At 40.5% G+C, this 72,089-nt stretch overlaps 1 protein-coding gene across 1 annotated transcript; it reads right to left on the bottom strand.

Annotated features, from left to right (window-relative positions):
• Nucleotides 1–21,335: 21,335 nt before the first annotated feature.
• wdr11 (WD repeat domain 11) lies at nucleotides 21,336–71,349 on the bottom strand. The gene is made up of 29 exons (XM_026354740.2): nucleotides 71,150–71,349; nucleotides 68,852–68,963; nucleotides 66,967–67,120; nucleotides 66,587–66,760; nucleotides 66,083–66,284; nucleotides 62,230–62,395; nucleotides 59,189–59,291; nucleotides 57,954–58,152; nucleotides 56,909–57,009; nucleotides 54,572–54,748; nucleotides 45,131–45,215; nucleotides 41,417–41,523; nucleotides 39,019–39,094; nucleotides 37,369–37,477; nucleotides 36,661–36,782; nucleotides 36,118–36,265; nucleotides 33,873–33,979; nucleotides 33,513–33,627; nucleotides 32,109–32,280; nucleotides 31,811–31,919; nucleotides 30,481–30,543; nucleotides 29,603–29,668; nucleotides 28,448–28,640; nucleotides 26,500–26,595; nucleotides 25,811–25,976; nucleotides 25,583–25,680; nucleotides 25,157–25,302; nucleotides 24,460–24,539; nucleotides 21,336–23,428 (listed from the first exon to the last, which is right to left on the bottom strand). Exons 1-29 carry the CDS (start codon nucleotides 71,233–71,235, stop codon nucleotides 23,226–23,228), a joined length of 3,735 nt encoding a protein of 1,244 aa, XP_026210525.1. The 5' UTR covers nucleotides 71,236–71,349; the 3' UTR covers nucleotides 21,336–23,225.
• Between the last annotated feature and the right edge of the window lie 740 nt (nucleotides 71,350–72,089).

Raw genomic sequence — 72,089 nt, 5'->3', positions numbered from 1 at the left:
CACATTGTTTTACAAGGCTAAGTCCTCAAGCCTCCAGGATGTTTGAGTGCATTCAGAAATAGCAATGATTTACCTTACATCTTGCTCCTAGTGCTTGTCGGGACATGTCGGCTTTCTACCCCTCTATGCATGGATATATAAATATGGACACGTCTAGAGATGCACACCTAAAAGGAAAATTCCATCTTTAAACCCGTGTTGGAAGTAATGAATCTTTTGCTCGGTGCAATGTGAGAGTGTTGCAATTTACCTTTCAAGCGCCCTAACTTTCCTTCACCATAGTTCCAACATTTACCAAGAGTGACTTTGACAAAGACACAATATGTTTGAACAGGCTGGATTTAAAAGTGTAGGGCAACACACGAGTAATAGCTAAAGGATCCTAGTCAGCATAGTATGTTTTCCCAGAGGAGAGAAAAAGACAGGTGTATCATGGTCTCAGGTCTGGATTCAGGTCTAGAGCAGTATGAAGATGAGTCTTGAAGAAATACTTTTTCTCTTTGAAGCTATTCTGATTATTCTCACAGGTTGTAAACCCAATATTGATCACCTAAACTACATATGGTAAACTTAGTATCCAACATTTAGCTGTTCCACACCTTGTAGATATTGAGCAATATTAGCAATAACAAATAACAAACTGTGTGTGTCCAAATGAATACACACGAGTGAAATATTGGGACATCTGCTGAATACTTTCCCACATTTGCCAGTAAGTTGCTAACTTTGTAATTTTGTCTGCTGATGTTGTTATAATAGAACAGCATGCATGCACATTTTCATCCAAAATCACCTCTGCTGTACAAAAACACCCAAAAGGGCACAATCATGCATGTACACACGTACGCATAGATCCCAAGGTCACCTGTGTACGACAGATTAAGAAACTGTGTGTGCTGTGTGCAGCTCTAATGACGGATCTGTCATCAGTTTTCATTTGGTGCCCTGGGCTTACTAAGGTGAGACTGTTCTGTCTGCACAGTCTGGATCGTGATGCAGAGCAGTGGATTTTGCAAAAGAGTGGAGAGAAACTTGGAGAAATGAGTGAACTGAGTTTTTACTCAAATTGTGCTGCAACAGGGAAGAAACTGGTGTTGCACGTGTTGGCTTGTGCACACGGGTCGCTGGCCCTGTGTCACTGAAAGCGAACTCCTGCGATGTCATCGTTCGGAAGAAACAAAACATGTATCACTGAGTATTTTACAAGATGAGCTGGGTCGTCATCAGGAAATAATTGCAGATATGAACCAAGTGTGCACGTATCAAACATAACAAACTCAAAATGAAGAAGTGTCCTGGCTGTGGGACATCAGCAGGGATGGTGGAGAGCCAAAGAAGGGATACAGTACAGGAACCAGAGCCTCCAGTTTGTAACCTCAGACAGAACACACAGCAACAAGCCCAGGAACACTGCTGACAGTGTTTAGACAACTGCTTAAGTGTCCATTTCCCGCTGTAACTCAGCCTGCCTCCTCTCTCTTTCTCCATCCTGCACCTCCAGGAACACGGGCGAAAGATGCTGAGATGATAGAGACAGACAAAGAAGAAGCAGTAAACACAGACAACAGATGCATACACAGATTTTATCCTGTCACTGGTTGCTTCTGGTCAGTCAACAAGCGTCAGTTTTTTCCTCATTTTTCAATATTATTTAAGCTGAATGAGAAGAAAGTTTACTATCACTTCCTGTGTTTTTTAAAGAGAAAATCCTGCAATAAGTCAAGGACATCTACAGATTATCTGATCAGAACAATGTGTTTTTCCCACAGCAGTGTAAGATAACATTAGTTTCACATAGATTAACAGAGATTTAAAAGAGAGCAACTTCCTTTTTAATTAAACATTAATATCACAGTCAAATAATCAAACATAAATGATTGATCTGGTTTATCACAGTCAAATAAATGTAGATAACCATCTGGAACAGAGATTATCCTAGAATGTCCTTTCATAACAGCACTTATTAATAGCTTTGAATCAAATCCCTGAAAGAGACAAAAAAAAAAAAAAAAAAAAAGAGAGAGAATGGAAAAAACAAGCAGAGAGTTAACATGCTCTCAGTTCCAAGAATAGGCTGTACCATAAGGTCTGGGATTGGATTTTTGTGATAAGCCGGCCATATGAGTCGCATTCTCTATCTGCTCTGACCCGGCTGTATGTGAGCCACAATAACAAAGGCGCTGAGTCGTGGGCCCCAGGGTCCGTTTACTCAGTGGCGTAATGTTTGTGCTCTCATGGCCCTCGCAGCAGCCGAGCACAGCCCTTATCTGGGGCCCCAGCCTAGCTTGCCACGGCCCTCTGGAAGGCTGCGGCCACACTGCACTGTGTATTCTACCACTGCAAACAACCCGCACACAAAGGAGAGGAAAAAGAGCAAAGGGTGAGGAGGTAAAGAGAAGGATGAAAAACAGAGGGATCTGCTGCCTGGGGTCTTGGTTGCTTTCCATAAAGGGGCCTCCATCCCTGCGCCTCTGGAGGGAAAGGGGAGAGGAGGGTGGAGGGTCGGAGTGCATTCCTCTCTCATCATGCCCTGGAGGGGTGTCGACTTTGGCTGCAGAACGAGGAATGAAGGCAGCCCTAAGCCCCTGCAGACACGCAGGCCTAGGCTGGCTAACGCTCTGTTTGCCTAACAGCAAACAGGACAGAAGGGTCTCTGGGTCCATCCCTTTCTCTCAGCCCAAAGATCTGACCAGAGACCCCTCTGGTCCATCTCTCTAAAGTTACTTGGATGTACTCTACAAAACCAATCTTGATTTAGAGTATAAAAGTGTTATTGTAAGAAAAGCAAGAAAACAACAGGGGGAGAGCGTTGATAGAAAACATGTCCTGCTGCGAACTGAGCTGAACTCAGTGGAGTTGTTTGGTGAGTCACAGTGCCAGTCCAGCCAGGGGAGAAAAGGACTGCTCCATATTTTCCCTCGTTGTTGCAGCTTTTCTTCTCGACTGGCACGCAGGCAGGCAACAGTCTGGCACGGCCACCACAATTTCCAGTTCTGTCCTTTCTCAAAACACCTCAGGGATTAGTGCTTAATGTCACTCAGGCCAATTCAGTCTAATTGAAAATATAACTTCTTTAAATATCTCTCAACCACAGCAGAAAGAAAAAAAAAAGAATGGGTTTCTAGAAAGTAATCCAAGTAGACACAAGGAGAAATCGGTCTTTAAGAAGTGAAGACGATGGCACTTTGTAAAGTAACAACTTCCACCTCCAAAATGAAATCCACATTTCCTCTGTAGGGTGAGCTTCAGTTGTGAGATGCCAGCGACTGATGCCGGCATCTTTCCAAAACGCACCAAAAAGCCAGTTCCAGCTTGGCACAAAGCATCCATCCATGAGACCAAAAGAGGCTTTCATCCATCCAGCAGCCAACTCGCCAACCCACAGCCCTCTCTCTCTCTCCGTCATGATCTCTTTGGTTTTCCCTAAGAAACCAACAGTAAAATAGAACGCAGGCCTGCAGACTGTTTTGAATTGCACCCATAAAAAGGACAGATGGAGAGATGGAAGGCTCTTTTTCCCCCAAAAGTAGAGGAATGTTAAGCATATCCCTAAGAAGATTAGGTGTCTCCTTCGTATAGCATACAGCTTTGCTTCAATGTGCCAAAGGATCCGTGCAGATCAAAGCCACCTCGGACTTCCTTGTCATTAGCCGTGGCTTATCCTCAAATGCTTTCACCCTCTGATACTGACCCCCCTCATTATCCATCACTTCTCCTGGCTTTCGAAACACAGTGCGGGGCTCTGGCACAGGACGAGATCCCACTCTTAAAGACCCCCTTCCTCTCTTATTGAAAAAGTTACAATCAGTCAAACTCAGATGTAAACAGCACAGGCAGAGAAAGCCGTGCACACGCATCAGTCATTTGACTGCACCGACATTTCCACGCAACAAATTTAACGTTTCAAGTTTACTTTTTTAGAGGAATTATCTGTTTGCTGACATCACAGACGGCATTAAAATAACTAATATGAAAAACTCTGATTTATGAAAAATGTGTAATGTGCTTAAGTGGTCGGGAAAATAAAGCCTAAAACGGAAACTAGTGAAGAATTGTTTGTTTTGATATTACTGCTTATTCTTTTTTCCTATCTCTCTTCCTTTGTTTACAATAGTAAATGTGAATTTGTTAGCATTCCTTTGTTAGTCCTTTGCCTCTCTGGAAGCCATTAATGTCAGAGTTTGCTTGCCAAGAAGGTTATAGGCATATTTATACACTTATAGCTCCTAATCAAAACAAAGATTGGCCATTTGAGCTAAACATTTACAGTATATATTGTTTGTGAAATGGAAATACTGGCTTCATAGGCTGTGTGGGTAGAAGGGATTTGTAATCAGTATTCAGAGCAGTCACAAGACAGACAGAAATGCCATTCACTCGCTGCTACGTCCATGACAAAATGTAGATAGATTGCTCTGTACTCTGTCAGACCCGCTAACATCCGTCTAACCAGCCCCTATCGCTAAAGTCAATACAGCTTGATTAGGCGTGAAGAAAGCAGGTTAAGAGTGCCTTTGTTTCTACGTTTATGTATACATTCCTCCATGCTGTAGATTATCCAGCTATAACATCAGAACACGCCTGTCACACTGAAATGGATTTTTTCCCCCCTCAAACTATGAAAGCGCATAGAGCAAAGCAATCGAAGCATTCAGTGTGTTTGCTCAGGGTGTGTGAGGCCTGTTGTGGTGCTGCTCGCTCCGGGTTACTGGGAAGGCCACCTGAGCATGAGAAAGCTTGCACACCTGTTCTCTGTTTGGTCAACAGCGCAATCGTAGTCCGGTCACGCAGTATAATGCTATCTCTACCGATCTGGAGAGCAATCCAGTGCTTATCTCTTATTGGCTCTGATTGCAGCCATTCAGGCCAATTAAGAGCTCCCGCTCTCCAGCAACGTGGCCCCGTTGCACGGCTGCTGCAGTTCCTGGACAGGGTTGAGCCAGACGGTGCTCTGAGGGAATTAACAATTAAGCAAACATGGTGAGACGTCAATTCCCAGATGTTACATTGACAGTACATAGTTTGCAGAAATGAACATGAAGGTGGAGCAGGGGCTGTTGCGACAGTGCAAAACTTGTCACAGCAATTAAGTGCTACTGTTTTCACAGAAATAAAGTTCCTGCTCAGTGGTTTGTTCTTTTTCATGGATGGTTGGTTTCAGTTCACAGTCTGGTTGATAGGGTAGGGCAGGGTGGGAGGGTGGGGGTGATTCTGGCTCTTGTTTGGAGTGAACTTGCAACTTTTCAGTCACAAAACAGGCCACGCTGTCTTGACAACATTATACTTTCAGTGCATAATGTGAAACCTGTGTTATACCCAGACAACACCAGCCACATAATTATTACTAAGGTTAAGCTCCCTCTAGCCTGATGAGGTTGTGTCAGGGAGAATGAGAGAAAGCAGGGTGCTGGACTCTACCAGAGATACAAGGTGCCAAAACCTGCCCCACCAAAGCCCTCCTGTGTGGATGGAGAAAGCACAATCTGGCACTCAACTTCTCTTCATACCACTGCCCACTTCTCAGAAACCAGAGAGAAGTGAAGGGAGAGAGGACTTAGAACACACCTCAGAATACACACACACACACACACACACACACATTTGCTATTTCTCTTGGAAGGACTCACCAGTGTACGTCACCAGCCTGGCCACGTTTGACTATTGCCAGGGTGACGAGTCACAGCCTAGCTATTAACACTGCAGGAGTATTGGAAGTCTTGACGCAAACCTGGCAACGTGTGCATATTGTCCGTGCACATATCCCGTCTGAAAACCCCCAAATTAGACATAGAAAATAGAATCGATCTTTTCATGCCTGAGAGCTGAGACTGTGCCAGTGTGTGACGCCAGTATCACGCCTCCTCAGAGTGTGCAGGTGAGAATGTGTGAATCACAGACCAGGGTCTGAAAATAACCAAGCGAAAATGGTTCATGGAACCAGGTTAATGATTATTTTTTGTCAAATAGTCTGACAAATAGTCACTTTCTGCACTCTGCTGACACACCTAATGCATTAATTGACAAAAGCAAATACAAAGAGTTGCAAACAGTCTACAGACTATGAAAAATGTCTAAAATATTAGGACACACAATATGACATGGCAGTAAGATATGAGCCATACAGCGACAGTATCGCAGAGGTGTTGACGAAGAGGAAGAAGATTCATCTCACTTCTCGAGCTGTCTCCCCGCACCTCACCGGTGCCTGGCAGAGCTGTGCAGCATCATTCCATGACAGCCCAGAGTGCAAACGGAGAGCTCTGGAAAAACAAGACACTGGCCAGAAACTGAGAGGACAATGGATACGAGGAGGGGATTTAGCGAGAAACGAGACAGAAGGCTGTTTAATAATGATGGTTTGTGTGTGACGTGCACAGCAGAACAACTTTTTTTGCTAAATGGACAAAAATCATGTCTAATTCTTTTTTCCTGGCTTTACCGTATACCACTTCTACTTCTACTACTTTACTTCTTCTTTTTTTCTTCTGTACTTCGTACAGAACACAAGCATGAGAGCAGTGTTGATCTAACTTTTGAAAAGAATGAAAGTAAATAAATAATATAAGTCTGATTGTTAATTCACTATCGATACTTAAATTAGACCATGCAGGAAAAGGAATAAATGTATAAAGTAAAGTAAGGTTTTTGATTTTTGCAGCATGTTCCAACTGGTTTTGACACCAGTAAACAACTGGTTGACCTTATCTGCCTCAAGTCACACCTGCTTGTAATGAAGCACTAATCAGAAGTCCCATTTGGAGCTGACAGTGTCAGTTAACAGGTTTTCAATTGTCTCTTTAGTGATCAGGAAGGCAAATGTCAGCTAAGCCTAAGTTTGTTATCTAGGTCAGTTATAGACATAATACTGAACCTATCACTGAAACACTCAAATTACAGAGAGGGAAAAGTCTGAATCAATGAAGCACATATGACTAACTGCGTGCTGTGATCTACAAATCACAGATCTACTCATGGAAATTATTCTTGGACTGCCCTCAGAGTCGGCCCCGGCGCACCGCAGTCTCTGAAAATCAAACATGCAGGGCACAGTACATATGAAAGTCTTTATGGAACCCTATAGCGTGCCTCATTCTTTGTTTCATTTACCCCTTCACTCCATTTTTCCCTGTCTTGTCAGCCTTGAGGCTGTGTAAGTTCTGTGGTTTTGGCAAATGTAGTTCCTGCAGTGGGGAGAGTGACTATTAGAAACCCACACTGCTACAGTTCACAGAGCAATTATCATAATTATCATTTCACCAAATACAGATATGATATCAAGTGATGCAGCTGCTATGAGTTTTCAAGGTCGGGTTTATGGCCTGATATGTTTCTGTTTTGTAGTCTGTCTTAAACATAGTCTCACGAGAACTTCATTGATCGATCAAACTGATATACAGACCACATTATGGAATACAATATTACATCCATCCTCACTCCTCTTCTCTTTGCTCTCAGCCACAGTGGCTGTTTGAAAATGATCACGACTCAACCATGTGGATGGAGCAGTGGGCGTCACACACACCAGTATGTCTGTAATCTAGAGTCAATGTGGTGCCTGGGTTGAAAGGTCACATCTGAGTATGGTGATGGGAAACTGCGACATTCAAAGGGAAGAGGGTTTAAAGAATACTGCAGTGGTTATGTATTCACTGGCAATGAGAGGTCAGAGTGAGAAAACAGGGATGAGGTTTAGTGTGAAGTGTGAACTTTTAAATGAAGGTTTACACTGAGCCTATATGATTTCTGCCCTGCAATGTAATTCTGAAATGCATCTAATTCTTTGGAGATAATTTGAGGTCAAAAACCTCCAGATTCCCTTTTTTTGTTTTAGTTTGGAGTCAATGAACTGAGTGGATTGTTAAAAATCTATCACTGGAAAAACTACTATACTTTGTTGTTGTTTTGTTGAAGTTAGTTTTAGTTTTATTACATAAAACAAAATTAAACAAAGAAACTATTTCTGTATATATATATATATATACTGTTTGGCTGTCTAGGTTCATATGCTATTGACAGTGAAAATCTTTTCATTTTTAAGTTCTGACTTTTTTCTTAGTAACCATGCTGCATTAGCATTCTCTTTATTTTAAGTCATTTCTAGTGTTTTCACAGCAAATAAAAGAAACCATGTTCAACTTCAGCGATTAGAAACATTTGTTTGTTGATTCATAAAACATTTTTTATTTATATTACACTGAGCTTAATGAGTTTGACCTAAACCTGTTTGGGAAAATTAAAAGTCCAGACTACTGTCAAAGACAGTTTAAATACACAGACCCAGAAAGCTATACCACAAATCTAACGTCACACCTTTCTCCCATTGCAAACGTACTCACTCACTCACACCACACTTAACAGCACAGTCTCACATACTTGTGGCAGCTCCGAGTCCCAGTGAAGCCACATTTCCCTCATTAAGATATATTTCACTTCTAAACAGTTCTGGGTGCAGCCTGTTTTAAAAAGACCCCAACAGACTCGACGTGGCTCATTCATCACAATTAAGAAGGAGTAAGAAGCGTAGGACAGGTGCTGAAACCTGCTGGAAGAAAACACGATCACTGTCATACTACACTACATTTTGTACCGTGGCTGAATTATTTATGCTACTTAAAAGAACTAATAGGACTACCAGTAAAGTCAACGTGTTTCACATTGTTATAGACCTTAAAAACGGGTCCACCAAACATTACCTCAGTGGAAAATATTTTAATAGCAGCTTAAAGTAGCCTAAATAACTGTGTTTTAATCACATTCCTGAATTCCACAAATCTAATACTCTAAACATTATGAATTATGTGTAAACATTATTTGACCACGGCTTTGACTTGGCCTGAGTTGTTACCCGATCCTTCGCTCAAATCCATCCAAAAGAACAAGCAACCTGGTTTCCATTTGACCACTTAATTTAACTACTTAATGGTTTCTGAATGCCTTAATCACCGCAGCTCAAGATCTGTTTCTCAGTTGCTCCCCAAGAAAACAAACTACTAGGCTGATACTGGTTGCCAGGCGTTCAACTTAAATTCAACTGCAGAACAATCGGCTGTGGCTTTTCAAGTCTCAGTGATTGACAGGATTTTGAGGTGTGGTGCAAGGAGGAGCTGCCTGAAATATCTAATGTGAAAAGCTCATGTCACAACTTGTGTGTTGTCTTAATTCTCCATTATTCAGGCTTGGAAAGGTAATTTCACTGTTAGCTCTGTTTTCATCTAGTTGAGTAAGCCTTTGAGAAGTCCAAACATGCCGCAATACCCCTGGCAGAGTGTGTGTGTGTGTGTGTGTGTGTGTGTGTGTGTGGACATATGTATATACATGTCAGTGTATTGTGTTTGAAATGTGTACGAAGAAGTGCCGTGGGGTGCCCTAATGGGCTGAATGCGAGGAATCCACCCACGCTGTCTCTGTAAATATGCACCAAATGGCCTTCTTATGGTAGACCTCACCTGGGCCAGGTGTGCTTCCGCCCTCCGGGGCTGTCAGTGAACCTGCGTGGAGAAGCCTTAGGCCTGATGGGGTCACCCAGTCAGCTCGCCCTGCCTTATAGCTCCTCTCCTGGGTCTCTCTCCTCCTCCTGTCCAAGCAGCCATGTAATGAAGTCCTAATGAGCCTGTCACTCCAACTGTCACTTATTATCACCTGAGAGACAATAGAGAGTGAAAAATAGAGCAAGGAGTGGGGACGGCTTGACAGTGGTGGGAAGTGAAAGAACGAAGCATTCATTAGGTAAAAATAACATGAGTAAAGCTGTTTATAAAAATGTTAAAATGTAACTTACACTTTTCTTCAAGATAAAAAAACAACAAAAGAAAGAAATAAAGTCAGAAAGAGCTGAAGATGTTTGAGAAGTGTCCAGATGATGATGATTTGGGTAGAGAGTCTGTATTCATTTACTTTTTAACTTTTTTGTGAAATACTGACTTAAATTGTTCTTTAAATTAGTCCGTTTCAGACGTTTGGAGGGAGAATTACCCCTTAGTAGAACTCCTAACATATCTCAGACACATTACAAGTGACAGACAGGGTTACACAACAACCTTGTACAAATCATTACTACGTGGTTATTGCTACCAGTAACTGCACCTGTCAAATAAATGCAGTGTAAAGTAGAGTAAAAGGTACAATATTTCTCCCTGAAGTGTAGCAAAGTGGCAATAAGTGGTAAAATGTAAATAGTCAAGTTCAGTAAACAGTCGTAGTTACATTCCAGCAATGCATGTAAAAGTGCCAGTGTCAGTTTGACTCGTGCATGTGGACCATTTGCACCACATTGTGGAGCCAGTGAGCTATTTCCTCTGCAGCAGTGAGAGCGAATGTCTTTAATAGAAAGAAGGGGAGGGAGAGATCGAAGAAGACAGAGAGAGAGAGAGAGAGAGAGAGAGAGAGAGAGAGAGAGAGAGGAGGGGGAACAGTGTACAGTCGTCAGAGATGATTAAAAGCATATGCCGGACCCTGATTCCCAAGCTATGACAGACAGACATGAACAAAGACGTCCACATATGAACATGTTGCAGACGCACACGCTGAGGGGACATTTACCGGTGAGGCACTGGAATTTTGATCCATGTGTTTGCACCAAACCAAAGTATGACACGGTTTGATGTGCAGCTAAACGGGAGGTCACTTAATGATCCCAAACACGTGGAAAGGTGGGTATGTGAGAGAACCACTGGCCAATGATGTGAGGAGCCGGAGCTGAGCTAGGAGAAAGCAAACAGAAGCAGGAAGCTGAAGAGAGACTCGAGATCCAGAAAGAGCGGCGGCGTTAGAGCCGAGAGAGAAAATATCCACTGCACACTGGCCTTCAAGTAAAATAATTATATTTCTGCAAACTGGGCAGCTAACTGTGCTCCAGAATGACAACATGCAGAAAGTCTTTTGTTCTCCAAAAGCCTTGCTGGAGTGCCAAGACTTTGAAGCTGACAACTGACAAATGCAGACAAAAGAAACAAATAGGGGAAACTCATGACCTTAATAAAGGACATTTAGACTTTATTTTTTTCTTTATTTAGACTTTGCGTGCGTTTTCTGTTTCGTCGTGCTCTCTCACCAGGCTTTTGGTGTGGCCTGGCTTTGGAATATTAAATATTTATCCAATCCTCGGAAAACATCACTGAGTCTTTTCTCACTGGTGTGGGTTTCAAAAACACACATGCTGACCAGTTTATTTCTAACAAAACATTTTAAAGGGAGGTTGAGGGGGTGGTATATGTGGGTAAAAATACATTAATCTTTGTATGTCAGTGCTGCGCTGACACAACATGGATTTCAAATGGTGCGAAGCATTAGCTAACAGTGTCCATGTTGGAGACGTTGGTTGGTCTGTACCCAGAAGAAATGGTCATGTCTGGGGCTGCCATGTTTGTCTGGTTCCCCTTCTTCTTATCTTTTGTTTATCTGGCTCTCAGATAAACCAGCTGCCAGTAGTCATGGAGACCTTTATTCCCCCATTACAACTTATTTATGTTAGATTTGATTAATAGCCTGTACATTTGCAGTGAGACACATGCATTGATTGAGAAGTGGAAAAGGATGACTTGTTTAATTTGGAAAGAAGCTTAATCCATTCCCACACCTCTTGTGATATTTCAGTCTTGCACTAAACGAAACACAAAGGGGGAGGCCAAAGAGTGCAGCCTGCATGCTACATCTGTGAGCAAGCCCAACCAGCTGCGTATTGTATAGCTTATAAGTCTTTTTAAACCCTTGTGTCTCTGTTCATTTGTCAAAATTTACATGGAAACGGATTAGACATGCATTTCTGTGAGTTGGCTTCCAATATGGGGGAAGATGTTTTATTTAAAAGCTTATTTTTCCCGCAAACGGAGCAAAAGACTTGGTTTCCTGCTGCTTTAAGAACACTGTAATTTTGAGATTTGTCTCAGAAAATTGATATGATACATCCTTTTTCACTGCAATGAAAAAACGGTTTGGAAGCCCGAAAACAAATAAAGAGTATATTGATAGTTTTATTTTTTTCTTGTCCAGTAAAGGCTTAAAATTAAACCGCAAACACATCTGCAAGAAGTGATTTTGTTGGCATCGTGAAGCAAAGTGTCAAATCACAACAGCCCATTTCAACAAGAGCCTCTTCTGTTCAGAGGACTTGCTCAATCCCTTATCTAAATCCAACATTCCCACAATTATGTTGCACCATGATGGCAGGGCTCACCTGTCCCTGCATGAAATGAGCGCGCTGTTCAGCGATGTGCTACTTTTATCTTGCTTTGGGGTTGCTATAAATATTTTACCAATACATTGTGTAACTATGGCTTTGAGCAACTAGCTACCAGGCAGCATGCTGTAAAATTAATTGCTAGGTAGAATGGATACTATAGTGCCTACCGTGCTTCAACATGCCAAGTTAAAGAATAAAAGCCTCAAACCCCTTGTTGCACAAGATAATTCTCAGTTATTATTCTTGCAGCTGCAGAGTCCGAGCATGCAGCAGTGACTGTGTGTAATGCCGGAGCTGTGGTGCTCGGTGCAGCTGCACAGCGCTCACCAGCCCCCTCATGGCTGCTTCGCATTATGGTATTCCCTCATTCCCCATTGTGAAATTTGTTATCCATCATGTGACTGCCTGGACTCCATTAAGGCTCGCACTTCCCTCCGTCCTTCCTCCTTTCCCTTCCTCTTTACATCCTTCTCTGATGGGGGTGATGCAGGATGGTGATAGATGGTGTTTTCTCCCACATTTATGGATCTGGAGTGATGTTTATTTATGCAGTGGGACTCTGCCCTTTCTCTGTACACACCTCCCACATATAGGAGTAGCTGCATATGCACGTATATGTCTATGACCAAGTGATGTAAATTCCCTCATATGTGCAGGCATGCATTGCTGTGTTTGCACTGTATGTCATATCAACAGGGTGTGAAAAGCTGACCAAATACATGAAGGAACATCAGCCACAGTTGAACCTTATCTGTGGAGCTCAGCAGTATGTAGTAATGCACATTTATGACTTAAATGTGCATAAACCTGTTGGCCTCTGCCGAACTGATAACAAGTTGGCGCCGCAGCAGGGCTGATATCACATGACAGGGTGAGTGATTGTGAGAGAAAGAAACAGCCTGTCAAACATATGACCAAAACACACAACTCCACCTCTGAGTTAGAGCTCCATCATTCATTCTGACTCTTTATCATCTCCCCCCCTCACATGCTGCCCACCCCCTATCGCCCGCCTTTTGCTTCCCCTGCTCTCCATCTTCCTCTATTTCTCTTCTGGCTGCGGGGGACCACTCCACTAGGCTGAAGCTCTGCCCAGAGGCCCTTCTTCAAAACTGTTCTGTTTCCAGTGTCAGCCTGTTGGAGATGAGTTATCAACCCAAACACCTCCCTTTTCTTTCCTTTCTCCAGCAAACAGGCCTGGGAAAAGAGTAGGCACAGATGGATTGATCTGTTACCCTGGTTTGAATAAAGTAAAGCTATTAGTCTGATGGAGAAGGGGCTCTTCTATGTGAATGCGGCTGTCAAAGTATTAGACTGAGTCAGGGTCAAACACTGATCAGTGAAGTGAATACCATGCAAGAAACTCTTTTATAGTGATATATTGGGCTTGTTCAATATGGTATTAGTAGACTTTAGGAGTAGTTTTAAGGCACACTCATCCATCAGACGACAGTTACATCTCTCAGACCTGCTGCAACAGATGATTCATGCATCTCAAGATAAAATATATTTGATCACAGATTCTGATGCAACACTCTCCCTGGAGCATAAAAGAGACAAACAGCAAGTGACGTAACGAATGTGAGCTCAGAGATAAAAAGAAATACTACATTATTAATAGTTTCACCTAACAGCATATTCTTCTTTCTGAGTCAGATGAAAAGAGCAAAGTTTCAGTGTTTCTCAACTTTAATTTCTAAGTAATTTGCTTTTTTGGTTAGATCACTCAACACCTTGGAGTAGAGGGCTGTAGTTTCCAAAAGCAAAAGGGAAGTCCAAGAACAACCATCTCTTAATAAATACACAAACACACACACACACACACACACACACACACACACACACACAAAGGTCACCAATCTGTGAAAAGAACCCAAAATACACTTAACTAATCTGCTTGATCTAGCAATTTATTGACGATGAAAACTTCAAAAAGGTTGAAACTTGAGCCATATGCGTCTCCTAAACCGTGGCCGATGCAATTTCCACTGGCGTGCAGGGGGAGGGGAGGGGAGGGTTATAGTGGGAAGGCCCTGACTAGTGGATGCAGCTTTTGTGAGCTTTATTGGTTGCATTCACCTTGGCATAAAACTAATTGATGCTCGATGACAAGCTACGGTAAGAGGGTGAAAGACAAGATGCATTCTTTAACCCCCTCCTTCCAACCAGCTACTTTATTAATAGCTCTGCAACAGAGCTATTCATTTTCTGTCCTTCTTTTTTTCCCCCCTTCATACACACTCAACACGCACAGCTCTGCACACACCAACCAACCCAAACATGTTGTATTACTGGCTAGGAATTTATATCGCTTTCAGTGTGAAAAGGAAACTGCACCTTAGTCTGGGCACAGGGCTCCATTGCTCACAGGCTCTCCTTTATGGTTACACAGTAGTGAGGCCCCCCCATACTGTACATGTCAGAATTCACTCAAAGCTGTGGCACACAAGCAAAGAATTACAGGAGGGCATTGTCTACACGCACGAAAAAGGGTCTCTTTATCAAGGTTTCCTGTAATTTAATGAATGGACAGACAGGAGAATGAGACTTGTGAGCATGCAGACAGCAGGACATTTGTCTCGGTTAAGTAATTTATTCATCCTGCCTGGAGCAATAACTTATCAGAGTTCAAAGCTTGTCATTAGATTCACTACCTATACTTGCCATCACATACACACTTGACAGGATCATAACTCTTCCAGAAGCCTGCAGAATAAAAAAAAGGAAGATAGTGTGGCTGGCAAGACCCACGTGGAGAATTTCAGTAAAACCTTTGCTGACTTGAACTTCTTCCACTGTAGCAGCATCTCTGTCAGGGTCACTCTGTGGGGCAGGAATGTGACCTGCGGCAGATCTCCCAGGGCTCCACTGAGCTCCACATTGTGCCGAGCTGAGGTACCCGCAGGCCCAGCTGGGCTTTACTAGCAGTCTTGCCTCCAGCAGCTCTGCAGGCCTATCAGATTACCGTGATTTGGGGTCAGCAAAGCCCTCCTGGTTTCAGTTAGAGCCCTGTTTCATTATTTCAGATTTATCACTGCCATGTTTGCCAGTTGCCATGTTTTCTTCCATATGTCCTTAAGTGTAACTTATAACATCTAATAACGCAGAAACCATGTCATTTTAAGGGACTGCACAGACTTCAAGTTGTTCCCAAGCTGGAGGGATTAGGGGCCCTATGGGGGCCGCTGGGTAAAGCGGTGGAGTGTTGCTCAAGGGAGAAAGACCAGTCCCAGTGGAGTGAACATTACTGGATGTGCATCAAGTAAGGCCCAAACTAACAGCCACTCACACCCTCCTCCATGTATGTCCCAGAGGATGGTGCAAAGGAAAAGCAGTGTTGATGATTTCCAAAATCTTTGCAAATGTCTCTCGCTATTTTCCCCTCATTGTTTTCCATACTGAAGCTGTACATTATTATTGCATCTCTATCTCATCTGCTGTTGATTTGCTAACACTGACCAATTTCTTTTTTGGACATAAATAAATGTCAGTGACAGAGACAAAATAAACAGTTTTACTGCTGTAGTATATCTATTCAATAGCAGCAGTTTGCATCCAATCTCTGAGGGGCCTCCAGGGGCAATTTTATTTTTTATTTTTGTGTTCTTATGCCGGAAGCTCACTGGTGGGGGTCAGAAGACTTGGAGCTGGGATGGAACAAGAAGGCGGAAAAACTAGGATTCATCACCCATTACCATAATAGAATTACAGTGGCGAACAAAGCGGGACTTAGTGCACCCATGGTGGCATTTGGAAAAGACCCATCTCTCTTTCCTCTGTGGGCCGGCCCTTGTTGCTTAAAGAAAATCTACCCTTTGTTCCCCCTTTCACGAGCCCTGCCAGATTGCAACAAGCGACTCGACTGACACACATGGACACAGACCTGCACAAGCACACATAGCATGCTTATTGCAAACGGTTGTGTGTGTAACGCCTGCATGTGCACACTCACGTCTGGCCGGTGCCTCAGCATTCAGCTTGACCTGCCCATCAGAAGGGATTACATCTACATAACTCCAACAAAATACTGTCAGCACCGTGCCCCTCCCTTGTCCACCCACCCTTCCACTTTTTCTGTCATCCTGCTATCAACCTTTCAATCATTCTTGCTTCTACCTCTTTTTCTTCTCCATGTCTATTAGCCTTTTACACCGTCTGATGTAATGCATTTCCAGTACCAGCACTTCTCCTGTTTTAAATGTGTTTCATGTTCCTTGATGCTGTGTTGCATCAAACATCATTTCAAAGTCCTTGAAGAGATCAAACAGAAGTGTCACTGAACGGTGACCTCCAAATATTTATGAGTGCTAACATGGCATAGACGAGAGGAGTTTCCCTGCACACACAGTGCTATGTGAACAGTGGCTATGAGGAATACCTGCTATGCTGATTGTCAGATTAGGCAACATGTAGTGGAGCTGGTGTCAGATTGCCTCATGATAGTGGGAACACGGCGCCGTCATGCACAAACACAGAGAGGGAATTCAGAATAGTCAATATGAGAAAATAAAATCACGTGTTGACCTGACTGGACTGAATTAATGAAAAATGTATGAAGCATTTTCATTGATGATAACAAAATAAGATATATTCATGTCAAGTTATTAGTTGCATTTGCAGAACAAGCTCTTTTAAATGCTGATCAGTATCAATTGTAAACTAGAAACAGGCCTGGGGAATCCTAAATACCCAAATTCTACAAGAGCGGAGCTGCAGGAGGAAGCTTCACACACTCTACATCTGTTTTCCAGACCTCTGGCGCCCCTTCGTGGAATCATCAGAAAGGGATTGTATACTAAACTACTGTGTCTATTAATGTCAACCGCACCATTGTACTGAAAGGAACAACAAAGGTTGTGATCTGACAACTACAAATTTGAACCAGTGCACTTCTCCAAACAAATATGAATGTAAAAAGTAAATCTGATGCATGTGCACACAGAAGGGGGAGCTCTGTGGGCTGTAACATGTGTCCCCTCAACATTATTAATACGCTTGGGTGTTAGCCACTTCTTTTCTATTCCCGATGCCTCAGATTTCTTGGTGTATATCCTTTTTCACATTCTAGTAACTTTCCACAATAAAAACATGTGCTAATATTTAATGATTTTACTTTTGTAGCTACCTGAGCTTGTGGTAGGTCAGATTATGTGTATTTGCCGTAAACAAACACTATATAAATAACAAATTCTTTGATTTGAACCATATGTATTAATCCTGCACCTAAATAGCTTCATACTGGAAGATGCCCCATTTTAGGTTTGAGCTCCTGCCCCTGACAAACTCTAGCTATGTCCCTGATTAATGGTACGCTGGTTTTTAATTATATTTTGCTTTATACTCAGGAATTCGTAGAATACAACTGGGGCAGTATTTGTCTCCGCTGAATACAGTCAGGAATCTGGGCCATTAAAGTGTTTCAGCTATACACATTATGTAGATAGGACTATTCTGTGATTGATTGCCATCTAAAGTTGACAGTGCAGCGGATGTTTTTCTTTTAAAACCGCAGGAGAAAGACTAAGCCTGGACCTGGTTCACTCTTGGCAGGGTAGCACGTGCTTATCCCCAGGAGTGAAGGCCTGCACGGGCCACAGCAAAACAGCCCACCACTCCTGAGCCTCCAGGGTCCCCACGGCCGCGCTCTCACACACAGGCCCAGTGTGTCCAGTCGAACTACACAAAGAGGAAACACACATACTCCGCTTCACTAGAAACGAAAACATGCCGCTTCACTAGAGACCCGAACACTACAGGGTAGTTTCTCTGCACTTGCAGGAAAGAGGCCAGGCAAACTGGGAGCATTGTTTACATTCATGCACTGAGCATACATCCATGGATACACAGGCATATATACACCTTCAGATAAACACACATCTCTCTCTCACACACACACTCTCACACACACACACACACACACACACAACCAACAATACAGGAAATGGGTCAGCTGCAGCACAGGTATCCTTTACATCCTCTCTTGGCTCCCACTGTCCGTCGATGAAAGGGAATACCATCATCTCCTCAGCCCTAGGCCTGGCTGGCTGAGTGTACACCAACTTACAGTATAAGAGGTAATTTCCTTCATAATCATTCCTGCCTTCCCCTACTCTAATCTCCCGAAGGACAGTAGTAGGGAAGTTAGGGAGGGCCTCACTGTAGGAAGGACATGTGTGGGATCTGTATTACCTCGTGGCCAGCCACTGAAACACACACACACACACACACACAGTCAGATCCATAAGTTTGGCTCGGTACACCACAATGGATTCAAACAAACTTGTGTTCATAGGGTGTTGTACAGGATTTCGTTTTTGGCTCTCAAAAAGATCAACCAGAGACAGGCTTGGATTTCCGGATCCCATTGGATCCTCTCATGCCTACAAATAATAAAGCCGGTTTAACTTCTTCTCTAATATGTGTAATGTTTAGTTAAGTATTTGTGCTTTTGTCCTCATGTCTTGCCATCTAGTTGCTATTAGACCCCCTCACAGATCTTAATGGGATCTCTTTGCAGTGCCTATTTGATATTTACATCTGGAGGTGGTCTAAGCTTTGTCACCGGCAGTTAGGGAATCACTTCTTTGTGGCTTGTTGACATAGTAATGAGGATTTACTTTTCCATGCAGTATTAACATCAGATAAATCTCCTACTCATAGTTCCGAAATGTCTCCTTTGTACAATGGGTCTGTCAATTTAATAAAGCCTGCACATCACAGTGTCTGTTCAGGTCTTATCCTTGTTAGTGAATCATTTGTTTCTTTCTCAAATACATAATTCATTCAGTGGGGATTAGTAGTGCGGAATCATGTTAAAGCGTGCCGGAGCTGCAGACCACACCGCAGTAGATGACACAGGCCGCTCCACGCTCCTGACACAATGCACTCATTGATTCGTCTTTGCTTTGGTAAATAACAGTCGTCACCACAGAATGCACGTGTGGAAGCCACAAAAGAGCTGCTTCAGAGATAGCAGGAGTTTTTAAAAATGCAATCCTGTTAGCAAGTCATTACTGAGACTCGATAAGAGTTTGTCATCGCGCGGTAATGTACCGGAGATCCTGTTTTTCCCCTATGCTGCTCGGTCTAGACCCTCATCTCTGCTTTACTCCCTCATACCTTTTCTTAATTGGGAGCAGTGTGGTGTTGTGGTGAGGTGAGGCCATGGTCTGCTGAACACTGTGACATTCATTTAAATGGAATCAGATAAAGCAGGGGGGGCCTGAATACCTTCAACATAAACATAACCTGAAGCCCCCAGCAGGGGCCCTGGCTCTGCTTGGCAGCCAACCAGAGACTGCAAACATGAAGCTCAATGAATAGCAGGAGCTGAAAGGAGGGAGGGAAATCATTTCTAACCAGTGTGAAGGGTGGCTGCTGGCAGATATCAGATGAGATCAGTCCTGTGGGTTACTTCCACACCCCCAGATGTGGGCGAGGAGAGGTGATATGGGGGTCAGAATAGTTGTGTGAGAGAATAGGATATGACCGATCAACATGTAGATCCCTAGTAGAGCAGTGTAGGAAAAAACTGTTCATAAAACATGGAAAAGGGTGGGAACAATGAGACATAATTATAGTGATGCAGGGAGTACACATAGTAGAAATGTTTGAAATAAGAAACAACAAAGACAACAGAATCTACAATTAATGCCATACCATCCATCATCCCAACACATCTCCAACACAGGTCACAAGGACAAGAGTGAAACAGCAATCAACACACCCACACAAATAATTATCCCCATAAATGTAGAAGCCACTCAGCCCAAAATAATTGCACTACCTGGGGTGTGATCTGCCTTAAGAATGCTCCGAAATGTCTGAGGAGTGAGTTGAGAAAACAATGGAAGGTGGGATAATTACAGAGAAAATGAGGCGATGAACTCAGTGGTAACTCCCACTGAGCAGAGGAAAACAAACTGGAAAACATGTCACACACACAGAGAAGAAGAGACAGCAGGCTTTCAGTACGTTGACTGAGCAGGCTTGAACGTGCCCATCGTGGCTAAAGATATCTGTCAGCAGCACCAGAGGAGAACATGCTCATGGGAACTGGATGACCTGTTGTATTCGTACTGTCTATACCACGTGCACTGTGCAGTGCTGGCTCTGCCTCCACTTGTTGCATCTAGACACCTAGTGGGTTGATACCTTGTGTGTGTGTGTGTGTGTGTGTGTGTAATAGAGAGATTACTATACAGGAGCGCTTTGGAGCCGGTTGTTCATTTTCTTAGTGTCTAACAGGAAGCAGTGAAGTCCAGTTATTTTCATCTGTTGAATAAATGGAACTGCTGGATCCAGACACACTTAATTTTATATTCCTGTCACCATCTTATTTTAGAAAGGACTACTGAGAGGTAAAATCCAAGCAGCAGACAGAAACAAGTCTTGCAGGAAATTGTTGGAGGTGGGGCGCAGCAAGGACACAAGTTGGCACAGCGTCTGGCGGTTTTTCTTTAGGTTGAAGAAAAGCAAACATGCATGGAAAAAAAAGGGATAAAGCACATATAATGTGGAAAGTGGAACTGACAAGTGAGGATGGCTGGATGGAAGTTGTTATTAGAGCCATTTGGCTACTGGGGTAGCCGATGTATAAGCAGTGGGGCAGAACAGAAATCCTGCAGTGAGGCACTGCATACTGATGACCTTGCTTTAACGGCTGGATCGGCTCTCCGGCAGTTATTCATTAAGGTATTAAAGGAACACAATCAAGTCATTTGTGTGGCCTTCTGTTTCAGGCTGTTTTTCTTCTCTCTGTACTCTGCTTTTTCGCAGGGGAGACCAAACAGAATGCATGTCAATGAATAAATCTGAGGGCGAAGAAAAGTGGGAAAACGGTCGGACCTGGGCAGCGAGCTGAGGCCAGCTGTTGGCCCTCCTTCTGAGCAGAAAAGAAGTAATTAATTGCGGAAGCAGCTCATGCAGGAGCTAATTCACTTTCAGGACAGTTTGATATATGAATGAACATTCAAATTTAATCTACCTGTGTTGAAATTAAAGGAGGATAATAGCAAAGAGCACTTGATATAATGGCTCTTTTCTTACAAAGTGCCTGCCATTGAATGGTAAAGAATCCCAGCCAATTGGCCTCCTGCTGAAGAGTAGGGGCGCCCCCTTGTGTCAGCATTAGACAGAAAACACACTGAAACCAGAAAGTTACTAAGACTAGTTTTATTGCCATCTATATGTACATGTTTTTTTCCTCTTTTAACATTGATATAGCTTAAAGCAATAGGATCACTGTGTAAACCATGAACAGAATACAATGAAACAAGGCAAGTTTTTTTTTTCTACACCAATACAACGATGTGTTGTCTTCTTACAACACACACTGTTTAAGGCATGTCCTCTCTTTCATCTAACATGCCTGCATTTAGAACAGCATTTATTTGTAAAGCCCATCTAAGCAGCAAGTGTTAATGGAAATAGTGCTCGATCATAGAGAGGCAGTACAGTACTGCATCACATGATTGGAAGTTGACACACAGCATCAAGTAAACTACAGCTGATTATCTGCTGGGTTGTGCGACTCTATGCTGGCTCTATATGAGATCATACTGTATAGTGGTATAGTAAGTGGGGCTATCTACACCAACAAGTAGTCCCCAAAAATAGGTCTGTGTTGCCATAGTGACACCGCCTAGGGTAAACTCTAACACAGAGGAGAAACGGCACTGACATGTTTAAGAGACAAAGTAACACACTAAAAGGTCCCATGGATGGAGTTACTGCCTCATTTCAGGACAACTAAACATATTACACGGCGATTAAACACACAATCACAAGGTCGTTGTATTGTCACACAGATGATTTTGACGATCAATAGATATTTACTACGTTAAGATGACAGGAGCAGAGCAGAGGAGATGAGATAGCAAACCATTTCCTTAACTGTGTCAGGTTTTGTGATTGTTATGAGCAACAGTGGGAGCAGCACAGATTATTGTGTGTGTGGATGATCCATCAGAGGTCTGATAAAAATGAGTTACAACACATTTTGACAGCTCGTCTTGTAATACACATGCTAGAAAACAACCTCATTATACAAACATCAAAGCATCCAGAGAGCAAAGTATCCTCCCAAGTCTTCATAAAAGTAGAAAATTGAAAACTTCATGTGGATTAATGGAATGGATTAATGAACACCCAGCATCTATTTAGCTGAACAGAGCTCAACAGAAGATAATTAAACAGTTTCACTGGGGTGGCAGCAAGATTCCTCCTTCCTCTGTTTACTGGGAAACATTACAATAGAAAGTGTCTAATAAGTGCAGGGTGGCTTGGTTTACTAAATTTACTGCTATCCCACAGATATTAGCTGTTGATGCTTGTGCAGCAGCAGGCTTTGGTCACTCACTCACACAGCACCACCTGCTGTGGATAAAAAGACCAGTTTGTTATGTGTGAGTCTCTAGCAATTTTCTGTTCCGGGGGTGGTCATGCAAATTACCATTAGAATAGTGTGTTGTTTTTAGTTAAATCAAAAGTGCAAAAACCTCATTTTAGAATTTAGTCAATGAGCAGACACAGAGTAATAATGGGTGACTATCATAACTTCTACAAATTAAATAGCGAGTAGATTATTTTGGGATCATTTAATTATGCCACATTTAAGCTCAGCGGCGAAAAACATGGGAATAGATTACTCTGACATTACTAAAAGAGGCACACAAAATAAAGCTTAGCAAGCAAACATTACAAACTCAAAAAGTTCAATCCATTAACAAAAACAGTCATCGTGAGTTACGTCACTTGTGGGAATGCAGAAACAAGTGTGTTTCTTTTGGAGTGATTACATGCATGCACAGACAGCAGCACACAAACACACTCCGGTCATAACAAACAGTAAGAAACTCATTACACTAACACAGAGTGACCGACAACTCTAGATGTAGGAGACTCCTCATTTCTCCTCTCTTGGCGTCCAGAAAATGATCACGACTCCCCTGGATGCTGACAAAACAAGTTAATTCACAAATGTTATATCACTGAAGTTAGACTGACTGGCCGACCTTAAATCTGTCAGCCAATGAGTATGTGAGGTTCAGTCTGTGCTCTCCTGGCCCATCTCGACTTCCTCGTCGCCAAGCAGCGTTTCTGGTGCGGCTCCTTCTCCCTGGAAGAGCTCCTCCATCAGCTGCTGACCGGCGCTGCCGGCCCGCGATGCCCACAGAGCAGCACCCTCCCGCAGACCCAGTGAGCGCAGCAGCCGTGCATAGTCCAAAAATGCAGCCTCGATCAGTTTATGTGCAAACAGATTAAGGAGAACTCGGGTAATTTAATGGGACTTTAAAACAGTAAAAACAAAAAGGGCAGCGCAATTCAATTCTCGCACTGATTTGTAGGTTTTACCTGCTGAGATCCCCTTTAAATGCAAATGCATGAATGTTGGTGGCTTGAGTGGTCAATGGGTGTCAGTGACTGGACTGATTTGAGCTAAGGGAATTACAGTAAGTGTATTCAGCCTCTATTCCACACTGAGCTTCATATTTGCTTATGGTCAATGAGTTGTAGTAGGTCACACACATAGTGCCTTGTGCTTGGACCTGTGCTTGAATTTCTGGAAAATAGAGCCTTTTATGTTGGTTTTCCACGCGCGTGTCACCCCCTTGTATTGAGACTAACGCCAACATTAAATTGTATGTTTGGTAGAGTTGATTTATCCAGCAGCAACAGTAACTGGGTGACCATAAGGTTAACTTCTCATAGAGTTGAGGATGCTGCAAGCTGCTGTAATCTCCACAGTATAAGTGTGGGAGACCATGTCATTTTCTTTCTTTCTCTCTAAAGTGTACTAAGAACAAAAAAACAAACAAAACAAAAATAAGCACAAATAAAACAGATACCGCGCATGGTATTCACTCTTTTTGAGGATAGACATACACATTGTTAATTATCAACGCGTATTTTTAAAAATGCAGAGGTTAAAGTTGGCATAATATACACGCATCAAATTTATACAGATGCAGTAGTTGGTTTGATATCAGTTTTACCGGTTTAGGACTGATGCAATATTTTTTCAAAGTTTAGGTGGAAAAAGTTCTCTTATGAGTCAGCACCAAAACTGAGCTATGTGATGACAGTGTGATATTGGCTACTGGGAACATGTGAAATGTAGCTGGATGTGCTCTCAGGAGCATCTAAATTGACTTTCATTGTGAAAAAGTTTTCTGCTATTGAGTGCATGTCTGTAGCATAGATGGACAGAGGTAGCTTGGCTGCTAACCCTGGTTATAAATGGCCCTCAGAGGACAGTAATGGGTTTTCAAAAAGGATATTGGAAGAGTCATTGGCCTCCATCACCCCATACTTCAGACAGGCTTCGATGAAGAGGGCGCTGCGACCAAAGTGCCTCATGCTGCCCAGAAGATGGAAGGAGGAAGAGAAAGACACAGGCCGTAGGAGGAGGTGAGAGCTATTGTCAGTAACCAGCAACATTCCTGCCTCTATGCCTGTGATTCTAATATATACAATACATCAACCCTGTCGTCCTGATGCCTCACTAACTCTTTGTGAGAGCCTTTTGCCGACAGAGGCATCTTAGGATAAAAGGTGTTACGGTGGAGGACAGGAAGACCAAAAGCAGACTGATGCTGAGGTAAAATATTCAGGTTCAGATTATACCATATAATGTAAAGTGTCCTTCTATGTACTCGGTGGGAAAAAGAGAGGAAGAAACTGAGAAACCCGCAAGTGTTTAGGATTCTAATTGTGAATGGAAACAAAGAAGAGGAAAGTCTAACAGAAAAAGTCACTGGGTAAATTTGAAAAATGAAATTGGAGAATTAAAACAGGGAAATATTAATGCAGAGAGTAAAATGTGAGACTGTATTTGTGTGGTTGGCATTAACACGGGATTATTAAACACACGTTTGTGCTGTGTATTTTAAAATTCAACACTCAAGACCTGGGTTTTTGGATGATGTCAGACTATTTTTTTTATATCTGAACATATTCAGTAGTCCTGGTTCTTACCTGTGGAGCATCTCTCCTACTTTGTAAAAGCAGCCCAAGGAGAGCAGCACCAGTATGGCTTTAGATTTCTGGTTGACCTGCGAGGAGCACAGGTGCTCTGCCCAGCGCTTCAGCACATCTGAGCTCTCTGCTGGGTTCAGACGTACCTGGAGACAATATAGATGGTGAATTAACGTGCTGTAACAATAGAAGGAACGCACTTACACATTTATTCATGCACATTTTTTAGCATTATTGCTTTGATGTTTTTATGTTTTCATTTAATGCTGGGAGATAGTCAGGCAATATAGAAATTAAAAAATGTAAATTTACACAACTACGCAACATTTAACCCATCCCCAGCATTCATGTGCCTACTCACACACTATCCAAACATTACACAGAATCTAGTGTTTCCTGTTGATGTACATCGTCATGCTGAGTTACCTTAGCCAGCCAGGCGGCTCGGTTCCACTCCCCGTAGGTCTGCAAGTAGCGGCAAGCATCTGCAGCCTTGTCAATCAAACACAACAGCTGTACTCCCTCTGTTAAACCACAAACGGGGAGATTTAGTACACATATGAGATGTACAATGAAGTGATGGTCTATCGGCACAAAATGTGGCAATCTCTGGTCAGAGCTGAATATCTGCAATACCCACAACCTGCTACCTACCTGCTAGCTTGCCGTTAGCGATCATGTTGGTGGCCACTAGTTTAATGGTGGACTGTGAGGGTCCTGAGGAGGTGATGGTGGTCACCAGGCAAGCCTTGAGTGAATCACAGTAGTAGCTGGTGTTGTCTGCGCTTGTCTCCAACAATAACTGTACTGCACGATCCGTCTGAGAGCAATAACAAAGAGATGACTGATGATGTAATGACTGAGAGAGGAAAAAAGGGATTTCTGAACAAGACAGAATTGCAAGGGGAAATAATGTTTATTATCTTGTTTTTCATCTGGTATAGATGAAGGCTCAAACTCAAGCTGGGTCAGCTCAGGCTGGCCTCTGCTTTCTGCCTTTTAGAGGACTGTCTCTCCGACACAGCCTGCTGATTACAGCTTGTGATTAGAGGGAGAGTGGTGACATTGAGAGGGGAGAGAGGTGACTCCAGTCCCCTCAGGCTGAGACCCCAGGAATACAGAGGCAGCACTTATAGTCTATCTTGCTCCATTAGGCATTACGGCACTCATATCACAAATATATTATTATGAAAATATGCATATACTGTATGCACAGCTAGACAGTGTGCAAAATGCACTCATATTTAATTTCCCAATGAGATGTGAGAGGTGAAATAAAAAATTAAATCATCACAGACATAACTGTACAGTACATAACTGGACATGCAGAGTGCAGTACTTACCTGACCCAGCAGGAGGAGCTGGTCAGCACATTTCTTGGTGTGTTCATAACTGGAGCGCTTCACCTCCTGCAGGTGAACCCGATCCAACTGGAACTTCTGTAGAGCAGTTATAAGTTCACTTGCTTTGTTATTCACACAGCTTCCAAAGATCCATGGAAAAACTAGAATAATATACAGCACAAGACTTTAAAAAAGTAATGATGAGCAAGAAAAAGAGGTGGAGGAATATTATAGTAGCAATATAGAGTCGAGAGATGGAGAGCATAATTATAAAGTGTTTAAAATATTCAGGAGTTTTCGCAGGGTTTCTGGCATCAGCCTCCCATACTGCCTTTCATTATTGGTGGCTTTTTACACATTATTTCCTTACATGTCCCCCAGTGGCAGATTATATTTTCAGTGAGTAGATGATAGACATGCAACATAAAAAACAGCAATAGATCCCTCAAAGAATGAGAGCTCATCCGTTTTAGAAGAGGGCTAGAGGGGGAAATGATAAAATGAGTGGTGGGAGAACAGCACAGTAGAAAATGAGTTACATACGTTGTGTGGGTGTGTGTGACTACTGTATATCTACCACTGAAGCTTTACTTTTTTAGTACTTTATTGTGACAAATTCTTCTGCGAGTCCCAGCTCTGGGGATAAATCCTTGCAGAGACACCAAATGAGTTTAGTAACTTCAGAGCCATGTCCTCTGTATTGGAGTTTTAGATATTAGTAATTAAAGTCAGCCTGCTGCCACTGAAACTGTTCTATGACAACAAGAGCCAAACTCTGCTGCAGACTGTCTGGGTAGCTCTCTGCAAGTCCTAACTCTGTGATCACTGCATGGTCCCTAATTAACAGGAAGTTAACATTAAGCTTCCTCACGGCCAGAATGGTCTATGATCCATCCGCGAGTCTGAAAACCTGAAGAAAAGAATTGACAGGCTTATACTGTAAGAGACCTTTCAACAGAACCTCTGCTGAGTGAAATTAGACTGTTAAATTCACAGATTTCACCTTGTGCAAATTCAAACTTCTATGGTGACTAAAGGCTACTTTTCAATTTTTCAATTAAATTCAGTTTTATTTGTATAGCGCCAAATCACAACAGAAGTAATCTCAAAGGCACTTTACAGGGTAAGGCTTACAAAATATGTGGGCTATCATCTGCCTCGACCAATACAACTCTACAAACCACAGGACTAATGGGCCACTTGTCGAGGTGTCATTAGACAAGACCCCTATAACCTATAAAAAACACTGATATATACTATCTGGCAGCTGTCTAACCATAATTTGTCCAAGGGGATCAATAAAGTATGTCATTATTATTATTATTACTATTTAAAGGCAGATGTCTGTTCAGTGCTCTGCGTGTCAGCCATGTCGATTTGCAGAGAGACGCAGGCAGACACAGCAGACAAGGACCAATCAATGTGCATCTTCTGAGGAAACTTTTCTAACACTTTTTAGAACAAACTGAATCAATAATTAAAGATATTAAACTTGACTCAGGGTATTCTTTATTATGGCCTTGGACACTTGTTCAGCTATGTCATTAGCAAGTTGCACTGATGCAAACTATGACAATGATAAATATTGAGTGTACTCTAGAGTAGGTTAGATTCATTGAAAGGAAATGTTAGGGGAAATGAATGTTGTGAGGACAGAAGTGAAAGATGGGTTTGGACCTCAAACTGTGAGATACTTCTCCTGAAGACTGGGCTTATTTAGACACTGAAGGAGGAATGTTCTTTGTTACTGAGGTGATTTTGAGGACACTGTGGATGACAGGCTGGTGCCATGCTTATTTGTGCATGGTCTGACTCGAGGATATGAACTGTCTCTGGAAGACTCCTTATGGGATTTATTAAAGCGCTGACTGCTGCAATCATGTATTTGTCTCTACTGTCTTGGTTTGTTGTAAACAGAAAAAGCACATTCTCTTCTTATTCTACTGACCTGAAAGTAAGAGCTCTCACACAGGATGTCATGGCAGATGTCCAGGTGGTTCTGAGGTGACGAATGGGTTCCTTCGCTTTGGGCATGGGCTTCTTCACTTTTGGACACGCTTAGCTGACGAGCCTGGGCAAATGACTGGAGGTAGTGGGACGCCACTGTCCAGAATTGAAGGTCTGACTCATCCCCAAACAGCCTGTAGTTTACCACAACAGATGAGATGTCAGCTAAAAGCTGCATACCACTGGACTAATGACCATAGTTCCTGTATCTCCTGCCTCACTTGCCACCACCCTCTGTCCACATCCAGTGCTTTTTCTTCCATTGTCTACTTCGCTCAGACTTCTTTTAGCCTTTCTGCACAGGCACACAGCTGTTGCTAGGTTACCTTGCCTCATTGACAATGCCATGAAAACTTGGGACGGCTGAATGCAGAGACGTAATCATGAGCTCTCTGTGAGAGCTCAGTCCCAGCGCTCATGGAACAAAAAGGGTCCTTGGGACTTTCCAGGTAAATCATGGCTTAATAACAGGATGCAAACCAGGGAGAAGATATTGCATTTTTCCATAGTCTGGCTGCTCTAGATTTGTCAGATGCTCGAGGGAAATGAGAACTAGAGCAGAGACGAGATCAGAGTTGCTGACACCAGCTCTCATGTCGGGCTTTTTTTGTGGAGATACAGAATCATGGCTGTATAGTTATAGCGAAAATAAACCCTGTTATTTTGGCAGATCATTTGACAGTTTTAAAACTCAAATATTCAGCTGCACATTGTCTTCATAATATTGCACATAATATATCACGCTTACCTTCCTCATTACACTATATATCATATATCAAACTTTATATAACTATATGTTTATATTAAGATTCTACATAATCATTCATAGTAAACCAGTAGAGTGTACCAGTAAGTAAGTTTTTATTTTGAAGCTACTCAGTAACTCACTCATTAAACTAATAGTTACAGTGAGGACAGACATACTGTACTGTGTGTGTGTGTGTGTGTGTGTGTGTGTGTGTGTGTGTGTGTGTGTGTGTGCGTTGTCTGAATGTTGACAATATAATCATGCTGGAGAACCAGGAGACTCTCATAAACAAAGAGCAATCTGTACCGACAATAAACAGTGTTAACTCCATGCTGAGTTGTAACTTACCGTGAGACCAGGAGGCAGCGTTGCAGCAGACTGAGCTCCGGGTCCTGTAGCACACTCTTCATATCACTGGGGAGCCAATCAGAGATAGACAATCACAACACAGTCAGCGCCAATTACACTCCTCAAACAGAGCAGGCCCAGCGTGGCTCCTACAGGAGACTACACTTATCTGTCAGCCCACAGATGACATGCTCTTTGGGCCTGTTGTCTAAACACAAAGGACCATGGGACTACAGGTGCCCAAGCCAAATAAATATTAATAAAAACTGACACAAATTCTGGCAAAAACACATATTGTACAGTGCTGTGGGAAAGTCTTAGCCCACTGTAGGATTTGTTGTTTTGGCAATGCTATTATGACGATATATATATTTATATATGGTTTCTAGAAAACATAATGGGAAATATGCACACAGTATAAAAAATAAATAAATAAAAAATCTGAAAAAACTTGCTTCTGTGACTTGTGCATCAGGAGAAATATGGAGAGGTAAAAGACAAAAACAGACAACAAAGTTAACAGAGTGGAAGAGAGATTAGAGAGACTCCAGCAAGAAGTCCAGCAAGGACCTGGCTCAGCATCTAGCAGCTTCATCTGCAAGTTGATCCTTCCATAGTCCAAAGAAGCTTGATGAAGAATGAAAGTCAAGAAACCGCTTTCTACCAGTTTCGGGTTATTCTAATGTAGAAACTGGGAAATAACAATATATGACCATCACAGCATTGCTACAAAACACATCTAATGGCCCAAGACCTTTGCACAGTTCTGTATATACATGCAGCAGTGGATAATCATTCAGGCTTGCTCCGTGACATTAATCTGAACTCTACTATATACAGTACAGTGTGTAAGACAAAGCAATCGTGTAATAACCCACTTAGACAAGGAGTTGAGCTGCTCCTGGATCAGGCCTTTTATCTCGTCTTTCTCATTGTAGTCTCTGAAACACAGGGATCAAAGTCAGTCAAACGGCTCCTCTCGTGTCATCCTATAATAAAACCTGACCTGATGTTAAACAGAGAGCTGAGTACCCGCTTGTTGAGAGAAGCTGATCTGTGGTGTCAGGCATTAATAGATAACTCTATTCGAACATTTTTTATGCTGAGGTCAGGTACCATCCCACGAGCGCAGCTAATGCAGCTGCCTGACTTATGATAAGATGTGGCCTTAATGAAAGAAACACAGAGGCAGCTGGTTCACTTACACTAGCAAATTAGTTCTTTTTTTTAATGATAGTAATAAACCAGAATGCCTGGGTGGTTAGCAGATGTTATGGTGACATAAGAGGAATCATCATAACAACAGATCTTATTCCTCAATGGTGACAAATTTATTTAATATTATACTGGGTCTTATGAAGGATTCTGTCTTGCAAATCGAATTTATGTACAACTCCACATTTTATACAATACTAAACACAAGTACCTTGGATCATTCCTGCTCAGAACTAATTCTAGATTGTAAATGATAAATAAACAGAAATTATAAGAAATGTTTGGCAGCACAACACATTTCTTCTTATTTTGTATGATTTATTGAGAAGTGTACCACATACTGAATATGGTAAGAGAAACAGAAAATTGAAAGCCTGTCCACTTCCCCAGGCTGAACAACCATTGGGCATGTTTAAATGAAGTCGAACCTAAAGCAGCTCTGCTCACTCACAGATGCATGCTGCATGGATATCAATAATTGAAACTACTGTGGCCACTATCAATGTGCTGCTCTGTTTGTTTGCTCACCACGTCTTGCTTTGAGGATAACTGAGGATACTTTAGATTTTTATTTTATGGGGTGTATCCAGCTGCAACAAGTTCCAGTACAGAATTGGGCTAAACCCAAACAGTCATTTTAAAAATACACTGCTCAGATGCTAATCTTGCAAACTGACTAAAGGCAATCGTTGCACAAAAAACATCTATTGTTGATGTTTTATTCTTCAATATACTTCACTTAAGATGTTTTAAACTCTCCTTTTTCACAACACCTCAGTGTGCAGAAGAAAAACAGAAAAAAACGTCTCTAGTTGCTTTTGTTGGTTTGTATTCGCACATTTGCCATGTTTTTGTGACGTTCTCCAGGCTGCTCTTGAGTTCTTCTCACCGTTCAGGTGAGGCTGAAACTGAAACTGATCATTGTCTCTGAAGACATCATACTTGGGGGATGATTTTAGAGTGGACAATGACTTACTTAGAGTTGAGACTTACACTTGGGTTATGTCCATAGTGAAGGTTCCTGACCAAGGCTGTAGCAGGAGGAAGGCCTTGAGTGTGAGAGCAGCTCGGGGCAGTAGCAGGTAAGGACACCACACTGGATCTGAACACATCACCCACAAATCCGAAACAACAAATCAAAAGTCTTATCACCACCATGACATATTGTGTCACTGTGTAATCTGCAACTAGCTTTCAAAGCATTATGCCTTCATTCAGCCTATTTCCTATTTCGGTCCTTAAACCTCTATGTAATTTGTCTTTTACTCCTTTACACTGTTCACTGGCTCACCGGTCAAGTCTTGTTCATCCATGCGGTAGCTGGCAGACTTCATGGCCATCTCCAGCACTCGGATACAGCCATCGTCTGAGGCCAGCACAACTTTATCGGATGTGCACCAGTCAATGTCTAGGATGCGGTAGTTCACATTGCGACCAATGCGCATGCTGCTTACCATTTGGACCTGTAATTGAGAGAGACTAAAGTATTACCTAAAACGTTTCTCCTTATCAAGTCTGAGGTGGCTCTTAAGAGGGAGTGGGAAATGAGCCATTTTGGGGTAAAATTCAGAAGGGAGAAAGACATACGGCACAATTTCTGCAGCGTGCTACTGTAAGCAAATTTACCTTGTATATAGCAGGATAGAGAATCAGAGGACAAACTGCCTTTTCAGAAAGTGCTCTGCAAAATCTCTCTGGATTTTAATGTGGCTAAATCAGAGTCAGCAGAGCCCAACTGTCAGCAGAGCGGTGAAGCATTTCGGAAATCTCTCCTACACTTCCTCTCCACCCTCATTCTCTCCTGCTCCTCCCTCTCTTTCCCGCTCTATAGCTGTTGCTTGTTTCCCTCTGCAGCACGATCCATCTGTTGTCTGGCATTTATGACTGGGGAGTGAAAACTGTGTCTTATCTCAGTTCCCCTCAACAAAACACATCCCTCCATCCAGACACCAGTACTCCATTGAGACCATTATCCTCCACCCCTCCACCCACCACACAGCTTAATACACCCGAGCATCTATCTGTGTCCACATTTATCTGCTCCTCCGCTTTTAACACATTGCGGTGTGACTGCTGATAACCAACAAACAAACATATAACAAAAAGCCCACAACTATGGCATTAGATCAAACGATGAACTGTAGTACAAGCTAGCCGGAAGGATTGTTAGATGAGGTGTAATGGAGACTGTGCAGAGAGAGGACTTTCTGGATGATGATGAGTTCAGTAAACAAAGTTAAAAAGAGAGCGAGGATGCATGCCACTAACAGGAAACGGGACCATCCATCCCGCTACTGCTGAGAGTACATATGTCAGCCGAGAGCTTTTAAAGCTTGTGTATGTGCACTTATGAGTGCAACACAACAGGACAATTACAGAAGAGATACTATTACTGCAGTGTTAGGCTGAGAAGACATTAGTTAAATATACCCCAATACAAAACTGATGTGCTTCAGTGATTATTGTAAGTGATTACTGTGTAAACACAGCAATTCTGCCACATTAAACCAGGATGACTATAAACCTTTACACAGAAACCTGCGGCTTTATTCTTAAAATTTTTAAATTATTCAATACAGGCAGGTGATGCATGCTGGGAATCCATTCCGCCAAACCAATCAATAAATGAAATGAAAAATCTGACTACAATGGCATGTCACCAGCAACTAGCAAGGGCTGGCCGGTGGAGCCTCACCTCTTTGGTGTCCCAGACCTCTGCTCCATCTGTGTACATAACCAGCAGCTTTTGGTTGCCTTTGCCCGGGGCAAAGCGAATCTTTTTCACCCAGCCACGATGTGTTGGTATTCCCCTGGAAATATCAGTGGCATGGGTCATTTCGGGACAAAAATGAATGATTAATATGAGACTGTCATCTTGTTCTGAGGTTGTACGTTTTTGTAGTTATGGAAATATCATTTACAATTACAAATGTGTCATGCATACACTGCTTATAACATTTATAATCACAATAATCAACTGACAATGTTTTCATATCTAAGCATACTGTAGATCATACCCTAATGTTGCATAAAATCCTAAGAGTTTAGTGGTTACCTGGACAAACGAGCTTTGAGGTCCCAGAAGTTTAGATTGCCGTCAACATCTCCAAGCACCAGAGTGTCACCTTTCCATGCAATGCAGGCGATGCTGCCCATGCTACCCTACAACACATCAAAAGAAAAGATGTCAACTGAGAGAAGAAGTTATAAGACAGTAAAAAAAGCTATACATTTGTCTTCTGCTCATATTTTTTTAATAATGGTAAGCCTTGGAAACCTAATATTGTAGCAAATCTAAAGCTTCATGTAATAGTTTTAAGGTTTTTTAGGTTTCAGCATCGTGGCAATCGTTTATTTTCAACTATTTACAGATACAAAATTATATTAAGTGCTCTCTACAAGCCTCACTAGTGAGCTGCTGTAGTTGTATCTTGCAAGTTCTGAGATAAAGGGGATAGACATCAAAAAAAATTATGTCATGATGTTCAAAAGACATGACTTTAATCTAACCAACCAGTGGGTAGTTTAAAAAAGTGCAATCCACCAGCATCTACCTTTTCCCTTGACTATAAAACATCACATTCTCTGGGTCTTTAATGTTTACGCTTGAATGAAAACAGAAAAATAAATTAAAATATCAGTGGCAGCCGAGTGGTAAACAAGCTCGACATCAGAGTTTAAGTAAGGCTGCGTTACAAGACAGAGCGCTGATGTGAAGACATTAAGTGTCAGCTCACCTTCAGTGAGTGGATGATTGGACTAAACTTTTTAGGAGAGTTTCCCTCAGTTTCCTGACACAAAAAAATCTTCTATCATCCTTAAAGGACCGTAAAACCTTTGGGGTATGCAAATCTTGGAGCAATGAATCCACAGCCGTCACAAAGATAAGGCTTCAAAATCCCCAGGTAAACCTCTAGTGTCTGTCTGCACGGTGTGAATAGAGGCAACACAAACTGCCTTTACAATCCTATCTGCTGCTCCGAAATGGACTTGAGAAATGTATATAAGACAGTGGCATTCCTTTAGAAAGACTGTACCTTATTGAGCAAGATGAATTTTGCCATGACAGATACATAAAACTAAATTTAAGGCTGAAGTGAGGAATTGTGCTGTTTTTATTGACACAGCTAGTAACAAACAACATGCAGCACAAGATAACGCAACAAAGTTCCTGAAGTCAAACTTTTCTACTTAGTTTTACCAAACAATAGGTTAAATTTTATAGTAGTGTCAACAAAGTCTATGCTTGGATAGCTGAACACCTTCCTTTAATTAACAAAGAGAAAGTTATTTTATTAGTAGGGACACATATACTTGCAGAGATAGGAATAGCTTGAAGTCACCCAGGTGAAGAAAACCTGTCCTCAGAAATAGCATGCTTCTGTTAATCAGCCTGGTCATTTTGCTGTCAGAGCAACTAATAGCTAGGTCAGTGGCAGCAGTAGGGAAAACGCATACAAAATACAATGTAGGACAAACTGATAACATACAGGTGACACACACATCTCCGGCAGAGCTGTAAAATTTAGCTAAAAAACCTTTACCTTGACTGCATTCAGTTTATCACTAAGGATGGTGCATTAAGTTTGCTCTGTTTTGTTGTGGAGCCAACAACTATATCTTCCCACAAAAAAAAAAAAAGATAGTGGTGGAGTGATAGCTTTTAGAGGAGGAAATAGTGCAGAAACTGGCTAATGACCAGAGAGTGATGTTTCTATTACACACTACAAAATGTTGACACAATGCGTGATCAAAAACAGGGATCTGATTGATGTGGAGCATTGCCGTAGTTTTTTATTGTCTTTGACACTGAGAAAGAATAGTACACATGAGAAAAGCAAGGCATTTAAACAAGAGAGATGGTGCCAGAGTAAGAACAAAAGAAAACTGAAAAAGCACAAACAAAGGTGACCCCTAATGTTTTTCTTTTTTTTTAAGTGATTAAACAATCAAGGATGAGGTGTAGTGTGTAAAAGTGTGGTGTCATGGTGGCAGTGATGTGGTGTAGTCTACAGCATTAAGAGAGGGTACCGTTTAATAGTTTCAACAGATACAGAAAGAGAGGAAAGGAGAAAGTCAGAAGTGTTAAAGGTGACAGGAGACATTTTGATATCCACAGAAAGAAAACAAGGAAAGACAGACACGAATCTTTGTGTACAGAAAGGATCAACACAAACTGAATGGAGATGTGAAGTGGGTAGGATAAATCTGTGCAAGGAGCAGCGTAAATGACCTTCAAGTAGTTTAGGAGAATACAAAATATAAAGGCAACATAAAAAAGACAACGTCTCTGCACTCACGTCAGGGGGAATTCGTGCACCATCTTTGACTGTGTTGCCCTCTACGGTGATGTGGTAGACTTGCCCGTCTGTGTCAGTGAATACAAAATGCTCCCTGGCTGAGATGGCCTGGCTGATCTCAGACTTGCTCTCTGCATCCTGCAGGAGACTGCGGTGGAGAAATCACACACAGAAAATTCTCTCAGATAAGAACATGTCAGGATTTTTGCACTCTTTCCAGTCTGAAATATTTTCACTGGACATGTACATCTTGGTATTCAGCATGCATGTATGCTGCTTACAAGCAAATGCGAATAGGTCAACTTTGTATATGTATTTGGAACATGGGTAGTGTTAGAAGAGTACTTGAGTTCTAATAATGGTATGTAGATGTACGTGATAGACGACAATAAGATAACTTGAATAATTGTTTGTGACCTCAAACAAGTCAGTATTGTTTTGTTAACTGAAAGAAAATCTGTTGACGTCTGGTGTTGGGGGATTTAAGGGTCAGACTGAAAGACATGTCTTAGGAACAAAACTCTGAGACTTCAGAACTCTGACCTGATGACTGAGGACTCAACACTGCTCTGCTCGGTGTCTGACACCGTCTGCCGAGCCATGGCTTCTCGCGCTGCCATCTGCTTCTTCTTGAGACTCTTCAGGTTGTGTGACGGGGACCACTCCTGTTCACACACACATGGTTGAGGTTAAAAAAAATAAAGAAAGAAAAAGAGAAAGATGATGTAAGAGGAAGAGGATGTGACTTGCATGAACAGTAGATGCTCATATAAATGAAAGTAAGATACACACACAGTAGAGCTGTTTTCCACAGCCTTAATGTATCACTAGTGGAGCACTGTGCCTCTAGTTAGGTTGACTTGAGGTTGTAATCAATATGGAAATGAGACAGCAATATGGGGCTAGGGGAGGCCAGCATGTATTATTAAGGTTACTGGCGTTTTTATTTGCAATGTGGAGGATTTTACAGCCCCACTGTAAAAGTTGTGCAGCATAACTCTTCTTTATGAGCATGTCTCTAGCCTAATGAAGCCACTGTTCTTTGCTGAGCTTGGGGAAAATTTCCCAGACTAATCTTTCAAATGGCCCACACAAGCATGAGGGGTCAAAAAGTGTAAGAGACTATTAACAAAAGGAATAGTCAACAGAGTGTTTTGTTAAAGTAAATATACTATTTGTACTATCATTTTGTGTTCCGGTTGCACCTAAGAATGTACTATTGTTTTTATCAGGATGTATATTTGTCAGTACCAGTGCAGTAACAGTGGGGAAGTTTTTAGCCATCTCCCGGAGAAGTGTTCCTGTCCTGATGTCCCACAGCTCCAGGGGTTTGTCTCTGAACACCACCACTAGGTACTGTCTGAGAAGGAACAGCACAAATACATATATTCAATCTCAAAACATACACCACCTGTGGTTTCTCTTGGCTGTCGAATTAAAAAAAGATCATTCTCAAGAACTGCAGCCATGTGGTTTGACTGTCTAAACACCGTCTGGCACCATGTAGACAGAATGACAGCATGAATTCATGTTTATCCTCTTCAAGGTTTGTTGTGCTCCTATAGTAAAGTAAGGTACAACTCAGCCACTAACTCTGCTTATGTTTAACGATCTCTTCCACATTGTTCCCTGATTTAGGAACAGATATGGTAAACAAAAAGCAACTGCTTGGCATCTATAGATAAAATACTAAGGTACCGAGTAGCTCTAGTGGTAAAAAGTCATTGTACTGTAACTAACAGTTATACATAACAAGCAGAAACAAAACCCTTGAATAAAATGAGTTAAGCAACTGTGTGTTTCATCACTTAAGAATTTTAGCCAAGCCATAATTAAAGTGAAGAGTGACAGAAACTGTTAGAGAAAAGAGCAGTAAGATATCACTGTAGACTGAGGATGTGGATTTACATCTCATCACTGTGAAGCTCTGAAGGTCGTCAAAGTAAAAAAGACCATAATTATGCATGTAATGTAAACCATTCCTGCCATGGACCTTGCTGTCAGTATCTGCACTTGTTAAAGAGGCTTTATGTGATCATATATAAAACATTATATCTGACCCTTCATTCACAGCCTTTAGAGCAGCCTACAGCTTTCACTCTAGAGAAGGAAAAAAACTGTTGTTAGCAAAAGACTCAAGCGTCAGCAGACACATCATTTCAAAATAATCAGAGATATCGTGTCCTTCACGATCCACTGATCATCTTCTGAATTTTTTACACATAGCTAAGACTCTACCACTCAAATACTTAATACTGTCAAAATACGACACCCTTAAAAAGAACATAGAATGTATTTTGAGATATGTTGAGATCAGCCGGGTATACAAAAGACAGCTGCTATATGATAACCTTGCCTACAGCTATGTACACATAAAATGTGTGAATGTTTGCGTGAGACTGTAAATGCATGCATATTTATTTTTCTGAATATCACAGTGTCATTAAAAGATGCCGCAATGATAAAATGTGGGATTCAATTAACAGTTCAAAGTGCTGCAGAACATGTGAAGGGTTTTTGGGGACAATAATAAATAAAGAACCTAATTAATGCTGGATCTGTGCTTTTCACTGAAGACATCTATTAGAATTCCTGTCTGGGTATGACAACACTTTGGGGGAATAAAAAAAAATAAATACAAGAGCACTCCAACCTTTAGAAATACTTAATTAAAAATTTAGAGGTGAATGAATATGAAGAAAAACAAAGAGGAGATGGCTCCAGGCAGGTAAGCTGCCTAAGGTGAAGAGCTCTGTGTGAGTGTAAATTATGTACATGTATATGTAAATGCAGAGTTTGTGATTAAGTGTGTCTGTCATAAGTAAAAGCATTACAATACTGTGTGGTATTGTTGATATTTGTTTTTTTTTTCATGGTGAGCAACGTGAGAAGGAAACTCACTTGAGATGAGACACTTTAATCATCTCAATGGGTGGCTCATCGTTTCCTCGTTCACCTCTGAATGCAAAGCATCGGCCTGGAAAACACGAGAGAGAGAGAGAGAGAGAGAGAGAGAGAGAGAGAGAGAGAGAGAGAGAGAAATTGAGATTGTGATGGAGCGGAGGTGATGATGGAAGGCAGAAGACGTATCTTTCCTTATACCTGTGAAAAGACTGATTCATCTCATTTCACTTTAGTGCTGGGGCATCCTGGTTTCATCTCTTTCACCAGAGCGGGGAAAGCAGCCTGCAGACAACTTATTCTCCCACCTGCTCTACACCTTGCTTTTCATTCTCAACTTTCCACCCATCAAAGCACACATTATGCAGAGCGTCAAGGTGCCCCCTTTGAACAAAACAAGAATGCCCTTCAGGTGTATCATATAGCATTTGCTTAAGGAAGTGCTGATCTGATTTTGCACGAGGACAATTAGGAAGGTGGCCTGTTTAAAATTAAAACAGCGGCCTGTGACGGTTCGGGGAAGGTAGGCTGACCTCCAACAGTTGTGTTGAGATGGCAGTTCGTTTGCACCAGAGGGGATGAAGCAGCTAAGCATATGGTGCAGAGAAAACTTTGGAGACTTGTGGCGCAACATAGCCTAATCCAGTCTTCTCCATTTACTCTTTTGTTTGCACAGTGGGAGGGGTCACATGCCCTGATTACAGAGTGCCAATTATTCTACTGTATTGTATAATGATCATCTGTACACAAAGGAAAACAAAAATAAAATACTTAGCGTATGAGGCAATGCAAACGGAGTTTACTGCCACTTCACCACACAAACTTCCCCACAGTGATCACACAAGAAATCCTTTCACAGACAAGGAATTCCATTCATGTCCATTCAGAACAGCTGCTACCATTGCTGCAGGGCCCAGGCATCTGAGTAAGACGAGCGAGGGAGAGGTTTTTTTTTTTTATTATCCTTGAATCTTATCTCCAGCTGTGAAGGGCATAAGGTGCCAGCCATAGTGGAATAATTTTATTGGTGAAGTGCAGGATTTGAAAGTGCTAAACACTGTGCTGTTCTACTTGAAAATACGTTTCTACAAAATAAGTAAAACTATACTTGACAACTGATGTTCTCTGTAAGAAAAATCATTACACGCTTGTTGAATCACAATTTGTAGTTTTTTTTTTTTATTATTTTGTTGTATGTAGTAAATGCTGTAACTTTTAAATATGATGTCTTGAAAGAGGTCTATCGCATTTGCTCTGAACAAAAAGAGATTAAGCTCATATTAATCTTTTCATCCAACTCTTAGTGAGACAGCAACAAAAAAAAAAAAAGAAGAAAAAGATAAAGAAAGAAGAAGAAGACACTAAGAACCACACAATGCACATGGGCACTAACAGTACAGTTGTTGTTAAGGACAGCAGAGGATCTCAGTCACTTCAATGTATTTGAACTTGAAAGGAAAAACAATTAGGTATATGTAGACTGGAAAATGTGTGAGCCAATAACCAAAGCTAATGCTGTGGACTGTTAACTTTGATGACTTTGGTACTCAAGAGAGAGCCATTTAAAAAAAGTGAGTTACCCTCGGCAGTGTCCTGAATGAATTCGAGAGGCTCTGTGACTGCACCACTATAGTGACCATATTTTTTTTTTGTGTGCATGCTAATTTCTTAAAGCAAACACATTAAGGTTAAAATTTAGGAAAAAGATACGATATATAGAGAAAAGATAGAAAAAAGATAAATGAAACTGCTGAACAGTTCATTATATCCAGTGTCTTAGCCACCTGATATTCCTTGGAGTACAGTTAAATCCATCAATAACAAATGAAAGGTATATGGCACATGCATAAATTTACCTAAAGCAAGGCCGACTTCAAAAGCAAGGAAGAAGGGGACTGGTGAGCTATGTATATATTTATGAACTAAAACTAAACCTTTAACTGCCTCTTCCTTTGGTTACTTTCCAACTCTCTTCTCTCTTTGGCATAGAGAATGTAGCATTACCACAGCCTGCAGGTGGTGGAAACAATAGTCACAGCTGTTGCAGTAATTCTATAGACCCATCAATGGGCTCAGGGAGGTATATAAGTCTCTCTACAGGAACTCCTGATAGGATCAAATTTTCAGAGAAAGGCACGACTTAGTGGCACTCTAACAGTGTTAGGTTTGGACCGTAATTTGGAGGAGTATCCCCTGGAGGATAACAAGAAGTAGAGTCCCATACAAACAAAATAAAAGAAAGTCAGAGGGTGAAAGAAACTTAAGTGTCTATTTTTGTGGTCATTGAGACAGCAGGAACCCTGAGCGGAACAGAAACCTCAAAAACAAAGGCTAATATAAAAGCGTGGTTGGTACAGGTGAAAAAGTGTGTGTGTGTGTGTGTGTGTGTGCCTCTCACCAGTAGGCAGGTCAACATGCTGTAGTTCATTTCGCACAAGGCCCATGTTGTTGGGAGCAGATGTGGCAAAAGACAGGAAACTGGTAAGACTCACCCATTCAATCCCCCTGTAAAATAAGCATACAAACAACCACACAGGTTTTAGATAAATTAATAATGATGCTATGTAAGATTAGCAGTGTAACTGTCAATTACTTCACTAGTGAGCAGCAAGGTTAATGGTACACCAAAAACTTCTACAAAACTCTATTAGCCAGCCACAAAGAAGGCACAGCGAACCAAGCCAGTGAGTGGAAGATCTGAATATTTAACTGCTCAGGGAGCACAAATTCCACTGTAATGAGATGGTAAATAGCCACATGATTAATTAGTCAATTTCCCCAGTAAATGTAAATGAGATGCTAAGTAGCCAGGCCTCCGTTGGCATGGCTGTGAGTGCTGGGGCAAGGGCTGCTGGGCTCATTTCCATAAGCACCTCTGCTCTCCCTGCCACACAAAATACACTGCTTTGAACTTAATGCTCTACGTCACAGCACTGGAAATATCAGTGTCCTAAATACAGGACATACAGGAAGGGAGAAGACTGAGTGTTTTTCTACTAATTCGATTAATTCATTATGAATGTGCTGATCTTTCTTACTTGTGTTGATATGTATATAAGAAAGAGGGACTCAAATACAAGTACACTATAGCAATGTGCAACATTAGCAAATAAATGAGTTTAAATACTTTATGCGATGTATAAAACAAAGGTAGCTGCAGAAATTTTAAGTAACTTCTGTTTATATTGCAAAGCTCATTAAAGTTTGTTGGCGTCTTGCATTTGTGGACACCAACTTCTCTCATTAAAAGAAGCTCGGCTCTGCCTAAACACATGGTGTTTGCTACCAATCAATCTCTTAGCAGCATTAATTGATTCAATCTTGTGCTTAATTAATCCTGGTGAAATAGTTTTGCTGCTCATTAGAGAATACTAACTAATGACGCGCAGCCTGGTCTTTGTTAACTTTAGCACTGTGGTTGGCATTCTAACTTTACCCCTTTTCTGTGTGGCCTCTCTTAAACACCATAATAAGCCAATATATTGTGCACTATAGCCGGAAAAGAAAAAAAGTTTATAGTGTCAGCCGGCTGACATCGAGGACAACAGGAAAAACAAATACTGAGGGTAACGGAGTCAGAAACAGTAATAGCTTCAATTCCTGCAACTCTTGTTTTATTTTCATTCTACACTTGGTAATAAACAGAAGCAGAAGGCTTCCTAATATAGATTCCCTGTACTGCCCCTTTGATGTGTGATTGATAGCTTCATTAATTAGCTACTTAGACTTGAGGGTAGTGTTGCATTCAGAGGTTAAAGGAACCTTTCATGCATAACGCCTTTGGCTTGATTTCTACCTTAAAAAAATCACATCATTTCAAATGGAAAATTATATTTACATGCAAAATACATCTCTCCCAGAAATCAATAAACTTTTCTCCAAGCAGACATTTTGACTTATGACACAGCAAGAACAACACAAATATAACTAATAACATAACAATAATGATGGCACTGTTCTGCCTAGGTGTGCTGCTGAGGCAGCATGAACAATACGAGATCCGTGCAATAATGTTATTAGTTCCAGCTGTGTTTGACAAGTCTAAATGCCTCTGAGAAATGTCAATAATGGGTGATTAGCTCCAAATTAAATTTGAATTGGCAGTGTTCGTACAGTGTATTAGTTCACTAAACAAATAAATCAAGCACACTTACTGCACTGTAGTCTTATGTAGACACAGCGAGGGAAGTAAGTATTCAACATGTCAACATTTTTTTCATTAAACATTTTTCCCCATATTAGCTCAAAAAAGCAACATGAATAAATATTAACAATCCAACAGATTAAAAAAAAGTGTATTAAACTGTAATGACATAGAGGAAAAAAATGGTTTAGCACGCAGTGAGAAATAAAAATCACTGAACCACCTGCTTCAACTAATTAGTTCTCTTACATGTGCTAATTAGAATGAGCTGGGTTAATGCACGTGGCTAGTAGTACTTCCACTCTTACTCTGAAAAGCGTTGATCTGTGAATGCATCATTTCCTACTAAGCTCTCACGCTAGAAATGTTTCATGATGAGAAAAGTCAAAGAGTTCCCCCAACAACTACGCAACAAGGTTGTTGAGTGAAAAAGAAATGGCACAAGTTACCCACCGATTTTTTCCTTTAGTCCTAAATGTTCCTACAGGATAAGCATCATTGGAGCCATTATCCTCAAGTGGATAAAGCATCATTCCACCTTCAACTGACCATAGACAGCGGCTCTTTGCTAAATTTCTTTCTGGGTAGTAAGAAAATTAGTCAAAGGAGTAAGCTTAGTTCCAAGAACAACCTGTAAAGAGGTGTTAGAGAAACAATATGGAATGCATTCCTATGCCACAGCCTCTATTACTCTGTAAGACTCCATTACAGAAAAACATGTTAGAGCTCATTTGAGGTTTACTACACAACACTTGTAGATCAATGGACAAATGACCAAACTTTTTCACAATAACTGCGGGACATTTTAGGAGGTTTGGTACCAGCAGAATCCAAATTATTGAAGTGGAGCCGTGGAGTTAGAGTAATGTAGATCTGAAGCAGGTGGAACTTGCAACAGGACAATCCCAAACACACTGCAAACTGGTTCCAGAAGAAGCCGTCAAACCAATTTAATGTACAAAACATTCTTATGCGTTGTGAATGAATAAATGTGAAGATTTTTGTTGCTATGGTACCATTTAGAGTTAATACATGTTTGGTCTTAATTTCATTTGAACATCTGCATTGGAAAAATGTTTAATGAAAAACAAGTAGAATTTCTTGAATACTCCCACTGTATGTAACATAAGGCTAATCATTAATTTAAAAGTGTCTTCTCTTTAGCCCAAATACATACATAAAGGCAGAGGCACCTGCAGTGCACAATTGATGCACAATGCCTTTTTTCGGTCACTGTGATGAACTGATTGTTCCTGTGTGTTCCTGCTGCCTATCTCTGCATTCACCTGCACTTCAGGAAACAAATCCACCATTCGGTTACTTGCTCAGATAAACGTACCAAGGCAGCTCTGTGGTATTTTTGTCAGCTCTTTTTTTAAATATGCTCTGCTTGATCACATTGTGTATAGCGCCAAAATATATCTGTTTCTATCACCACTGAACATCATAGGTAACAAGATTGCCAGGATTTTTATTTGTGGGCTGCATGATTACATTTGCATATAACAGCACTGCGACTACTATCTAGTTCTTTGGTGGAAATCTAGATAATGTACACGATATTTTTAACCACGTTCTTTATATCTCACTCTTTTCTTTTGTTATTCATTTTGCTCTTGCAATTGTTCTCTTTATTTATGAGTGCTGTACTCAGTTGAATCACTGAAAAGATAAAACTCCCATAAAGCAAGCTAGGCAATTATTTTTTGTTTAACACACGAGAGCTGGCATGACCGTCTATTTATGTTGGTGCCAAGTGCTCTGCAAACTCTAATGAGCCTGAAAACAATCAACAGAAAATCAATTTGCCTTGAGCTGACTAACTGGCCACTGGGGTTCATCTAGCATCATTTTACAGATATTTCATCTAAAGAGCAAATGTTCTTCACCAGTTGGAACTCAACTGACAACCCTGGCAATGTTCTGCCTTGTTGTACTCATGTAACCACACAGAAACAAAACTCTTACCTCACTTCACAGGAGTGGACACTGAGTTCTTTGTGGAGCAGACCGCTGGTCAGGTTGTAGACCAGTACAGACCCATTACTGGTACCTGAGAACAGGAGATTGAGAGCAGTTTGTAAGAAAAGTGAGAGACAGAAATTCAAGAGGTCATACAGTTACTTATCTTAGCAGCATCTACCCTCCAGCAGGATCAGACAGACAGTTTGTCAGTGTGACACCCCTGTGTGTTCCCTGTCACCGCAGTGGGTGAGGAAAGAGGCAGCACATCAAACCCTGTGTCACTCAGCTCACAGCCTGGGAACACAGCGGCATTTCATCCGCTGCAGGGAACACAGCTCAACACCTCTATCCCACCCCACACTGCTCCTGATTAAATACTTTAGGTGACATTTGACACTGATCAGAAACTCAGAGGAAGTTTGAAAAACTGATGTTATTTTCATATTTATTTATACTACAGCAGAGAAAATAAAATCAAATGGAAATTTCCTTTAAAAGTCAAGATTTTATAAAAAAAATATTTTACATATATATCTAAAATTATTTTTTGTACACAGTATATATATATATAAATTACAGATAGCAGCAGATGTATTTTAATGGTCTTTTAAAGTGTTTAACAAGGATTGGGGGACTTTTTTATGTGTATGGGAAACATGGGCAGGTGCAGCAGCAGCACATTTAGTTCTATAATTATCCTGAGTGTGATGGAACTGGTCTGATGTGCCCAGTCCCTCTTCAAAGGACAGCTCAGTCTGCACTGGGCTTCAGCACGACAGCCACATGCTGACACAACATCTGGAGGCAGTGATAGGTAATGCTGCATGGGTATCTGTGTGTGTGTGTATGTGTGTTTGTTTCCTTCCCGCTCCCTGGGCAACTGATAGATGACATGCAGTGTGGAACTGCAGGAAGTGGGTGGGTGGAGATAAACATATGTACTCCTGTCGTTTGTTTACTTAAAGCAAAATGCATATGACGATGCTGCCCCTTGAAAGAGCTTTAGAGCTTTTTTTAAGATTTCATTATGACTCTGGGACAGGTACATTAAACAGGACAGGGTGATGTAAGGATCAAACACCAAGCACTGTTGATGCTGTTAAGTGTTTGACAGTTTTTCAGGTGTTTATCTATTGGTTAAATATAATTCTATAACTAAGACTAGAAACTAAGTAAAACAGATTTGTCTAAATGTAGCCTAACCTGCCTATCACGAAAGATCTCCTATTAACACATTATACTGTGTTTGATTAATCCAAACCAAACCATGGTTTTATGACTCATGAGCTATATTTTGTACTTGACTATTTGCTTGGACTGGCATAATGAGTTTCTGCTGACTGTCAAGCAAAGTCACAGTGAGAACAAGACCAAAACAAGTTCCTGCTGCTTCCTCATAGAGCTTTCGTTTCCCCATTTTCACTCTTTGCCAAGGAACGCTAAGCAGCTGTTGTTACATATTTATCATACACAGAGGGAGTGGTATCAAACTTTTCATCAAACTCCAGCCAAGAAAGTAAGTCTATGTCTAACTATTCTCTTAATTTTAGCCTTTGCCACAATTAGAATCACCACAATCAGGGACAACCTTCCACAATATACTAGAAGCATATTTATAAGACACCAAGGTATTAACAACATCAGCAGAACTTGTTTAAAAGTAATAAAGCAAATCAATCGCTGCTCATTTGAAACTTATTTTCCCAACTAAATGGCTGACTTGTACAAGTTCAATTTGACAGAAATATAAAAACTATTGTGTGAACACTAAGCACAGCTGATAACACAGCTGGACTATCCTCCCTTGAACCCAACTCTACAGATAAGTGAGAGGTGGCAGAGAATAATGTGTACCACCCAAACTTGAGGCTTTGAATGGATTCTTTGTGGACTGCAAAAATAAATTATATTTTCTTTGACGGAGCAGTGAAGCTGAGAATTAGAATCACTTCATTTGATGTTTTATTTATTTCTTTTTTTCCTTTTCGAGATGTGTCAGTAGCTGCCTTCCAGTACACAGATATTATTCCCCACATTTTGCTAATGACAAATTTATTTTTCTGCTGTGTTGATATTCTACTCATACTTTGCAAATCCAAACAACGCCGCAAAGAACAGCTATCCATCAAGCACAAATAAATACATTAGGCGTGCCACCATCAGATGATTAAGAATAAAAGACAGTTTGTGAGTGTTTGTGTACGTATCAGTAAAAAGGAAGGCTCTGGGCTTGTACTATCTCTAATTGAGCTGTCAGGTCTTACACGGATTACAGCTTTTTAGACAAGAGACCAGACAGCAGTACTTCTGGGTAGCTAGGTTGGCTGCACAGCTTCTCTAACCTTCCCTTTGGAGGCAAGGAGCAACAAAAACTGACAGAAGAGTAAAGCAGAAGACAGAAAAAGAGAAGACGGAGATAGGAATCCCTGCCTTCTAACTGTAAAAAAAAACAAAAAAAAAACAATTTCAACCCCCAGTGCTTTCACACCATCAGCAGTGAGCTCATCTCTTGCATTATTTGCACCTAGTGAAAGGTGTAAAAACTCGATTTCCGTTGGCTGTTCCTTTGACTGGCATCAAATCACTCAGACTCACTGAGTCTCTATCTTAGCTCAGCTGCACATTAGGGAAAGACCTAATGCAGACTGGAACAGAAGCCAAGAAAGAGACTGGGCCGTATCTGCCAAGAACGTATCCATGGATCGCTCTGGATTTACTGATCAGGTGTATTCTCTGGGTCTTGGTAAACAGGAGAGCTGACAGATGCCAGTGCCTGCAAGAACACCTGTCAGAGAACCAACCCCAGCATTATTACTGAGGAGATGTCAATGTCGATTGTAGCCCACAACTGTGTCAATTTATAAAGCATGACAGAGCAGCCTAGCACCAGATTTCCCCAAAATATGGCATTTGTTCTCGTACCTTAACGTTTATTATTACTATTAGTAAGTGCTTATATAAAAACACTACCTTCAAGATATTATTTTAATTAAACATACATCAGCCTGGACCTTCCCTCCACCTCTGAGCAGAGACAGCGTCTTCAGTATACTGTAACTATCCAGTCCCCTTAAAATTACGACTCACACACCAGTTCACACAAAGTGGGGCAAAAGGCAAATTTCAATAATGCAGCTAGAGACTGTTTAACTACTTGACTCTGCATGATGACTACAGGGACATGACAAATGATGTGCATAGAAAACTCAAATGCACTGTTCTAGTTTTAGATTCAGAACACCAGCGGGACCCAGCTGTGTCGAGTCAACCCCACACCATCTGCGGCATGATGGGCTCCTACTGCACCAGCACCCGAGCCACACAGTGATTGTGGAAAAAATAATGACAGGTCTTTGGTTTTGTTTTCCTATTCTCCCAGACAGAGATGTACTTTACATGTACTGGCTTTTAACAAAACACATCTGAGACAAGATCGTAAATAACAGATGGAAAACAGTATTGGTTGTCCCTAAGGCTTTTTAGGACTATTGCAGTCATTGAGTATTAATGTGTAGTGAACTTAAGAGATGTGTCTCCCAGTACTGTGGATGTGATGCACACATCAGAGACACAAAAAAGACCCAGTGAAAATGGTTGAGAGATGTGTAGGTTGAAGGTGTTATTATTCATCAGCTTGTGTGTGGGTCTAAGGAAGGCAATCTATCTTTGAGGTATGATTAATTTATGTGGGCTGTGTCAAGGGACTGAGTAGCCTATTTTTCAGCTTGACAACTAAACTAAAAAGTTGGGGAGTGAACAGCAGTACACCTGTGTCCTTAATGGAATGTGGCACAGTAGTGTGTGCCTCATACACACGAACACACGTAAGGTTGACAGACAAAAACAGAGACATGATACAAACATAATTAAATTCAAATTGACACTTTTATAATTTTATGAATTGTTACTGTGGAAGGATCAAGGAAAAGGTTTTGAATTAAATTCTGGTGCTGCTATAATAGTAATAAATCCTTTCACTGCTCTCACTCTTCACCCTGCCTCATAGGGAAGTTACAGAATCTGATACTTCAAATAAAGTTTATGCTCTTTCTATACTTAGAAATACTAAAATGTTAATGTAATGCATTGGATGAGAATATGCAATATGTCAAGAGAGTTCAATAAAAGTGTCAGCGAGTTTGACAAGACTGGGCAACTCCAAAAGCTAAATAGTGTCCATTAATTTAACTACAAAGAACATAATGAAATAAAATGAACCTTCTTTAAGAAATAAATAGAATTGCTGACCTGGATAGGGTGAAATTACTTGTTCATTCTGCCAGCTCTCTTAGTCAGAATACACTATATACTGAATAAATCTATGCTAATTGTATTGATGTTCTGATGTTAATGTTTGTTCTTCATTTCAGTTGCTGTTAATTTCCTGTTTATATCATGTGTATGATGTTAACTGATGTTTGAAGCCTTCTTATGCAATTCAATTTCAGTGCTGATTATGTCTTATTTTTTAGACTTAAACCACAGATACACACTGATAAAGGGCCAGGATGTACAAGGGATTAAAATGTGCAGCTGCAGCTGCATAATCATTCAGCCGTATGCTTTCCAAATCACTCCTCACTCACTGGATGTTCGGCACTCTCATCACTGGGCAGCAACATTTCATAAATCAAACCAGACAAGCTTCTTCTTCTCAGCGCTCCAATCTGTGATAGTTACAGATGATGACATGATGAATGACAACCACTGAGACAGAGTACATTTTGATTACAATAATTTGAACTACAGTGTCCAAAAAAAAAAAAAACAACTTTTCAAAGACTGACAGTACATTTACTGAAGTGCTGTCTGCTCAGGTAGAATCAAAGTGTGACGAATAGGCTGTGACATGGAGGATGAAATAAAGTTATTGTGGCATATGCTAAGGTTTGCTTAAGAAAACTGCTGCTCAACAGCAATACATTAAAATTCACTGACCTGTTAGAGTTTGTAAGGCAGGTCAGAGTCGTCACCTAATGACCTTATACTCTGTGTACTCTGTACTCCTCTTACATTGTGGTACTTAGTGTAACAATCATACTGACTGAGGATCTGAAAATGACTGCAAAACTGCTAAGCCACAATTGAATGAATGAATGGGGCAATGTTTGTTGTTTGGGCAATGAGTGCTGTAGACAGATAAAGTTAAAATCAAGCTCTTAGCTCCATCACCAAAAGTGGGTTTGGAGGGGAAAAAAGCTGAATTTGATTAAAAGAACATCTTACCCATGGTCTGTATGATATGTGGAGTTGTTTTACAGCCAGTGGCGCAAACATAGTTTGCACAGCTTTCAGTAAGCCAAGTAAAGAAACTGAAGCTAGAAAGAGGCTTTCTACAACAGTGAAATGAACCTAAGCATACATCAAAACCCACTATGATGTCCTGCACACCCTCACAGGTCGACTTTCATCACTTAAAATCTGTGGGTATATCTTAAACATGCTGTGTATTTAAGACTAAAGCCTAAAAACGTTCAAGGGAAAGTTGACAAAAATATTAAAATCAACAACAGAAAAACTTCTAAGGACACCTACTTGGTTTCAAAAAGCAAGCAAACTGTGATATCCTCTTTTAACGGTGAATATATATTTTGAAATCATTTGGAACCAATCAAGTATATCAAGGACAACATGCCACAGATTTATTTCCAGCAGTTATGATAAAGTGGAGGTCGAGTGTTATCAGCAAACAATGCCAATTAGTTGGTCAGCCCACCAGTTTGTTCCAGACTGAAATATTTTAACAAATGGCAAATCATTTTTAATTCAGAGCCACCGTGAGGTCAACATTTCACATTTTCTCAAAGCTCCACTGGACTGTAACTACTAGAAGTCCAGTCTTCTGGAGTCACCTGTGTGGCTGCTAGTTGTGGCTGCAATCATATTAGCAAGGCAGCACACTGCAGTAGGATCCCATTCAATTCATCATGCTCATGTCTTGCTATAGTAAAGCAATGCCTGGCACTTTAAGGAGCTTTGGGTATGTGGGTAGGTGTATGTACAGTACTGTGCAAAGGGCACCATTTGCTTTGTTCTTTTATGAACAACCAGTATTTATTTCTTTTTTTTTTTTTTTACATTGGAAACACAAAAAGTGGCTTTTATCTTTCCACAAAAAACATTTCTGGTCCAGCTTCTTTAGGCTGCAGAAGGACCAACTTGGCATCCACATGAAGCTGCCAGATGCTGAACCAGGTCCTTGCTGGACTTCTGATCTCTCAAAGAAAAAACTCTGGGAAACTTCTCATCAGATCTTCCACTTCTGTTTTTTGTCCTTGACCTTTCCAGATTTCTCTACAGAGGTTACACTTATTATTTGTCACTTTGGCCAACATAATGTTAAAACAAACATGTATGTTCTGATATTTTTGTGTTTTTTATCACTGTGAGCATATTTCCCATTTAGACTAGCTGTATTTTAAGTGACTACAATATCAATAGGTATATAGTTATAATAGCACTGCTAAAGCAAAGAAAAATGTAATGGTGCCTGAGACTTTTGCACAGTACTGTATGTTTGCTGTGGTTGCTTTGATAGTGGAAGTAAAACAATTAAGACAACTTAAGTTGTATGAATATGATTTTTTCCCCAACAACTCCACAAAGCACATCATCATTTGTATTATATTCAAATATATGTTCTAAACAGCATTAGTACACAGATGTGTTTCTCTAGTGTGGATGCTCTGATGATCCTTCAAATTCCATGATTCCTGAATCTCATTTCACACTGATCACAGATGTGAGACTTTTCTCCACTGTGACTTCTCTTATGTCAGCGAAAGGCTCCAGGGTCTCAGAACATCATCGCATGCTGGTCAGAGACGTAAAGCTTTTCTCTAGCGTAGATACGCTGATGAATTTACAATACCTGGGGACTGCCTGAAACTCTTCCCACACTGGTCACAGACGTTAAACTTTTTTTCCAGTGTGAGTTGCTCAGTGTCGCCAAAAACCTCCTAGCTCTCTGAACATCTTCCCACACTGGTCACAGAGGAATTGCTTTTCTCCAGTGAGGATACGCTGATGAACCTTTAAATTACATGACTGCCTGAAACTCTTGGTCACATTAGTCACTGGTCACACTGATGGGCTTATTCTACAGTGTGCTGATGTTGATGCAGCAATCCTCCACTGAAAGTCTCCTAGTCTGTATCACAAGTTATATCTGGATTTTTCCTATGAAGCAAAAACAGATAACATACAACTATTAAACAATAAGGCCTCCCTAATTACACATTACTAAGTCTTTTGATAGAAGCAGAAACTGGATGTGTCAGAAGTGAAAAATTTTTTTTATTTTGTTGACTCTTATCTAGTTAGTTAAAACTGAAAATGTTCAGGCTCTTACACCACCATAACCTAATCACTCTTGAGCTTGAGTTTAAAGTTGTAAGACATAAAGACATTTCAAAATCACAGTTCTCTATTCTGCTACATTAAGCATACCTATGTTGGGTGACATTTTAAATTTTTCTTTTGCCATTTTTCCAGCTCATCCACAGGAAGATGACATCTCCAATCCAAATCCTGACTGCACAGCTCTGACTCGTTCTGCTCTTTTTATAACTAGGGAAGCAGCTGTCAATAAGAACAACACCAGACCTATTTCAATCACATAATATATAGGCAGCAGTTTAATTTCTAACATACGGTGACATATGGTGCATGTCAGAAAACACTTGACACCACTTAGGTAGCATAATTAGGTTTTTCCATTTTACTGTATTTTACTACACTATATGTACTATATATACAGGATGCATGTCCATCTCATCCAAAGTGCACCACGTGATGTGTCAAACATGCTGGAAGCAGTGTTATGGCATGGGCGTGTATGGCTTCCAAGCATCAGGATGAATTCTGAAAAAAAGTAACTAGAGCAACACTCTCTGTTCATATTTAGCCAAATGTTGCAAAACTGACAGGACATCACTTTGTATTGCAGATGGATAATGACCCAAAACATACAGCGAAACCTACCTAAGAGTTCCTCAAGAGAAAACTGGGAAAATGGGAAATTCTTGTGAGAAAATAGTTGTAATTCCTGAATTGTTAATACCCCACATTTGTCAAACTCCTTCATTTATGCATCTAATTGTATATATATGCTCCTACTGTTTCAAAAGGAAGTAGTCTGTTTCTCTATGTACAACAGATGACTGACAGTAAAGACAGGATTATAACATCTGTTCACTTAGCAATTATTGCAAGAAATTAACATTATGTTTTACAGCATTTTAGCTCATTACCATCCAGCAAATTAACAGATTAAAAGTCATTAAGCTACTTTACTAGCTAAAATATAATAACAACCTGAATGTTATTCATGAACTGCCTGTCAGAAAATGTCTGTTTTGTGATACTGATGCTGACCCTCTTCTGTTGTAAGCTTGTTGAAGTGGCAAAGCTTCTGAATATCACGTTGTTAGATGTGTATATACTCTAATACTAGCCAAAAAAAGGCACTGTTCCCGTTAATTGTTAATTTAATACAAACACTGTTATATGACATCAAATTAGTCTTGATGGTTGTATAAGTCAATTTTCCAGTAGAGAATAATAGTTAGAACGCAAGCACGCTATTTGTAAGATATACGAAATAACCAGATTTGATTTTTGACCCCTCACTGTGGCAATTCTTCTATCTCTAGGGCTCTAGTTTTTCAGACATATTTTAGCACAGATTAAAAAATTACAACTAAGCTCCTCCAAAAAAAAAAAAAAAAAAAACACCAAGTGCAAATTAAACAGATGAGAAAAGCTTTTCTTCTCACCTTTTTGTGTAAATGAAGTTAGATTTCTGCAGACTAATAGACATTTCATGAGGGTCATAGTAATAAAGGTCTGACAGATGCATTGATGGTTTCCAGGGTAACCAAGGCTAAACATAATTTAAACAGTTTAATGTTTTAAAAACAACATCAAAAGAAATATAGATATAGAGTAATATCAGAAACCTCTAAAATAATACTAGAGAAAGCTTTTTTTTGACAGACTGAACTGAGGACAAAATAGAGCTTCATCATTTCAGATCGAGCTGGATAAACTGCATGCTGTCCTTGCTCAGTATTATTTGACCGGCAGACAAATACATTATGAGTGGTAATGTTCAGTAAAACTATTTGTTTGACATGACAATGACAGACAAAAGTCACAAAACATAAAAACAGTTCATTTATCACCGCTTTCCTCTTCCAAATGTAGTGCTGATGTAACTGGTTTTAATCTGAAACACCATGATGCAACAAAATAACACACTAGACAAAAGTTAAATTCATTCATTTTATATATGATCACCTGATGCAGCTATAACTAATTCTCTGTGTCTCTAATAAAGATTATCCTTCATGTGGTGATTAAACCTCTAACCCTGCAAGCCTTGCTCTTCAGTCACTTTTGTGGAGTTTTGTGTGCATGTGTGTATGGTGCATTATTACATACCTACTGCTAGGAGGGGCTGGTAGTGGTTGATGTTTTTGGTGGTAAGAGGTGGGCACATGCGGATGGCAAATGGTGGCAGCGGCAGACCAGAGAGCAGGCCAGTCAGCAAGAACTTCAGCTGGACCTCCTGCTGGTTGGATGATGGAGGAGGTGCCTCACCAGCTATTAACGTCTGACCTGAAGATGATCCCCCAACATAGACAGATTTAAAAAGTGGATATTAGTTAAGTGATTTAAAGATTACAAACTTTACTTATGCATGTGCATTATAAACAGGTTATTCTATTTCAGCAGGGGCACAACCTGGCCTTTTTGAGAGAGACTGCATAACTGGAGCGCTGTGTTACAATAAACAAAGACATCAGACAAAGTTTAATACAAGCCAACAAAATAAAGAGACTAACAAACTTCCAACTGTAAGGACAGACTGCAACACCATCAACTATTAAAGAGCCAAGTAGCTCCTGCTCCAACTCCAGATGAGGCTGCATATATATGAGACACACAAGCTGTCCTAATTTTGTGCAGGTGTGACTCATCCAACACAGAGTCCTGTGGTACAGTGTCATTCATATCCTGACATAAGCCAAACCATGTTGGAATAAACCTAATCCTTTTTTAGCATAGCGAGAACTGTTCAGTCATCTCTCCCCCTTTTTTTCAGGATTCTGGATACACTGTATAGTATACATTTGTAACAGAGCTCATTAGCTCTTGACGAATACAATTTTCAACTTGGCTTTACAGATCTAATCCTAACTCGTCCTGTGGCTAAAGTGTAAAAGCTCACACAATTTGTCTGCAGAAATTAGCCAAAAATGGCTGTTTCATTTAGTTGTGCTTCAGTTATCAAGTTAAACAGTTCAAATGTTCTCAACAACAAATGAGTTGAGATAAATAAGCCACAAAAGGTTTCATTAAATTTGTAATAGCATAGAGCCTGACAAATTAATATGCGTCCAAAGCCGTTTAATATTTTGATATACTTGCACATTTTACTGTTGCATGTCACTAAAGAACTGACTGCATTTTATGTTTTAAATGGCTAAACATATAAGAAGCCGTGAAGACCATGGGTCTTGAGATAGTTCTAAAATAATACTAAAAATTATATCATATATACAATTGATGCGCAATGTCAATATACCAGTGTGATGTGTGAGCATTTGAGTGGATGAGAGGTCTTTAGGTACTATGTGAAAGGTTTCCTAAAGAGGTAAATATCTTATTAATGTCCTGCTCAGCCTCTCACAGAAACAACTTTGGAGACATAATTTGTAGTGGTTGAAAAATCCATTGCACCATAATAGCCTTCTTTACACTGGCAAATGTATCGTAATATATAAGTGAGCATCATTGCAGCCTGAAGATGCAATTAAATGAGATGAGCCCATAAATCCAATCACGCCAACACAAACAAACCAGGGATACAATAGATTGCCAGGTATGAAAATATGCAGTGAAGGCAAATATGATTTTGTAGGCGGCAGCTCTTGCCTATAGCAATCATCAGTCTGATGCCCTTCTTGTGTCAGCCAATCAGCACCTCATATAATAACAACAAACTTGCTTTTCATAGAAGTTTATCAACATACAGGCCAGTGGTATTCCCTCATAACAAGAGCTTTAGTCAGCAACTGTCAGACAGAGCTATTGCTCCAGGCAGTAGTTGGCTGCAATCTGTGTGTGAGAGAGGGGAGAGACTGCAAAATCCCCTACTCTTATGCAAGCATAACTATTACTGCTCCACCTCCCCAAAGCCCTCTGCTCTGCTCACTGGTAGTTTGATTCTGACTGAATAGATAAGAAGAAAACAAAACAGAATAAAAAAAAAAGTCTGCATCATAATACTATTTGATACCCATATTCAAATTCTTATTGAAACTCTTTAAATCAACATAGAGGAAAGACAGAGAGTAAGAGACAGAGCAAAAGGAGGAGATAGTAAAGATAGGCAAGTGAACGGGAGGAATGGCCAAGCACACATGGGAATCTTTGTGCAGAGCTGCTCAGCTTGGGGAATAACACTGGTCTGTGTAATGCACAGACGAGAAACCAGCAGTCACACATCAAAGCAGAAAGTGAAGCAGTGCCCGGAGGCCCACACAGCTCTCAGAGGTACAATAAAAGACATCGAGTAAGAAGCCCTGATGCACGTAAACACTCACACACACACACATACACACATACACTCTCACTAAGTCGCCTTCAATCTTTTGAGTTTCCACATTTTCTGGAAAATAAAAGCCATCCTTCTATGGAGAGAGAGAGAGAAAAAGCTTTTTGCAGCGACAAGAAACAATATGTGTGATATACTTTGATGGTGTGGAGTCTTACCAATCATGCTGTTGAGGGAGAGATCCTGAATCCTTTTCTGGTTTGGACCCAGTGGCGCTCCACAAAATGAAACAGGCGAGTAGAGCGGCGACAGACCCGAACTGACAGAAGGGAGAAGAGTGAATATTAATTAAATACATCCTGAAAGCATGGCACACATCCCTTTTTGAAACCATGTGAATGGACAGTGATGAATGAATATTGCTTGTGCGAATGATCAATGTGATTCGCTTTATAATAAATTACTGACCCAGAAAGAACAGCACTATTTGTAGACAGTGACATGAGTACTGATTACTTGTATGGATTAGATGCTGCTCAATAACAACAGATGATTTTTAGAAATATTATTTTTATGATTGCTGCAAACAATGATGGAGCTGGATACACTTGAGGCGTGACCTATAATGGAACAGCTACAACATCGTATCACCCTAAATGACTCATCTTGATTAATCTGTAGGAGCTCAGTACAGCGTAACACCACCATCACACAGAGGGAATGTAACAGGAATAATTCATGTCATCAAATCAAACCTGGGCTAGAATATCTTTTTGAGATTTTTGGAACTGAGCAGTAGAATGTTTAATCTATCACAAGGAAACAGGGTAAATGCCAGATACACTCAAACAGGACTATAATAAAAAAAATAAATTTCATCATGGCAAAATGGCAACAACAAATCCATCTTCTGAGTTAGTGCTGTAGATTTCTTGTTTGCCCGTATTTTCTCACAGGCAGACAAACCTCCATCTGCTTCAGACAGGAAGGCAACTTAGAAAAACTGTCTCCTCGACAGCAGCAAGGGAGTGCTCCATCAAAGGGAAGCAGAGCTCATCAACAGTAGCTAAATTCCCTGCACCCTCTACTTACACAAGTCACTAAAAAGACTAAATTTAGGTCAGAGGATTAGGAAGTTTGAGTCAGTTTGAGTCACCTTAAAAAGTATTTCAACTTCAACTCTCCCTGCCATTTCATCCACCACCTGCAAAATTATGATACAGCTTTGCGGATTTATGTATTTTTTTATGTCTGCATGTGTACCTAGGATTGGCAGCAGCCCTGCCAGTGTGGGCTTTGAGCTCCCATAGCATGACTCTGCCATCGCTGACCATGAGCGCAGCATTATTTTCATTGACAGGGCAGATAACCATGCGATACGGGCGCACCGTTTTGGTGACTCGGATGGCATCGCATTGAGAACGCAGGTCGTACACAAGCTCCTGGACACTCTGTTCTGGATCTGCAGGAGAGAAAGACGGATGAAGAAAGAGGCAGAGAAATATAAAAGGGGCACGAGCAGTAGAAAGGTAGTGAGATAATAATGGGAGGCAAAACGTATTACATGGAATCAGGGCAAATGAATGAACAAGGAGATGTGAAGAGACACAAACAAAAAGGTAAAAAGACACATTCGTGAAGGAGACATGGCAAGAATGTAAATAATAAAGGAAACAGTAACAATAAGAGAAAGGAAAGTAGATAAGAGTGGGAGAGAGAGCAATTGAGAGTGCAGTGAAGACATTTTTTAAGTGTTAGAAGGGGGCGAGTCATGAGATAGAAGACAGAATTTAAGGAGATAAGACACTAAAGCAGGACAAAAGAGAATGAATGAGTGCATGGGAGACTTGTGAAAGGAAATGGTCAAAAAAAAAAAGATTAGGAGACAGATAAGCATTGTGGAGATGGCAAGGAAAGTCAGTAAGGGAGAAAGAGCGATTCAGCAAAACAATGGACTCCCATTGGCCTATAACACTAAGTCTAAGATAAATGAGACAGTAAGAAGCTAAATGCTCAGTGAAGCACAAAGAAAGGCTACAGGCTCTGACTGCAGAGCAGTTTGGCAGAATGGATGATGACTGGGCGATGGCACAGGAATAAAAGTGGTTTGTGAGTGACTACAGTATAAGTAGCCTGTGCTGTACAGTACAGTATGTTGAGATAAGATAATACTTCCTGCAATGGGGAAATTCACATACCACAGCAGCTCAAGTGTCAGAAAAAAAAAGATCCAAGGAGAAAGAAGGAAAACTATCACCAAAAATAAGAAGCATAACAATAAAAAAATAGGATTAGGATACAATTTAAAAAATGTAGAGGTATACTGCTCAGGGAATTAAAGATATTAATACAACATTATTGTACAGAACCCTGCACAAGATTTTAGACATATGCAAGTAAATGTAAATAAATATGGTTGGGTAGTGTAAATGTGTATAGTTTACAAAACATTGCACTGCGTAATTGTGTGTGTGCATCTCTGTGAAGGTTTTTCATACCTGATGCATCCTCTGGTGCAGTAGTGGAGCGACACACTCGAAGGGTGATACAGCCATTCTCATGGAGACAGTAGAGGGCATCCCGCTGAGCGCAGGGAATCACCTAAACACAGAAAGAGTCGGCTAGACAGGCGACAATGCAAAAGTTCATAATCAAGCTTTTTGAAACTTTGTGTTGAATAGGTGCTGAAAAGCAATAATAAGTTATGTCAAACAACCAGAGGTTAGATTTCCAGTAAGAAAAACGGTATAACCCTTACTCCGGTTGGATAAGCTGGTACCTGGGAATGTTTGGCGTTAGCTGTTTTTTCAGCCAACTTATCAATTACGTGTTTCAAGATCTAGATGCAATAAAAACACCATATAGTCATTACAACATATTCACGTTAAAGATACTGTATCTGACATGTCTCCCACAGACATCTGGCCTCCATCTGAACCAAATATTCCAACCACATCCCAGTCAAGAACACCACAGCTTGCCGTCTTTTAAAACCAAGCAGAACATGCCACCTTTACAGTGATTTATTGGACTGCATTAAATGTATAGCCATGGTACATGTACCCGATAAACTGTGCACCGTGTATGTGGCAAATCTGACGCCATAATACAGATTTGCGTGTGCCTATATTTCCCTGTCTTGTCTTGCTCTTGAAACTTCTACACTCCAGCCTGGACTTTTGCTGAAGCTGTGTCATCAGTCATGCAAATTGGCTGTGTGACAAGCACTTTATAACACTTAGAGAAGGGAGGAATTGGCTGGACAGAGCCTGGGCGGCTCAGTAATCCCATTCTACTCCTGCTTTGTGACTTCAGGACTTGCACCTTCACTATAAAGGCCTATTCCCACCTTTTTAATGTTTAACCATGGATACATTTATTAACACAAGTTCACTGACAACGGTAAGAAAGTATGATTTATGGAAGTACACTACTACATTGAACAGGACACAATTTCACTCACACAGAAAATGTTGATAGAGTATTCGATAAACTGGTCATACAGACACGATCTTCAAAATTATACATTTCATGTATATTGTATTTATATTTAGAATATGTCATTCTATATCATATGTCACTTAAAGCAAACATGAGTGGCCTCTTTTCGGCTTTGTTTTTGTTAAATAAATAATGGCATGATGGAAAAAATGTGTCATATGTTGCTCCCAAAATTGCTGTTTAGTGGCAACTGGACTTGTTTGAAGTTTATGAGGACGATGACTGATGAAGTCTTCTTGATAGAAGGCAAAACGTCTTCAAATAGTTCAAATGAGTCCAGTTGCCACCAAACAGCTATTTTGGAACCTGGATGACTAAGAATCTTCACAGACAGTCATGTTGGTCATCTGAGGTTGTATTTGCTAACATTGACACCCTCTAAAGTCAGATGATTATTATCACGTTTTTACACAAAGAAACTACAGAATTAAACAAAAAGGGGGAGTTATTAACGTACATGACTGCGTGGGCACCAGTGGCCTTAAAATATATGTAAGAGAGCACACGTGAACTTTCTAGATTGTAGAACATGATTCTGATTATAATGATTTTGATATGATCTTTCATTGATATTGCCCACTCCTAATATTACAGTCAGCATCATTGAAGACGACCTAGGAAGACCCCACTAATATTAAATGTGGTTTGCTAAAATGCATGTAAGTAATTCTTTTCACCTCTATTTTCACAGAAAAGAAATTAAAACCTCAAAAAACTTTAAACTGCTTTGCTGGATCTGGCACGGGGAGTTTATCTTGGCCGTATGGAGAGAAACACAGAGTCGCAGATCCTCCAACAGGATAATAACCCAAAACACTGGCGTGCTAGAAGTCCTGATTTTCATCAACCTGAGCATTTATAAGAAGAGATTAAACTCACATCGATCCATCAAATCAGAGAGAACTAGGTTTGAAAAGACTGGGCCAAAGTACTAGCTGAGAAGTGTAGAGTGCAGTGAGTATTCCTATTAAAGTGCTTGATTGCAGTGGTTCCTTCAAAATCATGTGTTGCAAAACTGGGTCAAAGGTCTCAACATTTCACCCAGGCCATTTTCATTTGTTGTATTATCTAAAATAATAGGTTACATCCAATTTCACAACCAGTTTGTTTTGTTGATTGTGAACCACAAAGTAGTGGATGCTGATTACTTTTGTCAGAGAATAATGTCATTCATACCTTTTAAGTATAAGTGTACACACTTACAGCCACATCTGTAATGACAAGCCACCACAATGGTAATGCCCAGAGAGACAGAGACAGTTAGGAGTGAAAGCAGAGCGAACAGCTTCTTTTCCATTAGTAGCTCTGCAGCCGTGACAAATCCTCTATCTAATACCCCAACAGCATTCATCAATTTCCAATTAGAAATCCAGACTCCAAAAGAAGGGAATTCGCTCTGAAAGGTCACCAACACTGAATGTGACTATACAAAGGAACAAGAAGTCAGACCATATGTAGGCTGGTGAGATTCTTTTCTGTAGCTAAGGACTACACGGCCCCGCTGTGCAGTCGTCAGACCTTGATGAGGTGAGCACTGGGACGAAGGAAGAAAAGTAGTGAACTTGATCATTCACGGCAGGGGGAATTGGCTTCCCGGAAGAATCATCCATAAAGAAAAGATAGATTTTGGTAAAGCCCTTCGAGTAATGCAATAAAAGCAGAAACTGCACGCTAGGTTCATTTGTGAGGAGGGAAAGATGATGATGTACGAAGCATGTTTGAGCATGACAGTGTTGCCATCCTTTCATTTATCTCACTAAAGCCAACTAAGATGTCAGTGCAAGCGTTTAACAGGGCATCTTTGCATGCGATTAGCAGATGCACAGCAGGAGTGCCTCTCCATCACATGGAGGGGCTGAGAGCTGACAGAAGTCCGACCTTGAAAAATTCATGCAATTGTCACATTAACAACCTTATTTCCACCAGAAACTGGGTCAACTCTTTTTAGGATTGCAATTTCAAAACACTCTCGTTATGTCAAGTTTGACTGAGCCCCTTATTACACGGAGTTTGCAGTGAATGTGTGCAGTGCCCTTACCTGAATGAAGGGCACCCCGGAGCGCTCGATGGCCACCACACCCACCGTCTGGCTGAGCTCCAGGTCCAGGATGAGAATCTCTCTGGGATAAAGCAGCAGCATGTGGTTCCTCTTGGAAGGCAGGTAGGACAGCTGTAGACAGTCGTTCAGTGTCACTGCCTCAGCACTAGTGGCACAAAAACAGAAAGGAAAGGAAGGTTTTAAGGTTATTTTCTTAACTGGAGATGTTGATGTCTTCAGGAAGGATGAGCTCAAGGCCTAAAACAAATTCATTTATCTAACTGCAGATATAATTATGCCCCTAATATTTCCTAGAATTCAGCATTTCACACATTTAACCACAGACAAGATTTTACACACACACTGCGCACAAGATATGTACAGGGAGGCAAAAGCAAATAATAATGACTACAAATTAATGTCTAGATAACAGGACGTATTGGCAATTTTATTCAGCAGACAGTTCAGCAAGAATGTAATGAGAATCTGCCGCAACAACAACACATGCATATGAAATATGCAAATATTATGCATATGCACCAATGTGATGATGGATTAGAAAGTTTTAAAACAAGTTTAATAAAAACTCTCATTCCTTTATTCATGTCTTGCCATACAGAAGGCTGAATGAATTAGTTATTACTGTTGTGGTCTCAGTGAGTCGCAGGCAAATGAGGGAGAACTTAAAAGTGAATATGGTCTAATGATGGGAGGCTGATGAATTAATTGGGTATTGGCAGCACCAGACAAAAATCTCTCCCATTATTTTGGGAGGTATAAAAATGTTACTATACTAAGTCTGTTTGCTGCAACTTCTTTTGTGAGTATTCAAACTCATGACAATAACCTATTATTGACAAGTCCGGTTCAATCCCTTAGTCCAAAAAGAATTTACAAATACTACACAGCTCAGTCAAGAAGGAACAAAAGGCAGATTTTTACAGAATCTATGAGCAGGTCCATGACCATATCACATTCCTACAGCTCCATCCCTTTAGGTCACAGTAAGATCAAACAAAGGAGAGACGAACTTTATAACACAATAGAGATCATTATCGCCTTGTGGAAAGTGTAACAGATAAAATAAACTCAATAGGGGAACCTTTAGGAGTTGCTGAGCTAAATCACACTGTTCACAGCTCACTGAAGTCAGACGAGGCAGAGCTTGGGATTGTAATGACTTGAGCCACCAACAGACAAAGCATCAGAATGAAACAGTGTGAGTGACTTCCGTGTCTTAGATCAACATGCAATAAAAAGCAACAGATCTTCAGAGAGAAAGAGGCAAAAACATAAAATAGAAAAACACTGCTAACACCCCTCCCTCTTTGCTGCGAGTAGGGTGCAGGTTACCTTCAGATGTTACCAACTACCTGCTCAGTGAGTGTTTGCAGCTCCCAGGATTTTGGGACCAGTCGTATTAATCCACACATGCTTTTACCACAGAACTTCTGAAAATCTTCAGAATTACTTCATTATCATGTTCAAAAATCTTAGTGAATAATGTAATATCTGTCTTATTTTTTGTGATACTACTGTGAATATGACAGTTAAAAATGATAATAAGCATATGTATAGATATAGAATCTAAATCTTACAGTTTGTGTGGGTGTCTGTAGAAGAAACCAATTTCTGGCATCTTGATAAAGGGACAGAATCTGCGCTGGCTAACAACAAGATTAATGGCTGCCTGATGAGACACTAATGTGCATAATATAGTACTGTATTCAACTTGTTTCTGATAACAGTCGGGGAAGCGGAGTCTTGTTTAAATCCCCCATTTGTCAACCAGAGCCAGACAGAGCGAAAGGGGAGAGATACTGTAACACTGAACATGATATATACTCAAAACTGACACGGGGCAAAGGCTGACTGAAGGGATACAGCATTTTCAGGAGCTATTGTGCACTATGTATAAAGTGAGGGAAGGAAGTGTAACACACTAATAGGAGTTACAAAGAAGGAGACACAAGACAGAAGGAGAATAAAGACAAGTAAGATTAATGGAGTGTTTATTATTAGAGCTATTTGGGTGGGTGGACATGGAGGCCAGCATGTTGCAGCTATAAATAAGCCCCGTTGACAGTCACAACCGCTCAGGCACAACGCTGCCAGCACATCAAACACGCCTTTGGTTCCTGATCCAATGCAACTTTTCCTAAAGTAATGCCATAAACTATTGCACAAGTCTGTTTCCTAATGGAATAAAAATGAGAACTAATGCTATGTCTTTAAAAGCAATGCATTAAATCTGTCAGATAACAAATCTTTCCCTTTTACTTAGGGAAATATAGGCCCTTCACTTTCTCAAATGGGCCCTAAATAATCTAAACCTTATTAATATGACAGTTTTAACATCCAAATTTTTTTTTAGAACTTGGTCATCACAAACCTTGATGGAAGGAATGAGTCAGCAATGCGTCATATCTGCACTGACTGAACAAACAAGCTCTTCAATAATTACAATACCAGTGAAACATAATGAAAACAAGACATCCAAAATATGTCCATTTCACATACTGAAGCCTTTTGCACCAGGCCAGACAAATCCCTCAAGTGTGATAAATATATTTGCATCAAGTGTTACTGGGACAAGCTGTCACAGTTCAATTTCAACTGGTCAGTTCACTTGCAGAAAAAAAGGGAAAGAGGAGAAAAGCAGCAAGTTACAGAAAAGAAGGAAAAACAGCTGATGATGTCTTAACAAAACGCAACACAGACAGGCTGACTCAACCTGCCGAAAGCTCGTTCAAAAAATGGCACATTATTGGGTTAATGTGCATTGCATCTGGTACTCTGTAGTTCACACTCATCTCTAATGGATGAAAACTTTGATTAATCAAACAAGACGTACTGTCGGACAGCAGAAAACATAACACAATTATCACATGCTGACATGCAGATTCGCTATAGGTGAAGGGCACAAACATACATTTTGTAGCAGAAGATGCCTCGAGCCTATAAAACTGCCTGATAAGATTATCTCTTAGAAATCTGTTTCAATAAACTTCCAGTTGCTGGAGTGGAACTGTGAGTGACCTTACCTAAAATGCAGACCAGGACAAGGCATATTTTGAATGCTAATATGATCTAAGACAGTAAAATTGTTTAAAATATGTAATACAAGTACCACACTGGGGGCTGAATGCCAACGAACTTGTGGTCTTACATAAAGTGAATACACTTGATTAATTAATTTAAAGGCATAACATGCTTGGGATTTCAGGTCATACTTTTACTGTTGGAGACATTCATATAGTAAAGTTCAGATGTGCCCACTGTAGTGTTACCATATCTCCTGATGGTGTGCTCACCTTTGGTCTGCCTGATCATGCTTTGATTACAAATTATCTAGTTTCCACAAAGCATGTTGCAGTGTTGTGCGCTGTCCCCTAGGAAACCTTTAGTCTAGCTATAATTTGATGCTGAGAAAGCCCCTCTTTGCTTAGAATAACAATAAGACTTCTGAGGCTTTTGCTTAGTTTGGATGATATGTTTTCCACTGTCATTGTGCTACCTACTATCACTGTGCTGCTGGAAACCTGAGGCACAGCCATATTTATAAGTGAACAATGGCAGTAAGTTTATTCTCCTGCTTCAATGGAAGGGATCAACGGAAGAGATTTTTTAGGAGCTATGCCACAAACTAATGCCACAAATTTCTTACTTAGAGAGAGGTCTATTAAAAGAATAACTTCATATGTCCCAAATTAATCAAAATGTAATATAAATATGAGAAATTTCCATGTCTCAGACTGCACAGTAAAATATATGCTGCTGTCAAAATACAGTATCTAAACATTTTAAAATTAAATCACACACTACAAAAAAAGGAACATCCAGAGGCTCTTACGTGGGTTTTTCATTGGTGATGAGCACTTTGACTTTGTTGAGGGCCTTCTTGGCACCTGTAGGGACTGGGGCAGCAGCAGGTGCAGGTTTGGTGTGGGCAGGGCTTGCATGGGGACTGGCAATGTACACCTTTTTGCCAGTGCTGCCTGGTGGTTTGGAGTGGGAAAAGTCTGTGATAAAGACTATTCCTTCACTGGTCAATACTGCAGAAAAGAGTGAGAATGTATTCTGTTAGTGACTTTGCATCTGTCCGGTTTGCTTTAACTCTTTTTCTAAAACCAGCCACACTCAGCTTTATCAATGGCTTGGAGAGTTGGAGAGTTGGTACAATACGTGCTATGTGTTAAAATTAAATTGAAGCACTGCATACTGAGCTTGATGAATTGGAAATCTAAGAGATCTGGCTACAAAAAGACACATGATATGTGTATGGAGCAAAAAAATCTAAAATATTGATTGAACTAAGACTGAACTAATTTTTATGGATAGTATGTCCTTCACCTACATGCCATATTTGATGGGTCAAAGGGGTCAAAAGAAAAGGAGAGGATGTTCTCAGCGTAACTCTTCTTCCACAGCTTGGTGCCTGTGTCTCCATTCCACAGGACAATGTAATTGGGAGGATGAACAGCTAACAGCAGGTCACGAGATGCATCCTGATTCCACAACCACTCCAAGTCTGACAGGGAAAGGGAGCAAGACAGAGGAGAGTGTGAGATGAAAAAGGTGGTAAGAGCTTCTTAATGAAAACAAATAGCCATACACAGAGCAACAGCTCCAAGTTTGTCTTTGGTAGTGCTACTACAGTGATGCCCTAGAGACAAAAAATAAAATCAATTCAAGCCTACATGATGGGAGTGGAGGCAGTTCTGGAAGATCCCTTACCTTGGATAGGTTTGGAGTGTTCCTGGATCTCACAGTGGGCAGTGCCGCTGACAACATCCCACACTATAATCTTGCCTGAGGCATCTCCTGAGGCTAGCCGCAGACAGTAGGGTGAACTTAAGTTGTGATAGTAGTTTTCTCTGGACCATTTCACCTACCAAATACAACAATACAAAATGCACACTGCATCAGACAAGTGTCTGGCAGATACTCTGGAAAGACTTCCACATTGTTCCACGCTATACCACTTTTCTGAAATGAAAGATAATAAATTCGAAGCTGAAGAGATGCAACATTTTTGTTAAATGTAGATCTATCTAAAGCAGGTCTTTTTCTGTATTCTATCTAGTCTATGAATATAAACATGGGCCTTGTCAGAGAAACATACAGAAAACTAGAAACACAGCATTGGGATGAAGCCAATGTAAGTTTTATTCTAAACAAGACAAATGACTCAATGAACAAGTTGGTGGTTAAATAATTGATTATGTCTGTGTGTTTATTCCTGAAAAGGCATGCTCTTTACTGTGGCTACTTCTATTTTTTTTTTTTTAATTCAGCAAGCTTTCTTGTGACAGGCTGGGTGGTGAGGAATTGCCTGCTTCTGTGGCTGCGGTGCTTTACAAGATTAAAGTGTGCTCTGGAGTGAGGAATGAGAACCTCAGATTGAGCCCAGGCACGGATAATCACTGTAGAATTTATTGCCCATTATTTACAAAACACACAAATTTATGTACACACACATGCAGGCACACACACATATACACAACCTCAGGATCCTCCATCATTGCAGAAGCAACCTTTATCAGTGTTGCTTGTGCTGGCTTACACAGTGGAGCAGACATGAATGTTTGCCAGAGAGGGACAAAAAACTCAGTTGAAGGTCAGAATATACAAATATTAATGCTAGCTGATAACATATTATTCCTTAAGCAGACAGGTGTGTATTTCACTTGCAAAAGCAAAAAAATAGATAAATAAAAACACACATAAAAAATACATGAAGAACATCGACTATAAGTGCACTGCTGATATTATACGGTTACAAACTATTTCTACATACATACAGTTGTTTCTGTAAGTATGATTCACTGATGTTTACTGTACAATGGAGACTTTGGACTTTACAAACATTTTCAGAATTTCAGCTGTAATGTAATAGTACTTTGATAAATTAAACTACAAACAATATAGCACCTTTCTGCATCTGATTTTTTTCTTCGCCACTCTTAAAATGTTTCTGTCAACGGTTGTTGTTTTGCTTGGCTGACCTGCTCTGCATGTGTATGTTGTTGAGCACACTGGGCATTTCTTTACTTTTTTGTAACATTCAAAATTTGCTATTCTCAGTCTCTGACTGATTTTCTCCCATTTTCTCTGATTCAAAATGACTCGCTTTTCAACTGTTTGTGTGTTGGCAGCACACCTGCTAATGTTTTGGCTAATGCAGCCTGCACAGTAGTGCAGAAAAAGAAGATAGAAAATGTTAACAGAAATTCGAGCGGCAGTGTCACCAAAGAAAAAATCCCAAAGGACACAGCCCCAGGCTCACAAGACGAAGATATTGTTGAGGAGTCAGAGAAATTCAGTAGTGTGGACTAATTAAAGTTCAACCAAGAAATGTGTGTGCCAGAAGCACGTTTCTACAAAGACAGGTAATACCACAGGTAATACCAACAAGCTTTTTAATATCTGAAGCAGCAGCATCCTGTAAAGCACGCCCAATGCAAGACTTTAAATACCTAGATCCAAGCAACTGCTGGTGGTTCCCATAAAATAACCACATCTGATAGCGTCCACTTATAAGCGTTATGTCTTACAAAAAAAAACACAACATAAAGGTCAACTATCATGTGAGTAAAAAAAGTTAAGTTAGAAAACTCACCTTGACCACGTTGGTTTTGTGTCTTTCCAGAACCTGGATAGTCTGGGCCGTCTTTGGATCAATGATGAGAATACTCGAGTGACATCCCTGAGCTATCAGTCCCTGCCAACCCCTACAGAGGAGGAGAGGCAGATGGAGGGAGAGGATGCAGGGAGAAACAGATAACAAGGAGACTGAATGATGAGGCAAGTGTGACGAAACTAAAAGTTCGTCCCTTTGCAGAATTAAACAAGGGACCACTAAGTGGGAGATCATGCCAAATGACAAGCACAAGACAACATAAAGTAATTTGTGACTTTCAATATATTACATACACCCTTTCCTCTCAATGTAGCATATATCTGTACAAAGAAATGTTAGTATTAAACTCTGCTGCTCTCTGTTTCAGGTCTACATCTTCCTCTTTCAGTGTGCTTACAACATCTGCATTCAGATGAGGCTGGAACACATTCAGACTGTATTTCCTTATCAAATAGTCAGACTACTACAGCTAAAACAAATTTCTGTGCTCACAAACTTTTAATGATCACTGCTGCAACAAGCTGATACAACACGTGTGGCTGCATAGCGTAAGCGCAGTGATGCCTACACTTCATTTAAAATACAATCTTACATTTATAGTACAGTTTCTTGAGAAAATTATTTGACCCTTCACTCTTATTGTGTAGTATAATTGTTTAAAATAAAAATAAAAATTATTCACACATTTTGCTGTGGTCAGTTGCATCCTATTGGTATTAATATGTCCAAGAGATGTATCTAGAACGTTACTGAAGTCAACCAGCAAACTGGATTTTACGAGACACTGGAAATTAACACACTTGTTTATAAAAGGAAATGCAAGCTCAACACCTCAATTCAACAGTAACGTTCTGTGGGAAGTGATACATCAGGGCAGGAGCATACAACCATTTCTAAAGCCGTGTGTGTTCCCAGGAGTACGATATTGTTAAAATGGAAGGTGTCTGGAACCACTATAGATTTTCCATAACCAGTGGAGTAACCAGATGAAAAAGGCTTTGTTCAGGGAGTTCAGCAAGAACCAATTGTCATTTTAATTAAACTAATTAAACAAAAGTCCTCTTTAGAGATGGAAAAATCTGTTACAAAGATGTTCTTCAAAGCTGCACTTCTTTATGATAGAGAGTATAGATGGAAGCTACAGCCTGTTCAGAGTTTGCCAAATGCTATTTACAGGACTCTGGTAGCCTGAGGAAAAAGATTCTGAGTACTGATAAGACAAAATGACACTCTTTGGCAGAACTCCGAGCACTGGCAAAACACAAGGCACTGGTCATTTTACCTTTCACTATAGCAATGACCTGAAACACAAAGCCAAAACAACCCCACTTAACTTAACTCACATAAGACTTAAACCTTATTCTATGAAAAACTCTGAAGATAATTTCACAGAAGCTTGCCATCCAGTGTGACAGGGCTTGAGACCTGCCAGCAAGAATAGGATGAACAACCCAAATCCAGACATGCAAACCTTGTACAGAGTCATCATCATGTAAAGGAGATGTATTGGTATTTAACAAATTTGCAGAAGTTTTAAAAATCATTAGTTCTGCATGCATGCCAAGAAGTGTATTCCCTCACCTTAACCTGAACCCAACACACCCCTAACCTCAACCCTAACCACTCAGGGGATGGGGAGGACGGGCTCATGGAACCCAAGCTACAGTGAGGGAAGTACATCTGCATGCACTTCTTGGCAAGCAGGCAGCACTTGGCATTACACCTGCCCGCTGTGACTTTTGTGTTTCTGTGTGTTCCTCCTGGTTGTCCTCCAAGTACTCGGGTTTCCTCCCACAATCCGCAGACATTTAGTTTATGGAGTGTTTGGATTGTGTGTGTGAATCTAAATTATTCATAGGTGTGAGTGTGGTCGTGAATGGTTCTGTCAATATGTAGCATCTGTTATGAATGACTGCAATCTAAAATAATAACATGTCTGATAACACTTAGTCAGCTTTATCAGGGACTAGAAAATGAGATGTAGTCAGCAGTCACAGTTTGTTGCATTAGTGTTGAAAGATTAAGCTCAAGAAATTCATCAGGCCCAGTGAAATGTCACATCACATGACAACTATTATCCTGCATGTTTACTGGTTTTCTTGAGGAAAAATCCACATTACTAGCGTCAATCAACACTGACATCTAAGAAGCAATAACGGGGAAAATACAACACAACGTGCACAATACGTGTGGTATCAAACGTCACCTGTCAGTCGCACATCTTGACTGAATTAAGAAGTTATGAATTTATGCTAGCGGCAGAGATGCGGTACTCACCAATCTACAGCGGTTTTATTTTGCAAATTGAGAGCGCCAGTCAACGTCCGAGCCGCGAGTTTGATGTTGACGGTGTAAGGAATCATTATTGAGAGTAAATGTTTCTGCTACATTAACATTTGTTGGCGAATAGCTGCTAAAATCAATGGTTTTCTGTGAGACGACTCTGTTATGAACGCAAACAGGAAGTAAAACGGTGTTTCTATATATGACGCCGTGTGGAAACAAAATTCACCGCAACACGGTTCCACAACTGACACGTCTCTCGAGTTTAAATTCATTTGCTCATAAATATGTAATTGTTAAAATACGTTAATAAGCCTTGAGGCTACTATCCAAACTAGAGAAAATATTTGGCAGAGCACCTTTTTAATAACCATTACAAAAGCATTTATAAAGTTTATATATAAATGATATAATATCAAGTTAAAGATTGAAAGAGTAGGAGGATATATAAGAAGAAACATATAAAACAGTTGTGATGTATTTGTTCTTAACTAATAATTGAGAAATAGCAATAATGAATAGTTATAATATGTGTAATCAATATGTTTCATCAAACTTGTGAAAGATTTAGACAAACAAAAATTGCAGAAATATGTCAAGGACTAGTCTTGTTTTTGTGGATTATAATAGTGTATACCGTTTGAAACTTTATAACGGGTTATTAAATTTAATAAAGTAACATTTTATAACATTCAGTGACAAATAATTTTAAGAAGCTACTTGGCTTTTTATATAATTTCCCTCTTAGTGTCATTGTCGTCGGGCTTTAATGACAGAATTAACTATATCCCAGAGATTTTTTGGAGACCCCATGCAGCTCCACATTTCTGCGACTCGTGGGTGAGTGCACAGCTAGAATCTCATTGAAAGATGGCGACGTCATATTCTAGTCACATAAGCTTGGGAAGCTCACACAATCATGTGTAGTGAAAGG

The sequence above is a fragment of the Anabas testudineus genome, chromosome 15 (genome assembly GCF_900324465.2).
Source record: "Anabas testudineus chromosome 15, fAnaTes1.2, whole genome shotgun sequence".
Classification (NCBI taxonomy): Eukaryota; Metazoa; Chordata; class Actinopteri; order Anabantiformes; family Anabantidae; genus Anabas; species Anabas testudineus.
Note: the sequence above shows the minus strand (reverse complement) of the source record. Positions and strands in the feature narration are given on the sequence as shown.

Excerpts from the sequence above, each read along its gene's own strand:
- wdr11 (XM_026354740.2), bottom strand. The coding sequence starts at position 71,235 with ATGATTCCTTACACCGTCAACATCAAACTCGCGGCTCGGACGTTGACT. Across the intron at positions 26,596-28,447 it reads GTGAGAGCTCTTACTTTCAG|AAGTTCCAGTTGGATCGGGT; the intron begins GTCAGTAGAATA and ends ACTGCTCTACAG. Across the intron at positions 25,681-25,810 it reads CGCTAACGGCAAGCTAGCAG|AGGGAGTACAGCTGTTGTGT; the intron begins GTAGGTAGCAGG and ends GTGGTTTAACAG.